Source organism: Colobus angolensis, unplaced genomic scaffold (genome assembly GCF_000951035.1).
Source record: "Colobus angolensis palliatus isolate OR3802 unplaced genomic scaffold, Cang.pa_1.0 Scaffold50, whole genome shotgun sequence".
In the NCBI taxonomy this organism is placed as follows: Eukaryota; Metazoa; Chordata; class Mammalia; order Primates; family Cercopithecidae; genus Colobus; species Colobus angolensis.
In genome coordinates, this window is record NW_012118488.1 from 60,286 (window position 1) to 132,374 (window position 72,089).

The window sequence follows — 72,089 nt, forward strand, 5'->3', positions numbered from 1 at the left end:
CCTTCAGGTTGTATTTCAGAAGAAGGTGGTGTTATCATAAGAGATGACAGCTCCATGTGTATTATTGTTCCTGAAGACCTTCCGGTGGGACAAGATGTGGAGGTGGAAGACAGTGATACTGATGATCCTGACCTTGTGTAGGCCTAGGCTAAAGTGTGTGCTTTTGTCTTCATTTTTAACAAAAAGGTTTAAAAATTTAAAAAGTAAAAATAGAAAAAAGCTTATAAAATATGAATATAAAGAAAAAATATTTTTGTACAGCTGTACAATGTGCTTATGTTTCAAGCTAAGTGTTACTACAAAGAGTCAAAAAGCTAAAAAAAATTAAGAAGTTTATAAAGCAAAAAAGTTACAGTAAGCTAAGGGTAATTTATTGTTAAAGAAAGAAAAGCATTTTTGAGAATTTAGTGTAGCCTAACTGTACAATGTTTATAAAGTCTATAGTAGTGTACAGTAATGTCCCAGGCCTTCACATTCATTCACTAGTCAATCACTGGCTCACCCAAAGCAACTTCCAGTTCTGCAAGCTACATTAATGGTAAATACTCTATGCAGGTGCATGATTTTTAACAATCTTTTATATCATATTTTTTACTGTACCTTTTCTACATTTAGGTACACAAATACTTAGCACTGTGTTACATTTGCCTACAGTATTCAGCACAGTCACATGCTGTACAGGTTTGTGGCCTGGGAGCAATAGGCTATACCAAATAGCCTATGTGTGTAGTAGGCTATACCACCTAGGTTTGTGTAAGTGTACTCTATTATATTTGCACAACAATGAAATTGCCTAACAATGCATTTCTCAGAAAGTATCCTCATTGTTAAGCAATGCATTACAGTACATGGTGAAATGCTTACTACAGGTAAGCAATTTAATATATTCATTATATCATATAGTTACCTTGTTTTGTGGTAAGAGCACCTAAAATCTACTCTTAAAAAATTTGCAGTATGCAATACAATATTGTTAACTGTAGTCCTCATACTCTACTTTAGATCTCTAGATTTATTCGTCCTACAAAACTGCAACTTTGTACTGTTTGACATGCATCTCTGCATCCCCTCCCCACCCTGCCTCTGTTAACTACTGTTTTATTCTCTTTTTCTATGTATTTAACTTTTTTTTCTTTTTAGAGTCTACATATAAGAGAGATCAATAGCATGCAGCATTTTTCTTTCTGTGTCTGGTTTATTTCACTCAGCATAACGTCCCCCAAGTTCATCTGTGTTGTTGCAATGGCAGAATCTCTTTTTTGAGGCTAAATAACATTTTTTTAAATTTTATCTTAGTTTCAGGGGTACATGTGCAGGTTGTTATATAAGCAATTGCATGTCGTGGGAGTCTGGGGTACAGATTATTTCATCACCCAGGTAATAAGCATAGTACACAATAGGCAGTTTTTTCATCCTCACCCTCCTTCCACCTTCCACCCTCAAGTAGGCCCCAGTGTTTGTTGTTCCCTTCTTTGTGTCCATGTGTACTCAATGTTTAACTCCCACAAAGAACATACAGTATTTGGTTTTCTGTTTCATGGTACATATATACCACAATTACTTTATCCATTCATCCATTGATAAACGCTTTTGTTGTTTCCACATCTTGGTCATTGAGAATAATACTGCAGTGAACATGGGAGCACAAATATCTATAGGAGGTGATGATTTCATTTCCTTGTGCTCAGAAGAGAGATTGCTGGGTCATATGGTAGTCCATTTTTAATTTTTGAGAAAGCTCATACTGTATTCCATAATGGTTGTACCAATATGCATTCCCACCGATAGTATAGAAGGGTTCCATTTTCTGTACACTCTTGCCAACACTCATCTCTAGTGGGTTTTTGTTCTGTTGCTTTTGTTTTATTTTATTTTTTTTATAATAGCCTTCCTAACTTGTATGAGGCGATATCTCACTGTGGTTTTAATTTGCATTTCCCTGATGGTTAGTGATGTTGAGCACATCTTTGTATAGCTATTGGACATTTTTATGTCTGCTTTGGAGAAATGCGATACAAATGGTGATTTTTCTTGAGTAGTGATTATTCTTGGAAATGTGATTGAACACTGTATTAAAAATTGTTGAGATCAAAAAATATTTTTTTAAAGATTGTCTATTCTTGGTTTGCCTAATTCCTTTTAGTCTTCCTTCTTATAAAATTAAGAGTTTTGTATCAGGATTTGCTTAGATTATTAAAGAATGTAGGAGATATGAAATCCGAATTTATTGGACTTCATACTCACTCTCTTGTTTATTCCTTAATCATTAATTGAGCATCAGCTCTTTGGAAGTCTTCATGTTAGTACTGGGAATGTTTTCCCCAAAACAAATCAATTTCTTGTCCATTTAATTTTAGAGTCTAGGAGCAGCTGTCATAAAAAAAAAAAATGATGAGGTGCTCTCTAAGACTTACAGAACAAGTACAAAGGAGGAATGAGGAACAGAGGAGGTTTGAGATGAGAGCAATCAATTGTAAACGCCCTGAAGCAAGGCAGTTTGGAGTGTTAGGAAACCTCAAGTCCCCCAGTGGGAGGTAATTTTAAGGGAAACTACGTAGTGGGCTAGATGAGGCTGTGGGAGGGGCCAGGCCCTCAGATGGTGCCTCTCAGAGGTGTGAGACAAAGCCTGGAATGGGAAGTAGTTCTTAACAGCTATTTTGTGCTCATGGATAAACCAGAGAGACTCTGAACCTGGGGCAGGGATGGAATGTGTCCTGTGCTCTTGTCCCAGTGCAGGAGAACACAGTCACAGTGCACAAACCTAGGTGCTTTATGCAGTTGGTGCATTTCAGTGTTGAGAGACTAAGCCTGGAATGGGAAACTGTCCCTAACATTTACTCTCCTGTTGTGGGAAAACCAGAGAGAACCCCTACCTAGGATAGATGTGAAAAGTGTTCTATGTCCCTCTCCCAGCACAGTCTAATACAGTGCACAGCCTAGGTGTTCTATGTACATCATCTCTAGTGAGTTTCTGAGAAATAAGAAAGATGACAGTTTCAGGGGAGGTAAGATGCCCAGAAGCCACTGTGCTGGCACTCTTTGTCCTGGGTTGGAGAATCAAGAGCCCGCTCTATTAAAAGGACATTCAACAGCGGTGTGGTCAGGCATGGTGGCTCATGCCTGTAATCCCAGCACTTTGGGAGGCAAGGCAGGTGGATCTCTTGAGATCAGTTTGAGACCAGCCTGGTCAACATGGTGAAACCCCGTCTCTACTAAAAATACAAAAATTAGCTGGGCGTGGTGGTGGACACCTGTAATCCCAGCTACTAGGGAGGCTGAAGCAGGAGAATCACTTGAGCCCGGAGGCGGAGGTTGCAGTGAGCTGAGATAGTGCCTCTGCATTCCAGCCTGGGTGACAGACTGAGACTCCATCTCAAAAAATAAATAAATAATAAAATTCAAAACAGGGGTGGTTAACATAGAAGGGTGTCTAGGAGTTAGAAAAAAATATTGGTCATTGACAAAAATTTTGAGACTTGAGTTGTATCCAATTGGGGAAGGCTCTTCCACAAACACTTTATAAATTGTATAATTGTCCTTGCTAAGCAGCATTTTGTTTGATTATAATCTCTTTGTTTGGAGTTTGGTAATATGCTCAAGTTCACAGGGTGAATAAGTGACAGGGCTGGGACTAGACTCCTGTTCTGAATTCTTCTAGAGCCCACACTTTTCATTCTATTCCTCTCTGCCTGGAGCAGACTTTGTGTTCCTTAATTCACTTTTCTTCTCAATACTTCCAAATATATCTCATGGGTTAAAAAGAAGGATTCTGTGCCCAATGAATTGGATTGGAATACATAGCCAAAGCAATAAAGAATATCAAAATAAATGAAAGCTATGAATAAAGAGGAGAAAGAGATATTATTCAGTGACAATATGATCATCTACATATGCACAGTCAGATAACCTCAAAATCAGGGACCACACAATCATCCTGAACAGCTCCTTCCCCTTAAGAAGTAAATCAATTAAAACAGAAGTCACATAAGAGGCTAATGCTGGCTATTGAAAAGAGTAAATCAGCATCATTTTTCTCTGACAAACCACCACCTACCCTGGGCTCCCTGCTTTGTGTTATAGTTTCTTTACCTCACATTAGCCCTGGGGCACAGACTTGCAAGGTTTGCAGTAGGAACATCGTCCAAGAGTTTGCAGGGATATGGCATTTCCCAGGAAGCCTTCATTCAGAGAGGCAAGAGAAAATAAGGAGGACACCCATAAATAAATACTGGAAAGACAAGCACACCAAAAGATAACGGGGCCTTCCTCGATCTACCCAAACCTGTTATCAGGCCTAGAATGCCCCAGGCAGTACAATCAGACTGAGCATCCTCTCTTTTACCCTTCGGAGTTCTCAGCGAAGTGAGAGTTTTGACCTAAGGTGACCTCAGTTAACCAGAGGGAGGATCCAGGGTCTGGCAGATATCAGGGAGGACCTTGAATGAAGAACAGGAGGAGCCAGAACAGTGATGTCCCATAGAAACCTGACTCCGCTGTCTGCTCTCTCAGGACCCAAATATCCCTGGCCTAATGTGGCTCATCCAAACTTCAGCCTAGATCTCAGAGGACCTTGATCTGAGCAGGATTCATGGAACGGAAGGTGGAGTCCCAGGACTGGCCAGCAGCGAAGTGAGGTTCTTGAGTGAGTAAAAAAGGGAAAACTAAACCCACAAATGAGGGGACTTAACGGAGCCCAATTCATGTTTTTAACCCTGGAAAACCCCAGGCAGAGCTATAAAACTGGCTTGCCTCTCATTTCAGCCCGGAGGGTCTCAGGGAGGGGAAGGCTTTGTCTAACTGGGCAGCCTCAGTTCTTCAGAGGTGTCTTGGCCCTAACTAGAGTCAAGATGAAGACAAAGCCCGTGCGGTTTCTCACGCCTGTAATACCAGCACATTGGGAGGCCGAGGCGAGTGAACTGTTTGAGCCTAGGAGTTGGAAACCAGCCAGGGTAGCATGGCAAAAACCTGTCTCTGCAAAAAAAAAGAAAAAAAAAAAATAGCCAGGCAGCAGTGGAGCACCCCTGTAGTCCCAGTCACCTGGGAGGTTGAGGTGGGAGGATTGCTTAAGCCCTAGGAGTCGAGGCCGCAGTGAGCCGAGGTCACGCCACTGCGCTTTAGACTGGGCGACAGAGATAGACACTGTATCAAATTACCGGGGCGTGGTGGCGTGCGCCTGTAGTCCCAGCTATTCCGGAGGTGGAGGCAGGAAAATCGCTTGAACCCGGAAGGCGAAGGTTGCTGTGAGCGGAGGTGGCGCCACTGCGCTCCCGCCTGAGTGACAGAGCGAGACTCCGTCTCAAAATAAATACATATATAAATAAATAAATAGAAACTTTTTTTTTTTAAGGCAGGGCTCTGGCTCACGCTTGTAATCCCAACATTTTGGGAGGACGAAGACAACCGCATCGCTTGAGCACAGGAGCTCGAGGACTGGGAGGTGGAGCTTGTGGTAAGCCAAGATGGCGGGGCTGCACTCCATCCTGGAAGACAGAGTGAGGCCCTGTCTCAAAAGAAAAAAAAAAAAAAAATGAGGCCCACTGGTGCTAACCAGGGAACCTCTCTCCAAAAGAGGGGCCCACGAAAATCCCTAACCCTGTTTTCGGGTCTTTGAAGCCCCAGGACATGGCCCGATAACATGCCTAGACTTCCCCGCTAGGGACTATGGGAGGGGAGGATTTTGGAGGTTGGCGGACTTCACTCAGTAGAGGTGTTACTCTGCTCCGCTTAGTATCAAGATAAGAACCCTGAATAAGGACCTAGGGACCACTGACTCCAGAACAGCGGGGTCCCAGCGTCTCACCCCCTGCCGTCAGCCCTCGGAGACCCCGAGCGGGACGTGGCTCGTCCTCACTTCTGCTTTGAAAGTGAGGCTGTTGGCCTGACAGATGCAATAGTTTCAGTCAGGTCCGAAGCCTAGCGTGAATTCTTAGTACTGATCTGGAGTAAAGGTAAGAACCCCGAGCAGGGACTGAAGGGACCACTCCCTGCCCATTACAAAGGGGGACCCACAAAGTCTCACCCTTGTGGTTGACCCTGGGAGGTCCTGGTTGAGTTCTGTCTGGAAAGGCTCCTAGAGGGAGGGCCTTTCACTAAGGGAGCAGCCCCAGTTATTCGGTTGGAGAGGACCTGGACCCTAACTGGAGCCAAGGTGAAGTCTCCGAGTGCTAAAGGATGGGATCTCTTCCCAGGAGGGGCGTCAACAGAGAGCAGCAGCAGCCCTACTGGTTAGCATTCCCCTGGTTAGCACCAGCGGTCCTTGTCTTTTTTATTTATTTTTATTCTTTTTCAGACAGGGTCTCACTGCTGCTAGCCAGTTTAGAAGGCTCCAGATAGGGGTAGTCGTAAGCGGGGGCCCTGACTTCCCCATCCAGGGAGGGAAGTATTCAGGGAGATGAGGGTTTTGTTTGGAGGTTAGCGAACTCAGGTCAGTAGAGGGAGAAATTTCAGGCTGTGATAAGATACCAAGGTGAAGACCCTGAATGAGAATCTAGGGACTGGTGACTCCAAAACAGTGAAGTCCCATAGAGTTCCACCCCTGTTGTCAGTCATCAGACCCCAGGAAGCTGTGAACAGATAAAGCTCGTCCTCACCTCCTTGGAAGTGCTTTGAAGGGGAGGATCTGGAGTTGAGGGGCACGGTATCCCTTCGGCAGAGGGTGAATTCCTTGGACTGTTCTGGAGTCAAGGTCAAGACCCTGAATGTGGACGAAAGAGACCACCGTCCCCCAACCTATAACAAAGAGGGCCACACTAAGTCCTGCCCCTGAAGTCTTTCCTGGGAATACCTTGAAAGCTGTCTGACAGATATCTGCCTGGAAAGTCTCAGGGAGGGAAGGGCCTTGGTCTAAGAAAGTAGGGCCAGTGCAGCAGGTGGAAGAGAGACTTGGATCCTAACTGGAGTCAAGGTGAGGGCCCTGAGTGCTAATGAAGGAATCTCTCTGCAATAGAGGTGTCAACACAAACAATGTCCCTGCACTCATTTTGCAAGTTCCAGGCAAAGGTATTCATAGGAGAAGGGTCCCTGACTTCCCTGCCTAGGTCCTTGTTCTGAGGCTGGAGGACTTAGGTTAATGGAGGGAAGTGTCCCACATCCTACTAGGAGTCAAGATCAGAGACGTGAGCGAAAGCTAAAGGGAACACTGTCTCTAAAAAGTAGAGTCCCACAAATTATGCTTCTTCTCTCAGCTCCGGGAAGCCTTGGAATAACATCAGCCCCCCTTACTGCCTAGGGAGTGCCAGAAAGGTTGAACTAATTACATGCCCCAGTTCTGCAGACGGAAGAGGGAGGAGACCCAGAGCCTTACAGGGGTCACAGTGAGGACCCTGAGTGAGGACTAGTGATACCACTCTTCCCACATCAAGAAGAGACAACAAAGAGTCCCCCACTCCCCACCTGCAGCCCTGAGGAGGCTGGGCATGGAGGTCGGGTATATGTGAACTCATCTTCTTTTAATGGCATTAGGTTGCTGAGGGCCTTTATCTAAAGTGAGGGGCATCAGATCAGCAGAGGCAGCTGTCCTAGGTCCTATCTAGAGACAAGCTGAGGACTATGAATGAGGTGTCAGAACCCCAATAAGCCCAGGAAAGGGTAGGTCTCCACAGTGCTCTTAGCACCTAGTTCCTCCTGTCAGGGGTGGTGAGGCTGAGACATTCCTTCACCTCCTCTTAGGTGGTCCCAAGGAGATGAGGACATTTGTTGGAGGTGTCAAATTTAGTGCAGCACAGGGGAGGGGACCCAGCCCTGACAGTTTTTATGATGGTCCTGAATGTGAACTGAGAGAAACCTCCTACCCCAGAGTAAAAGGAAATCCACAAGGACTAGACATGTCATGGCTGCTCTCGGTCCCAGTATACACAGAACAGGGCTGGCAGGCTGTGGCCTAAGGCACACTTTAATCACTTTCACAGGGTTCTCAGAGGACAAACTGTTCAGAACAGAAGCCCTCTAGGTTTCTAGAGCAGTGCTCTCACAGAAAAACTGCAGAGGCGGTCTTCTTTTAAATCCAAAGTGGTACCTCTCTGCTGAAGGCTCTCATACCCTCTCTTTCTCTCTCTCCTCCAGGTGCCTGTGTCACCTGCTCTTCTGCTGACACTCCTGCCTGCTGTTCCTGATCACAGCCATCATGCCTCGGGGTCAGAAGAATACGCTCCGTGCACGTGAGAAATGCCAGCAGACCTGGGGTCAGAACCAGGGTCACCAGGGTGCTCAGACCACTGCAACTCAGAAGAAAAAAGTATCTTTTTCATCTCCTCTTATTTTGGGGGCTACTACCCAGAAAAAGTCTGCTGGTAGGTCAGGTAGTGTTCTCAAGAAGCCTCAGAGAGCACTATCCACCACTACATCTGTAGATGTTTACCACAAAAAGTCATACAAGGGAGCCAACAGTAAAATTGAGAAAAAGCAAAGCTTCTCTCAGGGTCTATCCTCCACTGTGCGGTCTCGCACAGACCCTCTAGCCATTAAGACAAAGATGTTGGTGCAATTCCTAATGGAAAAGTACAAAATGAAAAAGCCCATTATGAAAGCAGATATGCTAAAAATTGTCCAAAAAAGGCATGAGAATCACTTCCCTGAGATTCTTAAAAAAGCTTCTTTCAACATGGAGGTGGTATTTGGTGTTGATTTAAAGAAAGTTGATTCTACCAAGGACTCCTATGTCCTTGTCAGCAAAATGGATCTCCCCAACAATGGGATGGTGACTCGTGGGAGGGGGTTTCCCAAGACAGGTCTCCTGCTGAATCTCCTGGGCGTGATCTTCATGAAGGGCAACTGTGTCACTGAGGAGAAGATCTGGGAATTCCTGAATAAGATGAGAATATATGATGGGAAGAAACACTTCATATTTGGGGAGCCCAGAAAGCTCATCACCCAAGATTTGGTGAAGCTGAAATACCTGGAGTACCGACAAGTGCCCAACAGTAATCCTGCACGCTATGAATTCCTGTGGGGTCCAAGAGCCCATGCTGAAACCAGCAAGATGAAGGTACTGGAGTTTTGGGCCAAGGTCAATCAAACTGTCCCCAGTGCGTTCCACTTCTGGTATGAAGAGGCTTTGAGAGATGAGGAAGAAAGAGCCCAAGCTGCAGCTACGTTCAATGATGGCAGTAGTGCTATGGGCAGAAAATGTTCCAAGGTCAAGGCTAGCAGCTCTTCCCACGCCTAGTGAAGTTGAAGCAAATTTTTCATTTTGTAGTTAAAGAGGGCAGTCACTGTTCCAAGGAGTGAAGGACTGGGTGTTACTGGAGGGAACACACTGTATAATACCTTTTTGTTTCTGTTCTAAATGAATAATTTGAAGATTTATCTGTATTTTGGGGCATACTTTTCACATTTTCCTTTTATTTCTCATTGTAATCTAAATTTAGGATTGCTATTGGTCATATTTGTTGTTTAAGAGTAAAAATTTTGCTGTTTCGTAAAACAGATTGAGAAAAGTTCTGTCTTATTTAGTGATCTGGTGCAAGATAACTTGGAATTGGAATAAGCATTTCCTTGAAAATGTTTTTTTAAAAAAAGCCAGCAGTAAAATGTGTGGGATTAAGAAATAGAGAAAGAGTGTAAGATGGTCAATATTTGGTTTCCTAAATGCTTTTACTCTGTGTTTTAAGAAAATGAAAGATAAATAACCATATATGTCTGGCTTATTTAAGAATGTAGAATTAAATCATAATAAATTAGACCTCATGCTGACACACTCATTCTCCAAGTGTTAATTGAGCGTCTGCTCTTGGAAGGATCCATGCTAGTACTGGGAGGGCTAAGAAAAAGAAAACCTGGCAACTGACCTTAAAATTATAAGGTCGAGAAGCAGCTATCATCTAAGGAAAATGGTGATATTCGCTCTAAGACCAAAAGGATACATGATAAGAAGGGAGGGAGGTAGTTCCACATGAGAACAGTCAAGTATGAATTATCTAATCAAGGTGGTGTTGGGCCTAAGAAAATGCAGGTCCCTCAATGGGAATTCATCTAAGTGAGGCTCCATGGTGGGCTGGATGAGGCTGTGGGAATGGTGAGCAGGGGCCAGGCTCTCAGAAGTTGCCTCTCAGAGGTGCGAGACAAAGCTTGTAATAGGAAACAGTTCTTAAAACAGTTACTTTGGGATCATGGATAAACCAGGGAGAACCTAGGGTAGGAATGTGTCCCAGTACAAATAAACACAGCACACACTAGGTGTTTTGTACACATCATCTCCAGCCAGTTTCTGAGAAATAAGGGTAATACCCTCAAGGGAGGTGGGAGGACCAGAAGCCACTGTGCTGGTACTCTTTGCCCTGTTCCATTAAAAGCACATTCAATTAGGTTACCTCGTGTGTAATTTGGCAAACTCTAGGCAAGGTCTAGATTCTGAGAGGTGGTTAAATGAATCAAAATAAAAGTGGTTTAGATGGAAGGATAGCTGACAGAGGAGGAAGTTTTTGGTTCTTGAAACTCATTTTAGAATCTGTGTTGCATCTACTGAGGAAGTCTACCTCATACTAATATTGAATGATCTATCAAGTAATGAGGAAATATTATTTAGTTTTCCTTTCTAGGTAGCACTTTGTCTGATAGGGCTTTCTTTGTCCTAGAATACGGTATAATCTCTGACATCTCCTGCACTGAAAAATAAGTCCCAGTGTAGCAGATTGCAATGTCAGGGTACAAATTAATCATAATAAGAACTGGCACTATTTTATGTCTCAATACATCTCAAGCACTTTACATACATTGTATACATTTTACCGGTCCTACGAAACAGAGCTTATCAAATCCACTTCACAGATAAAAAGCCTGAAGCCCACAGTCTATTAATGTGTCCAATTTCACATGGCTGGTAAGTGACAGGACTGGGACAAGACCCCTAGTCTGAATTAGTGTAAAGCACACTCTGTTCCATGCCTCCCAACCTGAGACTGACTGTGTCCCCTTATTCACTTTTCTTCTCACTACTCCCAAATGTATATCAAGTGATAAAAAGATTCTGTGCCCAATTTGCTGGACTGAAATACATAACCAGAGCAAGGAAATTACCAAAATGGTCGAGGGGTGTGAATTAAGGAGAGAAAGATAATATTTGGTGACAATATGATTACATATGCAAAGTCAGATAAACTCAAAAGATCATGGGCTCACATTCTGTCATTCTGGACTGTTCCCCTTTTTATAGGAAGTTAAATCTTTTCCAAGAGAAATACATAAGAGGGTTGTAAAGAGAAGAAATAGATGAACATGTTTTTTTTTTTTTTTTTTTTCCTCTGACGGTATGACTTTTAACCCTGGGCTTCTGCCTTGTGTTACAGCTTCTCTATCTTACATCACTCCTGGGACAGGGATGCATTGTCTGCAAGATTTATTGTAGGGAAACTGGTCAAGAGTTTTTAGGGATGTGGCATTTCCCAGGAAGTCATTAATTAAGGGACAAGAGCCAAGATAAAGACCTTCATATAGGAGGACAGAGCAGAGCATGCCAGACAGAGTTCTTAGCCTGAGCATCTCCTCACTTATTCTTCAAGGTTCTCAGGGACTTACGAGTTCCTGCATCTCAGGTCAGTAGAGGGAGGAGTCCCATTCTCTGACACATACCAAGCTGAGGACCCTGAATGAAGAATGAGAGAAGCACTCACCCGAATAGTCTTGACAGGATGTGGCTGAACCTGATTTCTACTCCGGAGTTCTCAAGAAGGTAAAGACCATGATCTGAGGCTGGCTGACTCAGGTCCATAGAGGAAGGATTCCTAATGTGTGCCAGGAGTAAAGTGAGTACCCTGAAGAGTGCAGAAACCACCAAACCCCTATCAGTGGGGACCCCACAGAATCCTCCCTATTGTCATCTCTGAGAGATTCAGGCATGAATGTCAGACAGAGGCATCCTCATATCCTCAGTAGTAACAGAGAAGTGAAGGTCTGGTTCTGAGGTGGGCAATCCCAGCTCAGCAAAGGGAAGAATATTAAGCCTTCCTGTGAGTCACATTTAGGATCCTGAGTTAGGATCTGAGTAGGACAATCCATCATAAGACCTCAACCTGTCTACCACAGCTGCCACTCTTGGGAGATCACGGTCAGTTGTGGCCAGATAAGGCCACCCTCTTCCTCCTATCAGATCTCAGGGAGGTGCAGGCCTTTTAAACGGAGAGGTCTTCAGGTCAAAAAAGAGGGGAGCCCCAGGATCTGCTAGGAGCCAAATCAAGGAAACCGAGTGAGAACTGAGGGGACTGCTCACCTCTGAATAGAGAGGACAACAGAGTCCACCCCCCTGCACAAATCTTAAATTGCCAGGGCAGCATGTAAGGTTGAGGATTCACCACCACTTTTAAAATTTTTTTTAAATAATTGACCTTCTTTTTTAGAATAGTTTTACGTTCACAGCAAAACTGAGCAGAAAGCACAGAGTTCCATGGGAATCCTGTCCTCCCACAGACACAGCCTCCCTCATATCAATCTCCCAAGCCAGGGTGATACATTTGTTACAATTGAGAATACGTGGACACGTCATTATCACCCGATGTCCGATGTCTGTAGTTTAGGATTCATTCCTGATGTTGCACATTCTGTGGGTTTTAATATTTAAAAATGTAAAATGGCATATGTTTACCACCATAGAATCATCCAGAATTGTTTTACTGCCTTAAAAGTTCTCTGCGCCTGATCTATTTATCTCTCACTCTCCCCAACCCTTGGAAACCACTGAACTTTATACTGTTTCCATACTTTTGCCTTTTCCAGAATGTCATGTAGATGGAATTATACAATGTATAGACTTTTCAAATTGGCTTCTTTCACTCTGTGATACGTATCTAAGTTTCATCCATGTCTCTTTGTGGCATGATAGTTCATTCCCTTTTAGTGCTGAATAATACTTTATTCTGTTAATTTACTCACTCTCCTTCTGAAGGACATATTGGTTGCTTCCCAATTTGGGCAATTATGAATAAAGCTACTGTAAACATTTGTGTGCAGGTTTTTTTTTTTTTTTTTTTTTGTGGGCATACTGTTTTCAACTCATTTGGCTAAATAACCAGGAGTGCACTTGCTAGATCATATGATAAGAGTATGCATAGCTTTGTAAGAAACTTACAAACTGTCTTCCAAAGTGGCTGTACCATTTTGCATGTCCACCAACAATGACAGTATGCTCCTGTTGCTCCACATCCTCATCCGTATTTGGGGTTATCAGTGTTTTTGATTTTGACCATTCTTATAGGTATGTAGTGGTATCACATTATTGTTTTAATTTGCAAGTCTCTAATGACCTGTGATGTTGACCATCATTTCATGTATGTATTGCGTTCCATATATATTATTTGTTGAGGTGCCTGTTTAGATCTTTTGCCCATTTTTCATAGGGTTGGTCAGTTCTTATTGTTCAGTTTTAAGAAATTTTTGTATGTTTTGGTTAACAGTCCCTTATAAGATGTGTCTTTTGAAAATAATTTTTTCCCAACCTGGGAGTTATCTTATTCTCTTTGTGGTATCCTTAGCAGAGCAGAAGTTTTAATTTAGCAAAGTCCAGATTATCAATTTTTTTTTCTTAGATGCCCATCACATTTTATGTCAGAACTAGAAAAGGTGAAATTCTTGGTTTGAAGTCGCAGTTATCAGTCAGCAGAAGAGACAGCCCACAACCCTGCATGGAGTCCAGGTGAGGATCTTGAGTGCAAATTTGGGACCTAAAGAGAGAGCACTAAATGCTTCTAGGCAGGGGTGGTGGGTTGAGGGGCTCCTGGACTTCGCTCATTTGGGTCCCAGAAAACTAAAGAGTCAATTTCACAACACCAGTAGAGGGAGGCTCAGGCCCTGCCAAGAGCTGACATGATAATTTTAAAGGTAATCAGAGTGGATCCTCTCCAAGCTAGAACACAGAGAGCCTAGCTGCGAGGCTTGTTGTCACCCAGTCAGCCCCAGGCAGGGTTGGCAAGCTGCAGCCTAAGGCACATTGTAACTTCCTCAGCTGAGTTCTCAGGGGACAGAATGACTAAGAACAATAGCCCAGTGAATACTTAGAGCAGTGTTCTCAAGGAATCCTGCAGAGGCGGCTTCTGAAAAGCCAAGGTAGTATCTGCCTGCTGAAGGTGTTCTCAGGATTTCATTCGCTCTTCTCCAGGAACCACATCAACTGCCCTTCTGCCTACACTCCTGCCTGCTGTGCCTAACCACAGCCATCATGCCTCGGGGTCAGAAGAGTAAGCTTCGTGCCCGTGAGAAACGCCAGCGGACCCGTGCTCAGACCCAGGATCTCAAGGTTGGTCAGGCTACTGCAGCAGAGAAAGAAGAGTCTCCTTCCTCTTCCTCATCTGTTTTGGGGGATACTCCCTCCAGCTCCCTTGCTTTGGGCATTCCCCAGAAGCCTCAGAGAGAGCCACCCACCACCCCTGCTGCTGCAGCTATGTCAGGCACTGGACCTGATGAAGGTGAGGAGAGCCAAGATGAGGAAAATGCAAGTTCCTCCCAGGCCTCAGCATCCACTGAGAGATCACTCAAAGATCCTCTAACCAGGAAGACGAAGATGTTGGTGCAGTTCCTGCTGTACAAGTATAAAATGAAAGAGCCCACTACAAAGGCGGAAATGCTGAAGATCATCAGCAAAAAGTACAAGGAGCACTTCCCTGAGATCTTCAGGAAAGTCTCTCAGCGCACAGAGCTGGTCTTTGGCCTTGCCTTGAAGGAGGTCAACCCCACCACTCACTCCTACATCCTCGTCAGCATGCTGGGCCCCAGCAATGATGAAAACGAGAGCAGTGCCTGGAGCCTTCCGAGAAATGGGCTTCTGATGCCTCTACTGAGTGTGATCTTCTTAAACGGCAACTGTGCCGGTGAAGAGGAAATCTGGGAATTCCTGAATATGTTGGGGATCTATGATGGAAAGAGGCACCTGATCTTTGGGGAACCCCGGAAGCTCATCACCCAAGATCTGGTGCAGGAAAAGTATCTGGAATACCAACAGGTGCCCAACAGTGATCCCCCACGCTATCAATTCCTGTGGGGTCCAAGAGCTTATGCAGAAACCAGCAAGATGAAAGTCCTGGAGTTTTTGGCCAAGGTGAATGACACCACCCCCAATAACTTCCCACTCCTTTATGAAGACGCTTTGAGAGATGAAGAAGAGAGAACCGGAGCCCGGCCCAGAGTTGCAGCCAGGCGTGGCACTACGGCCGTGACTAGTGCGTATTCCAGGGCCACATCCAGCAGCTCTTCCCACCCCATGTGAGATCTAAGGCAAATTGTTCATTTTGTGGTTGAAAGACCTGTTGCTTTCTCTGTTCCTGTGATGCATGAATAACTTGTTGATTTATCTCTTTGTTGTATTTTCTAGTGATGTTTCTTAAAATAGAAAGTTTATTTAGATTCAGAATATAAGTTTAGAAATGGCATGCATCACACACTTATTGCTGTTTATCAGGTTGGTTTAGTAATAAGAATTTTGTTTTTGAAATACAGATAGAAAATCCTGAAATCATTTTTGTGATACAGAGCAAAATAACATGGCATGGGAGTAAGGTTATCCTTAGAAATTTAAAATAACCCCACAGTAAAATAGGTGGAATCTGAAGATAGAAAGAGAAGAAAAGTAAAAGTTGCTTTATTCGTGGTTTGCCTTACTCCGTTCAGTCTTTTTTTGTTCATAAATTTAAAAGTTACATACCTGGTTTGCTTAGATTATTCAAGAATGTGGAGGCCTGGGCCAAGGTCAATGACAGTGTCCCCATTGTCTTCCCTCCATTAAGAGAAGACTTGGAGAGATGAGGGAGAGAGAGCCAGAGATAGTGTTGCAACTGGGCCTGGCATGTTTCAGTGTGGCGTCCAGCAGTGTCTCCCACTACTTGTGAAGTCTGAGGTATATTCTTTACTTTTGATTAAGAAAACACTTAACTTTCTAATTAATGGAGGGCCAAAGGGGAGTTGGTGGGAATACTATATATAACATATTTGTATGTAAAATGATTTATCTTTTCTTTTTCCTGCTTTTCAGTGTTCTTTTTTTAAATTGTAGATTTATTTAGTTTCAGAATCTAAGTTTGTGAATGGCATGAATCACTCATTTATTAAAATATAACAGGTTGAAGAGCGAGAATTTTTGCATTATGTAAAACAATTTAAAAATCTTTTAAGTCTTTTCCTGTGATCTAGAACAAGATAATATGGAATTGGAATATGAAATTTGTGAAAAGGAAATTACCTTGCAATAAAGTTGGTGGGACCATGAAGTAGAGAAAAAAAAAAAGTAAAATGTGGTCAATTCTTGCTTTGTTTTGTTCTTTTTAGTCTTTCTTTGTAAAACTGAAGTATATGTACCCGGATTGGCTTAGCTTTTTCAGGAATGTGGGGGAAATTAAATAGCAATACATTTGACTTCCTGGTCACTTACACTTTAATCGTCCAAATATTAATTGAGCAGCTGTTCTTTGGAGGGCTCCTGGCTAGTACCGGATAAACTAAAAAAACAAAAACCAAACAAAGGACAAAAAACCCCCAAACCCTGCCCACAGAATTTTAGAATCCAACAGCAGCTATCATATAATGAAGGTGATGAGATACTCCCTAAGACCTAAAGACAGGTGAAAAGAGGGAATAAGAAAGAAGGTGGGGGTGTTTCCAGCAGTGGAATCTAGTGTAAATATCCTAAGCAAGGTAATCGAGACTTTGGGAAACCGACCATACTGCAATAGGAGGTAATTTTATGTCCCGGCATAGTGCCTAGATGGGGTGCACTGAGCAGGGGTCACACACTCAGATGGTGGATCTCAGACTTGAGAGACGGAGACTGGAATAAAAAACTGCCTTTAACAGTTACTTTGAAATTGCGGAAAAACCAGAGGGAATCTTTGCCTAGAAGCAGGGATTGAAAGTGGCTGGTGCTCTTGTCCCAGTGCAAGTGAAGTGAATCCAGTACACAAACTAGGTGTTTTATGCACGTAGTCCCCAGAGTGTTTCTGAGAAATAAAGGTGATACTCCTTTAAGACTGGAAACTCATAAGCCACTGGGCTAACACTCTGCTACCAGCTGGGCAACCAGAACCCATTCCATTAAAAGGAATTTTTTTCCTTTCATGTGTTTTTGCAAATTCTAAGGGAGATCTAGATTTCCGATGGTGGTAAAATGAATGAAAATAAGTGGTTTGGATGAAAGGCCAGAGTTGGTCTTTGAACCAAACCCTAGAAGGTTTGAGTTGCTTTCAGATGAGAAAGACAACTCCACACTCAAAATATGATTTAATACAGAAAAGTTACTTAGAGTTTCTTTGTAAGTTGCATTTTGGACTGATTTGTTGTTCAATGTCTTAGAAAGTTGTATATTCTTTGTTATCTCTTGGACTTGAAAAAAATCAGCAGGGTGGATGATTTCTTCTGTACTTGAAATAATCATAGTAATAACAAGCCTTGTTTAAAGTCTCAATGCACACCAGGGCTTTGCACACTTCCACCACATTCCACCAGTCTTACAAGACAAGGCCTATCAAGCCCATTTCACAGATGCAGAGCCTGAGGCTCATCGAGTTTGGTAATGTGCCCAAGTTCACACAGCTAGTAGGTGATAGGGCTGGAACTAGACTGCTAGTCTGAATTCCTCTGGAGTCCGCACTGTTCCACTCCTCCCAAACTGAAGCTTACTGTGAATTGCTTAATTCATTTTCTTCTACAACCCCAAAGTGTGTCTCAGGTAAGAAAGAAGAGGTCTCTGTACCCCAAACACTGGATTGGAATACATAACCAGAGCAAGAAGAATACCACAATAATTGACAGACGTGAGTTACAGAGAAAAAGAAACAATACTCGGTGACAATATGGTCACTGACGGAAGCAAAATTAGATAGCTTCGAAAGATCAAAAGATTACAAAAATCATCTGGCTGCACCTTTTCTGTAGAAAGTAAATCTTTTAGAACTACCCTTTGGTTGGTGAAGTGAAGAAATAGATCAGCATGTTTTTTTCCCTGAGAGCACAACGTCTGTCCGAGGCTCTCCACCTTCCGTTTCAGTTTCCTAGTGTCACATCACTTCTGGGACAGGGACCTCTTCTCTGCAAGGTTTGCAAAGAGGAAACTGGTCAAATTTTTGCAGGGATGTGACATTTCCCTGGAAGAGTTTGATCAAGAGACAGAAGCCAACATGAGAACACTCATGAATTAATAGTGGGGAGAAAACCACTCCAAAATGTAAGGGTACATCCAGCCCCTCAGGAGAGTGACCTCAGTTCAGTAGACAGAGGAGTCCCAGGTTCTGATACATGTAAAGGCAAGGAGCATAAAAGAAGACTGATGGAAGGACCCAGCCAAAACTGTGGGGTTCTATGGAGTCCTTTCCTTACTATCTGTTATTGCAGGTTGCAAAAGGACTGTGATCATGAGGATCATCCAGAATTCCAACTCGAAATTCTCAGAAAACAGGACCTTGATGTGAGAGGAGCAGGTTCAGGTAAACAAAGGGTAAGTTACAGGTTTGCTCACTTGTCAAGGTGAGGACCTGAATGTGAACTAAGGATAGCACCCACACGGCCTCACAAAGTCCCCTCTGCTGTCAGCCCTAGGAAGCCTTGGCGGAGATGGCAGGCTGATTTCTGCCTGGAAAGTCTCAGGGACATGACTGGTTCCGTCTAACTGGGGGAGCCTCAGTTTTACAGAAGGAAGAGGCCGAGACCCTAACAAGAATCAATGTAGGACTCTTAAGTGTTAAGAGGGGACTCCACCAGCAGACGAGTCCCCAGAATTCATCCCGTTTTTAGGCATCAGACATAGCTATCTGCCTAAGATGCCTCTCATTTCCGCCTGGAAGGTCTCAGGGAGGATGGGGAGCATGGGGCCGGAAGGGAGTCACTTCAGTTCTGCCCGGAGAGGAAACCAGAGTCAGGTGAGGAGTCTGAGAGCTGATGAGAAGACCTCTCCCCAAAAAGGGACTTTCACAGAGCTCTGCTGCTGCTGTCAGGCCTGTGAGGCCCAGGCAGGGATGGCCTGTGTGGCTCGCTAAGATTTCCACCTTGGGGGCTGAGGGAGGTGGGGGTATTGTTTGGAAGCTGGCGGATTTGGGTCAGAAGGCGGAGTCATCCCAGGCTGCTAGATGAGCAGGGGTGAGGACCCCTAGTGGGGACGTAGGGAGCAGCAACGCTAGAACAGTTACTGCCGGAAGTGGCTCATCCTGACTTCTGCTTTGAAGGCGAGGACGCGAGCGAGCCAGCGAGCGTAAGGGTGCGGTGTCTGCCTGGCGGATTTGGGTCAAGAGGTGGAAGTTGTCCCAGGCTGCTAGATAATAAGGTGAGGAACCCTAGTGGGGACGAAGGGACCAGCGACGCTAGAACAGTGTCTTAGCATCCTGCCTCTGTCCTCAGTCCTCAGAGACTCTTGCCGTCAGCCCTCAGAGGCCCTGGGCTGCCGGATGTGGCTCATCCTCACTTCTGCTTTGAAGGCGAGGACCGGAGCGAGCGTAAGGGGTGCCGCGTCCGGTCAGCCGAGGGTGAATTCTCAGGACTGATCGGGAGGCAAGGTGAGGACCCTGAGTGTAAATTAAAGAGACCACCCCCACCCGTAACAAAGAGGGCCCCACTAAGTCCCGCTTCTCCATTTGGTCCTGGGAGGCCTCAGGTAACCGGATGGGTAGCACCCTGACTGTCTCTTCAGTGACTCAGGGAGATGAGGTCTTTGGCCTAAGTCTTACAGACTCAGGTCAATAGAGGGAGGAGTCCTAAACCCTACTAGGTGTTTGGACGAACGGAGGCAAGATGGCGCAGTTCCGGGTTCTTCACCGTCAGCTTTCCCGCGCCCGGGAAAGACACAGGTCGACTGCGCAGGCGCAACCCGACCTCCGACGGAGAGAAACCGGAACCCGCCTAGCCACGCCTACCGCCCGGCCCCGACCCGCCTATGTCCCGCCCACTGCCCTCCCACTCCCAGGCCCAGGACATAAAAGCTGCTCCCGGCAGGCGGGCGGTGCGTACTTCCTTGGCCCCCGCTCGTGTGCGGACCTAGGAACCTCGCCCGAGAGCTCCACTGGGTGGCTCCCCCAGCCTCCCCTGCTGGAGACCAACGGACCTCACCCCTCCCCCACAAAGCTGGCTGACCAAAAAAAATAAACCTGCAGTTTTGCTCCTAGCCCTGCCTACTGGCTGGTCCTTTAATACTCGCCCTGGTGAGCCTGGAAAGCAAATCAGCTTCCTAGAAAGCAAATCAGTTTCTTGGAAAGCAAATCACTAGGAATCAGGGAGAAAGTCCTGTGTGACGACTGAGTGAGTCACAGACTCCGGAACAGTGGGGTCCAAAAGTCCCGCTGCTGGGCTGTGCACGGTGACTCACGCCTGTAATCCCAGCACTTTGGGAGGCCGAGGCGGGTGGATCACGAGGTCAGGGGATCAAGACCATCCTGGCTAACACGGTGAAACCCCATCTCTAATAAAAATACAAAAAAATTATCAGGGCATGGTGGCGGGTGCCTGTAGTCCCAGCTACTTGGGAGGCTGAGGCAGGAGAATGACGTGAACCCAGTAGGCGGAGCTTGCAGTGAGCCAAGATTGCGCCACTGCACTCCAGCCTGGGGGACAGAGCGAGACTCCGTCTCAAAAAAAAAAAAAAAAAAACAGTCCCGCTCCTGCTGTCGGCATGTACAGGCCCCAGTCTGGCCCACTATGACTGTGAACTTAGGTCCAAGGAGTATGAGAACTTTTGTCTACGGGGCATGGTCTCAGGACCAATCGATGGGTGGAGTCCCAGAAAGAGTGCCGAGTGTAGGTGGAGACACTGAGTGAGGAAATGGCGGCTACTCAATACACAAGTGAGACAGCTGCGCCTGATGCTGTCCCTGGGAGTCCCAGGCCAGAGCTGGCAGGCTCAAGTACTCCCTGGCTTCTGCCTTCATGGTCTTAGGGAGAGGAGGGCCTTGGTTTAAGACCTTGCTGCCCTAGTTCAGGAGAGATAGGAGTCATATGCCAAGACAGGTGTCAAGGTACAGTTTCTGTATGAGGAATGAGGTAACCGTGTAGTCCAGAACAGGCAGGAACACACAGTCTTACCTTGGCGTTCATTCCTGAGAAGCCAGGGTTAGAACTCTCAAGTTGAGATGCCCCTCATTTCCTTCAGGGGCTGTTTCAGGTACATAATGGCTTTGGTTTAACATGAAAGTCCTTATTTAGTACAGGGAGGAGGCCCAGTTCCTAAAAGATGGTGATACTGAGGGAGTGTGAGGGGACCCCTTCCAAGAAAGAGGTAACACACATAGGGCCCTATCCCCACTGAGACCTGGGAGATCCAGGTATGGTGACATGATGAGTCTCACTCACTTCTTCCTAGAGCATCTCAGGGAAGTGAGGAACTTCATCAAAGGGGGCAGCCTTATGTTAGCAGCTAGAGAATTCCCAGGTAGTTCCAGGAGTCAAGAAGAAGACCCTGAGAACTGCGGGGACCACTCATCCCATAACAGTGAAAGAAACACGGAATTCCTTCCTGATTTTCATCCTTGGGAGATGATGGACAGTTGTAGCCAGATGGGAAAAGTTTCACTTCTTCCTCAGGGAGTTGGGGGTGGGGGGCTTTGTATGACTGGATAGGCGTTAGATTAAGACAGAGAAGACACTGAAGGAGAAATGAGATGAGCATCGACCTAGAGAGTGGGGCTTCACCAAGTTCCACCCCCTCTCAGCTCTGGGAAACCCCAGGCAGAAGTAACCAGATATGTCATCCCCTCAAGACTAGCCCTGGGTACTCAGAGAGGTGAAGGCTTTTGTTTGAGGTTGGAAGAATCAAGTGGGCTTAGAGAGGAGTTCAGACTTTGCTTAAGCAGAGTGAAGACTAAAGAGAACAACGACCCCAGAACAGTGGAGCCCCGTAGAGCACGGGGTGACTGGATGTGATTCAGGCTTTCTTTCATCTTGGGACTATGAGGCAATGAGAATCTTAATCTGATGTAAGGGGCCTCAGGTCAGTGGAGAGAGGATTTCCAGGTTGTGCCAGGACTCATAGGACTTGAGGGAACTCCCACTTCATCAGTGGGGATCCCTCAGAGTCCCTCTGTATGTCATCCCTAGGAAGCCCTGAGCATAAATGTCAGAAGTGCCCCTAAATTCCTCTTCAGGAATAACGGAAATGAAGGTCTTAGTCAGATGGGTTAGCAGGAGGGGTAGGAGGCATTTTAGGCCCTCCCGGGAGTCAAACTGGAGACCTTGAGTGAGGACCATGAGTGGGACTATACATCGCAAGGCTTCAACCTGCCAGCCACAGCTTTGAGCCTCTGGAGAATATGGGCAATGTGACCAGATACAGCCACCCTCATTTCCTCCATTGAGTCTCAGGCAGACGTAGGCCTTACTATGAGTAAAGGTCCTCAGGTGTAGAGAGAACAGAGCCCTAGGCCCTTCTGGGAGTCAAAGTATGGATGTGGACTGAAGGTACCATTCCCCCAAGCCCCCAACCACATCCCAAATAGAGGAAAAACAACGATGCTAGTCCTGTCTCTGCACTTAGCTCTCAAAGGCCTTCGCCAAGGGTTGCCAGGCTAAGACTTCTTTATTTCTTTGCATTAGGTCTAAGGGAGATGACAGCTTTGGTCTGAAGATGCAGCACCAGTTAGCAGAAGAGAGGTTCCCAGACCTTAGATATAGATGAGATGAGGACTCTGAATGAAGATTGAGGTCCAACTAGCCCAGGACAGAGAGTTCCACAGAACTGTCAGCACTGCCACTCCCCCCAGCCCCCGGCAAGGATGGTGGGCTGAAGCAGTGCCTCATTTTTCTTTGGTGGATTCCAGGGAGCTTTGAAGTGTCAGCCTCAGAGCAGCACAGGAAGGAGGTCCCAGGCCCTTCCAAGAGTAGATATGAAGATCCTGTATATGAATTGAGAGGGCCCTTGAACGCAGAGGTAGTCTACACTGCCAACCTGTGCTGTCACCCAGTCAGTCCCAGACAGGATTGGCAACAAGAGCCTAGTGGGTTCTTAGAGCAGTGCCCTCAAAAAAACCAGCAGAAGTGGCTCTCTAAAAGCCAAGGTGGTACCTCCCTACTGCAAGTGCTCACAGAATCTCATTCTCTCTCCTTCAGGCCCCACATCTCCTGCTCTTCTGCCCACACTCCTGCCTGTTTGGCCTGACCACAGCCATCATGCCTCGGGGTCATAAGAGTAAGCTCCGTGCTCGTGAGAAACGCCGCAAGGCACAAGAGGAGACCCAGGGTCTCAAGGTTGCTGAGGCCACTGCAGCAGAGAAAGAGGAGTGCCCCTCCTCCTCTCCTGTTTTGGGGGATACTCCCGCAAGCTCCCCTGCTGCTGGCATCCCCCAGAAGCCTCAGGGAGCTTCACCCACCACCACTGCTGCTGCGGCTGTGTCATGCACCGAATCTGATGAAGGTGCCAAAAGCCAAGGTGAGGAAAATGCAAGTTCCTCCCAGGGCACGACATCCACTGAGAAGTCAGCCAGAGATCCCATAGTCTGGGAAGCAGGAATGCTGATGCACTTCATGCTACAGAAGTATAAAATGAAAGAGCCCATTATGAAGGCAGATATGCTGAAGTTTGTTGATGAAAAGTACAAGGATCACTTCCCTGAGATCCTCAGTGGAGCCTCTCACCGCTTGGAGCTGGTCTTTGGCCTTGATTTGAAGGAAGACACCCCTAGTGGCCACAGCTACAAGCTCGTCAGCAAGCTAAACCTCACCAGTGATGGAAACCTGAGCAATGATTGGGACTTTCCCAGGAATGGGCTTCTGATGCCTCTCCTGGGTGTGATCTTCTTAAATGGCAACTCTGCCACCGAGGAAGAGATCTGGAAATTCATGAATATGTTGGGAGCCTATGATGGAGAGGAGCACTTAATCTATGGGGAACCCCGGAAGTTCATCACCCAAGATCTGGTGCGGGAAAGATATCTGAAGTACAAGCAGGTGCCCAACAGTGATCCCCCACGCTATCAATTCCTATGGGGTCCAAGAGCCTACACTGAAACCAGCAAGATGAAAGTCCTCGAGTTTTTGGCCAAGGTGAAAGGTAGCACTCCCCGTGACTTCCCATCCCATTATGAAGAGGCTTTGAGAGATGAGGAAGAGAGAGCCCGAGTCCGAGCCAGGGTTAGAGCCAGGCGTCGCGGTACTGCCACAACTTTTGGAGCGCGTTCTAGAGCCGCATTCAGCAACTCCTCCCAACCCATGTGAGAATTAAGGCAGATTGTTCACTTTGTTTTTGTGGCAAGATGCCAACCGTTTAAAGTAGTGAGAAGTCAAGATAGGGCTAGAGAGATCATAACATATATCTTCTTTGTGTTCCTGTTAAACAGTATCTTTCAAGTGTTTTTCTTTTAATAGAATGTTTATTTAGAGTTGGGATCTATGCCTATGGATCACACATTTATTGGTGCCGCCAGCTTTAAGCATAAGAGTTTTGATATTCTGTAATACATTTTTGAAATCCTTGAATCTTTTTTGGGTTCAAGAAGAAGAAAGTATAGCTTTAGAATAGAGATTTTCTCAGAAATGTGTGAAAGAACCTCACACAACATAATTGGAGTCTTAAAATAGAAGAAGAGTAAGCAAAGCATGTCAAGTTTTTGTTTTCTGCATTCATTCACTTTTGTTTTTGTAAAATCCAAAGATACATACCTGGTTGTCTTTAACCTTTTCAAGAATGCAGATAAAATAAATTGTAATAAATTGCATTGTTTGTTCAGTGGCTCATTCATTCTCACCATAAATTGAGCATCTGCTCTTTGTAAGGCTCTGTGATAGTAGTGATTGTACTAAGTTAAAGAAGACCCTTCCCCTGCACACAGATTTTTAGTCTAAGGAGTTATTATTTAAGGAAGGTGGTGAGATACACTCTAACACGTACAGATTTTTTTTTTACATAAAAAATTACTCCTTAGAAAAGAAAGAAGTGAGGATGGTGGGAGAAGGTTCAGACAAGAGCAGTCAAGTGTTAATTTCCTTAGCCAAGGCACTTCGTGGTGTGGGACAATGCAAGTCCCTCACTGGGAGGTCATTTTAAGTTAGCTCCACGGTGAACTGGTTGAGGTGATAATCAGAAGAAGGTGCCATACCCTCAGATCATGAGCCTTAGAATTGAGAGATTAAGCTTGGAAAGGGAAACTGCCCTTAACAGTTACTTTGGGATTGTGGGTGAAGCAGAGAGAACCTGTGTCTGGGGTGGGAGTTGAAGAATGCAGTGCTCTCGTCCCAGGGCAGTCAAACACAGCGCACAAACTAGTTGTTTTATGCACATTGTTTCCAGAGAGTGTTTGAGAAATAAGGGTTACACTTCCTTGAGGTGAGATGCCAAGAAACCACTGAGCTAACACTCTTTTCCCTGAGCTTGTGCAGCCAGAGCCTACTCCATTAATTAGGTCTTCTTGTGTATAATTTGGCAAAACTCCAAGGTAGGGCTAGATCTCACTGGTGATGAAATAAGTGAAAATAAGAATGTTTTTGTAGGAAGGGAATCTCAGAGGGAGGGGAGTTGTTGGTCCTTGACATAAACTCTATAAGCTTTGAGTTGAATTCTGCTGGAAGTCCCTGCTCCCGTATTAAATAACATATTCTCCCATGGGGAGAATTTACTTAACGTTACTTGCTGAGCAGCATTTTGACTTATTTGGTTGTTTTTTAGAGTACTGCATGTTCTCTGACAATTCCTGGACAAAACAAAAATTTTCCAGAGATGAGAGTAGTTTTCTTGGTGTGAATATGATCATAGTAATAACTGCCATTCATTAAAGAGCCAATATTTGCCAGTCATTTTGCCAGATGCCTTACATACATTTCATGTGTTCCACAGTCCTACAAGATGGGGCTTATTAAATTAGGAGATGAAAAACTTGCAACATTCTCAAGTTCACACGGCTGGTAAGTGACAGGGCTGGGACAAAACTCCAGTCTGAATGTTTCTAGGGCCCACACTGTCCTGCTTCTGGCAATCTGAGGCCAAACTGTCCCTTAATTCTCACTGTTCCACAGTATCTCTCAAATGATAACAAGTGCCCTGTGGCCAAAGTACTAAAAGCAGGCCTTTCAGTGAAAGGAAAGTCAAAATGAGAAACAGAGTTTTGAACTGTGGGGTTCATTGCCCTGGGGTTCTCCCGCCTCTAGCCCACAGGTTCCTCTAGAGCTGACTCTGCTCTGGGCCCAGCACATAAGTCTAGTCCAGTGCTTTCCCACATTACAGTGCCCTTCCCCGGGGTCTTCCTCAGTGTGCCCCCCTGTCCAAACTGGAACTGACCTGCTGGTCAGCTTCACTGTGTCTTTCCCTGGAGCCTGCACTTGCTCCCAGAGGAACAGCCCAGACTCACTTGCGCTTTCCCTGACACAGAGGGTTCCAACTGCTTGGAGGTCCCACCCCTCACCACAGATGCCCTTTGACAGCAACAGCCCCTTTCGTGTAATTGTTCACTTCAAACAGTGAAGCCTAGACACCTCCTCATGTCTCTGGGTGCTGCCACCACACTGTCAAAGTGTTTTCAAATCTACTGGTGAGAAGAGTCTGATTTAGCACAGAATCTACTGTTTCTTGATTTATAACCCTAAGGCTAGAAAAGAGGCTTTTTTAAACCACCCTGATATTTGCAGTAGGATTTTAATAGAGTATTTTATTTGAGACAGGCCACTGAACACATACACCAATGAGTGAATTTACCTAGGTGGTCAACATCCAAAGCCTCCCTCTTAAGTGGTAGATAAGGAAAGACAGAGGAAATCACTGTGTAAGCAAACATCTACTGTGGCTAAATCCCTAAAAATCTTTCTTCAAGTCCTTCTCAGAGGTGGAAAATGGTTCCTTGGCAGACATGCCAACTTTGAATAAAAAGAAAAAATAATTTACTATCCTTCAATTTACTCTTATCTTTATCTGCCCCAGAGGAAAATATTGATTTTTCAGTGTGCTTCATTGTACCTGTTCAGGTGTTTGGGAATGTTAAGTAGGTGGTGGGTAGCTATGATTTGACCAGGCACCAAAGGTAGGAGAAAATTCTCAGCCTACTAAAATTACGCAGGTTATTATAAAGAGTCGTGTAGAAACGTGCTATTGATTGATAAAGGACAAATCCTCCTTGTAGAAGTTTCCAGGATCATTTTGAAAATTAGACATGACCTTGTGTTTGAAAACATCTGTCACATAGTAGACACTACAAAAATGTTGCAAATTTCCAGGCAAATTTGGCCTTCTTACAAACTCCTCTAGGAAATGAAGAGGGTTATTGTCCGAACCAATTATAACAGTTGCTCTTCATTGAACATCTACTGTGTACCGGTTTATGGGAGAGATGGCAAGTGTTTATCCACATGATGTCCTGCCCTCTTTCCTGGGCTCATGGAGAGACTACATTCCCAGTCTACTCATAGTTAAAAAGGGTCATGTGATTAACCCTTGCCACTGAAATATGAGTAAAAGCATGTTTGTCACCTCTAGGCGAAGGCACTGAGATCCAGTCGGCCACCTCCATGCTTTCTCTTCCATTCAGCAGCAAACATGGAGAACCCACGTGGAGGTGTGGAGCCACATGATGGAAACAACCTGGTTCTCTAGGTCACTGCCAACCCACTTCAGGTTTTATGTGCACAAAAAAAAAGAAACATTTGTTGTATTAACCCATTCATATTTCAGGGTTTTTGTTGTTGTTGTTGTTGCATCAGATAGCAGTTACTTTATTTGAGTAATATACACAACTACTATTTCTATTGTCAGGCTTATTAAAAATATTTTAATCACAAAGCTAGTGGTAGTATGCATATTCTTGTTGGAAAAAATTTTAATACCAATAAATCACAGTCTCACAACTTTCCTCTAAAATTCAGCCTCCTTTTCAAAAGTAGCCACAATTAATTTGATGTGTGTCATTTTAAAGCCCACTCAAAGCTTTTTAATACATAGATATATTGAGTTTTTAACATATATAGGTAACAATGTATATATTGTTGTGCCACTTGCTCTTTTTATTTAGTGAAGTGAATGCACAATCTCTTTTTTTTGAGATGGAATCTCACTCTGTTGCCCAGGCTGGACTGCAGTGGTGCAATCTCCGCTCACTGCAACCTCCGCCTCCCGGGTTCAAGCGATTCTTCCGCCTCAGCCTCCCGGGTAGCTGGGATTACAGGCACACACTACCATGCCCGGCTAATTTTTGTATTGGCCAGGCTGGTTTTGAACTCCTGACCTTGTGATCCTCCCACCTCTGCCTCCCAAAGTGCTGGGATTACAGGCATGAGCCACCACACCTGGCCAAATGCAGAATCTTTTTATGACAGCAGGCATAGATCCTCCTCACTTTTTAAGCTAATTTCTGGAATTCTAAAGTGTGCCTGTGCCATTCTCCTTCTGATAGACACATAAGTTGCTTCCCATTTGTTGTTATGATGAATAGAACCAAAATTAATACCTTTGAAGATGAATTTTGGAGTAAATATGCATGGTTCCTTATAGGAAAGATGTAGTGAAGCAGAAGTAGGGTTAAAGTAGAGAAGGTGTGATGATTGCAAAATTTTATAAATATTGCTAAAATTTCATCAAAAATGCTCTATTGACTCACATTACCACAAACTAAAGTATGTAGATACCCTGCACCCTTATTTGCATATTATTTTATCAATCTTAAATTTTGGTTAAACTTTGGGGTAAAAATATTATCTCACTGTAATCTTAATTTGTTTCCTTGTTTTCTAATTTGGTTGAGCAGAAAATTCACTTTATTCCTTTCCCCTATAAAGGAAGATTTCTGCAGTGATGTCTTGAGTACCAGAATCCCTTTGGTCATGCCTTGAAATTCTGAAATGTTGATAACACATTTCCCTTTACTTTGAGAGGAAAAGATTTGGTCCGAATGACCAGGTGCCAGGAAGTGTTTCCAGACAAGGCACCTTCAGTTTGTGGGGAGCATCTGGAGGATTCAGGGGGAGAACAACTTTCACAGTCCGTTAGAGAGACCACATGCTAAACTAAGACCACATGCTAAACTAAGCCCAAGGCAGCTGGCAGTCAGGGGTTTGGATCTAGAGTACAGCATAAGGTAGAGAAGGAACCAGAAGGAGAGAGGGCAGAGAGTCTGATGGAGGGCCTGAACAACTTCCATGAACTGATTTGGGAAATCTCTGAATAATCGTTACCAGCCTGAAATTGTAGGGTGATCTGAGTGGGCAGATCTATTGAATGAAAGGATCAGAGGCAGCCTGGTTTCCTGGGTCACCTGATGGCAGAAAGCCTCTGCCAACCCACATCAAGTTTTATTTGCATGGACACCTGACGATCCCTTAGAATTCTCCCCTACTTACTATCTAGCTCCCCTTTGTCACTCAGCAATTCTAGTGATGGATTTTGAGAGAGTTGTATGTCTTGACTACCCTGAGGGTCCAATACACCCTTGCCAGTGTGCCAGAGCTCACTGGTATCTTCATGCCTATTTGAGGCAGGTATTTCTTCCCCTTTGGAGAGTGGATCCTCTCCACCGAGGCTAGGGCTATGTGAATAGGTAGGGTTAGCTGAAGATGACAGACATTCACTAGTGATGTGACAGCAGTTGAGGTAGGCTCGGCGTATCAGTGTAGCAGTGAAAGAGGGTATGCAACTGCAAGGAGGGGGAGATTGGAGAGGAGATTGACTGATGCTAAGTACTGCAAGTTATACTACAGATAAAAGGCTGGGTGTGGACATGTCTCCTAAAACAATCCAGATGATGCCCTCAACTCTGACTGCTTCCCATAGTCTCAGAGTTCTTGGCACACCAGAGGGTAGGTGCCTGCTGGCTGTATTTGCTGGCCTATGTTGCCACCAGATACTGTAGAGTAGAGCATTTGCTCAAGGTGTAGACATTTGCAGAGTGAATGGTGAGCTGATGGAGATGGCACACTACCTTTCTTAATGATGGTGGCTGATAGAGATGTGTGGAATCCAATGCAGAAAACATCACATACCATCGTGTTGCTGGGATATCCACCTCCAAGGTGAGAATGTGAAAGCTTGGGAGGGAGACATTCATAATCACACTCTCAGTAATAGATTCCATGGAGGCAGAACACCCTACCACGGGGTAGGCTCCACATTTTGGTACTGTGATTTATTCAGTTTTGGCGCTTTGATTCATTCATTTATTCATTAAACATTTATTGAACATATACTGAGAGAAACCCTACCTAAACAAAAGAAAAGGAAATGGCAAGGCACTTGATTTAGGCTGTGGGTGTGAGGATGGTGAAGAGGAGTCACATTTGAGTTTTGGAAAGTTAGGGACTATGTGAAAGGGCGAGGGACAGTCTATAATGACTGAATCCTGAAGGTTGGATAACTAGGTAAAAGTTTCCCATAGCTGAGATTGAGGATAAAGGAGGAGGAAGAGTTGGTGGTGATTTGCGTTCGGAGTAGAAGTGAGTAAGGGTGTGGCAGATGAAGTCAGTGTGGGCCCTATGGAAGGTAATGTTCTGATGGTTATCCAAGTGATGTTCAATGGAAAGTAGAAAATGTGAATTTGGTTATCAGGACAGAAGCAAGGTCAGATTTGGCTGTCAGAAGAGGTCATGTGAGGCCATAGGTTGAGGTAAAATCAAGTGTTTTGCACATAGTTGCCTAAATTCTATAAAATCTCTTCTGCCGCAAATACATTCTGCTTCTGCACAGGCACCTGTCTGTGTGGATTTCATTCTGCCCAATACACTGTATCCCAATTTTGCTGCTTAGCTCTCCAGCACTGCAGAAATGGGGCCACCTACCTCTGCATGCCCAGCCTACATTGCCATCCCTTCTCTTGTTTTCAAACCCGTCACTGCCCACCCCACTCCCACCTGGACACACACAAGCACATTCTGTCCTCCTATCCACTCATGTCTTTTCTACTTTCAGCACGGGACTGGCTGCCCTCTCTTCAACCCACCATCCTCATTAGTAACTTGCACAGGCCTTGCCTTCTTGCTGACCCCATTCCCTGTCTCCACTCCCTTTCTAGCACTGTTTCAAATTCTCCTATGGGAAAGAGACCTCTGCTACTCCTTTTAGGACAGTGGGATTTCTTGTCACCCACGTCTCTTTCTTTTGAAAGTCTTCTCAGTTCACGTCCATGCGTGCAATCCCTCAGCAAGTGCAGGGAGCTTGGCTGCCTTTGCTTTCATCTGTCGTTTCTGCTCCCCAACATGGCATACAATGGCCTTGATTGATGCTCACATGGCTCAGTCTCAACCAAATCTATTACAGATGTGCAGCTGAATTCCCTATAGTATCACAAGTAAGAGGGGTTCTTATACGAGTTCCTGCTTCAAGGAACAGAGAAGGATAATTTGTGTCTGGAGTTCACAGTATTATCTGTAGTCACACTGCATTCACACTTTCAATGATGTGGGTTTCTTTTTTGTTTGTTTGTTTGGTTGTTTTTTTTTTTTTAATGCCTGGTATGTGTATGGGCTCATCTTGTCACCAGGGCTTCAGGTACTAAGAGGAAAAAGCTGGCCTTACCCATTGGTACTCAATACTCAGACACAAGAAACAAGAGTATAATTCTGCTTCTCACTTCCCACCCCTTGGGCTATCGTCATTATTATAATTATTCTTCAACATATGTTAACACCATCATATGGTGCCATTATTTTTACTTTAAAACAGTATCTTTTAAAGACATTGTATATATGGCATATATATAGCATCTTGTTACCATTTCCAGTGCTCTTTATTCCTTTGTATAGATCCAGATTTCTGTCTGATGCCATTTTCCTTTTTCCTGGAAGACTTGCTTTAATGTTTCTTGTAGTGGACATCTGTTGGTGATACATCCTTTCAGGTTTTGTATTTTTGAAAAATCCTTTACTTCACCTTTGTTTCTGAAAGATAGATTCACTTGATAGAGAATTCTAGGCTAACAGGTACTTTTTGTTTCTTTCAGTACTTTACTAACCACCAGAAGACAGGCATTAACACTACTGTCTTCTATCTTAGATTGTTTTCGAAGGGAAATCTGCTGCTATCTTTATCATTGTTCCTCTGGAGGTAAAGTGTCTTTTATTAATATCCTCTGTTTACTTTTAAGAGTTTCTCTTTGTTAGTGGCTTTAGGCAATTTGATTACAATGTGCCTTACTGTTGTTTTCTTCATGTTTCTTGTGTTAGGGGATTCTTTTAGCATCTTGGATCTGTGGGTTTATAGTTCTCATGCAATTTGAGTTGGAATATAGAGCTAGTTTCTTTTGTTTCCCTTCTCCCGGAGATTGCTGTGGTTCCTTACTGGATGTCCAATGTCTTAAAAGCACTCCCCTCCACATTTTTTGTTGTTGTTGTTAGCATATATTCCCTGTTCTTCTTGTAGTTGTTGTTGTTTCCAATAGGAGGGTAAAACTGGTCCCTGTTGCTCCATCTTGGTAGGAAGCAGAAGTTCTTCTAGATTAACTTTTTTTCTTCAGCATATCTCAATGTCTTTAACAAGATAAAGTACATTGTTAAACTTTACAAGTGAAGTATGTGTGCTGGGCATGAGGAAGGTGCGATATTCAGAATGATATTCTGACGATTTATCAACTTAATTTAATAATTATTGTCTTGAATATGTCCTTTTTAAAAAATTCATATTGCCATCTCAGCAGTTCAGGCCCTTGTTGTATAAACTACTATAGTGTTTTTCCTCCAAGTTTTTATATTTTCAGTATGTCTCCCTCTAATCCATCACAACAGATGGCAAGCAGAAGGAAGGCTAACGTCACTAAATTGGAGACTGGCTATGACACACACATTGAATTAACAACTTGAGGCTCCCAGGGCGTGGATACCGAAGGAACTTGCCAGAACAGAGCTCAGTGGCTTACCATGTTTACTTACTTCCGGTCCAAATGGCCACTCCTGTCGGCCCATTCCTCAATCTATAAAATGTTTGTCAAGTTCAAAAGGTGGAAGATAACAACTAGGTTTTGTACTCTTTTGATTTTGCTGTTTTTCTTTCCCTGTTTTACCTTGCTGAACTGTTGATCAAGCCCTTGGGATAAAACTAAAACAAAAATGTAAAAAGTACAATTTCACTCCAGTTTCCTGCCAAAATTATCTTGTCCGTTAATGTCCCACATAACAACATACTGGGTCAAATAAGTTTTTATTCTATAGAGTTAGAAAATTATTTCTTTTTAAAGTTGAATATTTGCATGTCCTTTCTAACTAAGGCTTCTCTCTTAAAAGATTACCAAGCTGTTCAAATGTGCAAGAAGGAATGGAATTTGGATAATCTGTATTGAGAATTTCTGATGTTCTTTTTGAACAATTTTTAAAAATTGATAAGCAAATGACACATCTTATGATGTAGTATAAAAGAAAATATATGTTAAGCAGTTTTTTACTGAAATTAATTTCCACATGAACATTGTTTGTTCGGAAAATCTATACTGAGCACTCACTATATGCCTTCTCCATGTCTCTGTAAAATATATATTTTATAAAAGTGTACAGTTTTAATTGATGCATAGCCTTTTTTCCTACTGAGATTCTTTCATATTTTGAGAATATGGTCTGGGTATATGGTATACAATACTGTGGCCAAAAATTACATGTGGTTATTAAGCACTTGAAATGTGGCTCCTCTGAACTGAAATGTGCTATAGTATAAAACACACTTCAGATTTCAAAGACTTCATACAAAATTAAATAATAGAAAAGATCTAAAGCATATTTTAAAAACCTCATAATATCTTAAGTCTACATAAAATACATGATTAAAAATATTTTCACCTGTTTCTCCTTTTTAATGTGCCTTTTAGAAAGTATAAGATTAAAAATATAGCATACATTAAATTTCTTTTGGGTAGTGCTGGTCTGGATATTGATTATTCAGCAAATTTTTGGCCAGTTTTTTCTCAAAGAATGAGAGGGAAGACAGTAATTCTTGTCAATGTTATTCATAATTATTAGGACATTTCTACCACTAATAAGCAGTAAGTCAATAGATAAGTGAATTCTTTCTAGGTCTGCCTCATTAGCACAGAAGAATGAGGAGGCTGGGTGATTTGGATAATTGCTAAGTCTCCCTCTGACTCTAGTTCTGTATAATCTAAGTAGTTAAATAACATCATAAATTGTAAGGTCCAAGACATGGGCAACTTACTATGTGTGAATGAGTTAATTAAGAAAGCAAAGAATAAAAATGTTAATTGTCAATGAATATTTTTAAATGTTAATTTCACTTATTTGTTAGTAAAATAAATACTGTTTATTGTACATAAAATAGAGAAGATTTTTAAAATAATAGCATCTAACACTAGTGAAAGGATAGAGTGAGACTTTTACTATATATAAAGAGCTTTAAAAAGATCTTGAACATTTTTCCAAGCAATTTCGCTTCTAGATGTTTAGCTTAAGTTAACAATCAGATATACACACAGAACTTAGTATATGATGATGTTCATTCCAGCCAAGCATGAACCAAAGCCAAGGCCAAGGGAAAATCATGGCAAGCAGGTAACTGCTGGTGACAGGCAGGTCTGTGGAAATATGTAAATCACTCCTTTGGTGACAGAAATAACGAGGGGACACATTGAGAAGGCCATGATTTCTGCGTTGGCAGGAAATGTAACTGTTGCTGGAATTTGTATTTAAATGTAGATGCGGCTCCATTTTCTAGTGATAGAGTGGTGATATCAGGGAAATTTTAGATTGCATGTATAAAGAAATACATTTGCATCAACATATTTATCTATAGATAGATAGATAGATAGATTGATAGATAGTTTTATTTACTGAATGGAATACACTGTGATGGAGTCAATTATTGGTCCCAGTTCTTTACCCCTCCCTATATCTTTATTCTTGTCATGGCCTCGTCATGAGCAGATTGTACTTTCCCAATTATTATCTTTGGGCTCAGCTGTGTGACTTGCTTTGGCCAATTGTTGTGACTTAAGCAGGGTGCTAAAATGTGCTTCTACATTGAGGCATGCTTTCTTACACGTTTGCCATCACAATTAGAAAAAGTTCCAGTCAGTTCTCTAGTCCCAGCCAACCTACAGTGTGCAGCGGAGCCACCTCAGCCAACTCACAGACCATGAGAACAAATGGCTGTGTTAAGATGCTGAGTTTTGTGGCTGTTCTTTAGGCAGCAGCAATTAAGAAATAAGTGCATTGATGGGTGCTGACGAGTTGATGGGTGCAGCACACCAACATGGCACAAGTATACATATGTAACAAACCTGCACGTAATGCACATGTACCCTAGAACTTAAAGTATAAAAAAAAAAAAAAAAAGAAATAAGTGCATTAAAGGATACTAGTTACTAGTGGTCACAAAAAAAGTACTGATTTTTTTATGTTCTTCTTGTTTTCCACAGGGAGCATGTATTATTCTTAAATATATTTTGAAGGTTAAGAAAAATACATATTAAAAGGTATGGAAAATTTGAATTGTACATATTTGAAAAATCATTAAAATGAGAAAAAATAAGCAATAATTTTCAAAGAATTGTTAAATAACATTATTATTTCACTTATAAAATGCACAAAAATTAAGATTATCCTTAGACTATTCTCTCCCAAAATGGCAGAATAACACAAAGCAAACTTAGAAGATAAATCCTTAATAGTTCATGGTTTTCTATATAGTTCATAGAGAGTGTTTATCTCACATTGTCTAGAAAGGCAAGTGCAGTACTTAAAAGAATGGGATTCTGGAATCAAATACCTAGTGTTTGAATCCAGGCTCTACCATTTACTAGCTGTGTGATCTTGTATAAGTTACTTAACCTCTCCGTGCCTCTTTTCTCATCTGTAAATTTGGGGTAATAATAGTACCTAACTAAATTACTTTGAGAATTAAATGTAAAACATTCGGAACAGTGTCCACAAATTCATAAGCATTTTACATACATGTTAACTGTTATTTTATTATCAAAAACATTTTTGATGAGTTTTTATTTTGCATGTTGGGAATTAATTGACCTTTACTACGGAGAGAAAATAGACTCCATAGAGAACCTTAGTACTTAAAAGAAAAGCTGAGATATAGAAATAATAAAGTTCTAACACTATATAAAACATGATAGGAGGGGTTTTATTAGTATTAATTAAGTCAATAAAAAGCATTAATATTTTTAAAGTTCAGCTATGGCTATCACGTGAATTTATTAGCCTTAATTTCTCACTTCCTATTTATGTAGGGATAAATGAAGTGCTTTAATGGAGAGACATTTCCATTTTTGTCATGAGTATATAGCTAAGCAATGAAGAGCTGAGAAACTCAGCTTGGACCACATCTTGAACTAAGTAAGACTTCAGGATAGTCTGGTGTCCAAGGATATCTCTTACCGTATTTTTTAAATAAATCTGAGCACGTTCTGATGATCTCTTTTGAGGGTAATATGGAAGAAGAATTAGAATATGTTGGAAGTGCTGCATATCCAAAGCATTGTCTTCATGTATACTTTATAGATTTTAAGTGATTTTTAACTTAATTTTTCCAAGCTGGAATATTTTCTGTCATAATTATTAGCTTCATAAGGTATTTCACTTTTATTTATACAAATGTTTAGAATTTATAATTAGATGTGTGCATTTAGGCTAGTTGGACTGCCTTTATTTTTTATAGATGTGGCTTTTGGAATTTAGCATTACATTTTTTCCAATAGAATACATATATATCTGAAACATTTTCCTACTTGACTCTATTGTCGTGCTGTATGTAAAATGACATTTAGTTTGTTTTTCATTGGCTAGAAACACTAATATAAATCTTAATTATGTACTGGGATAAAATATATTTTCTAGTTCAGCCACATTGTGGTTTAGGTTGTGGGGGCTAGCCTAGGAAACTAACCATCCTTTATCATTTCTTTCCAATTGGGAGAGAGCACCTGGAATTCTAAACAACCAACTTCATAGCTAAATGTATAGAAGAAAAGTTCTTTATAAATTGGGCTTTGCTTGTACTAAGAGGAAAATATTAAGACCAATCTCAGACCGGGTGCAGTGGCTCACATCTGTAATCCCAGCACTTTGGGAGGCTGAGGGGGGCAGATCACAAGGTCAGGATTTCGAGACCAGCCTTACCAACAAAGTGAAATCCCGTCTTTACTAAAAATACAAAAATTAGCCGGGCATGGTGGTTGAAGCAGGAGAATCACTTAAACCTGGGATGCAAAGGTTATGGTGAGCCGAAATCGCACCACTGCACTCCAGCCTGGGCTACAGAAAGACGCTCCATCTAAAAAAAAAAAAAAAAAAAAAAAAAAAGATCAGTCTTTCCATGCAAAACATAAATGGAGAAATAAGGCAAGGCAATTCAACCATCATTTATATGTTCAAGATTTCAAGTCAAACTACAAGGATAATGTACCAAAATGCATATGTATGTTGTAATGTTCATTTCCAGTTCAAGTTAGCTCTACATTTTATTGATCTGATAAGCACACTTGCTACCTAAAGCCAAACACAATGTAGATTATCTGTCAGATTGTTATAATTGAAAGCCTCTAAAATGTTTGGACTTGTTGGCACAAGAATTCCACATCCAGGAATCTATAGAAAGGTCTCTTTTCTGGAACTGTGCTACATATAACACTGTTTTGACTATTCCCTTTTTTTGCTACACATGCTGTTGCTTTAGCTTCTGTATTAGTCAAGAATAGGCTGGGTTATGCTACAGTGAGAAATTAATCCTGAAATGTTAGTATTAATCCTAAAATGTCAGCATCTCACTATAACAAAGGTTTATTTATTTATAACATTACATGTTTAATGGGTATGGAGAAGAAGAGGGCGTTAAGTGTTTATTCCACATTGTCACTCAGAAATTTGAGTTGACAGATGCTCCATCTGTGAATTCCCTGCTCACTGAGGTAGGAACGAGAAGCCAGAAAGTCTCCAAGGGGCTTTTCTCTGATTAAGCCAAACCAATAATTTTATTTCCCATTTCATTGGCTGGAACTAGTTATGTGTCACTGGTGAACTGTAAGAAGTCTGAGAAACAGTTCTCCTTGTGCCTAAGAAGAAGGGATATGAAGCTACATTTGGTGAGTATAGCACTGTCTCTGCCACAGTTTTCAAGACACTACCCTGTTCTGGCTCTTCTATTTCTCGGACTGCTTTTTTTCTTCATCTCCTCAATAGAATTCTCCTTCTTCATCTCACCCGTTAAACATTGCTGTTCCTCAAGTTACCATATCCAGGCCGCTAATACTTTCCCTGCACAGCTATCCCTAGGTAACTTCATCTACTCCTGCAGTTGCAACTAACTGTATGCTTCTAACTTCGACATCTATTATCCCAAGACTTAATTTACCCACAAAGCTTTAAACACAGATCAAACTATGACTGGTTCATGGATATCTCGAGCTCAGTATAAAGAAATATAAACTCATCTTGTCTTCCAAGATTACCTTCTCCTGTTTCCTTATTCCTTATTCCTTAGTGGCAGCATCATATATCCAAGTCTGGATTCCTCCTTATCATTCCCACCTGTTAGTATTATGCATCAGCTTGACTAGGTTATGGTCCCCAGGTGTTTGGTCAAACATCAGTCAAGATATTGCTGTAAAGATTTTCTTTTTAAGATGTGACTAACTTTTAAATTACTAGATTTTGAGTAAAGCAGATCACCCTCCATAGTTTGGGTGTGCTTCCTCCAATCAGTTGAAGGTGCTAAAGAGCAACAACTAGGGTTTCCCAAAGAAAGAAATTCAGTTTCAAGACTGCAACGTAGAAATCCTGCCTGAGTTTCCAGTCTGCTTGCCCTTCCCTGCAGATTTCAGACTTGATACTGTCACCCTATCACATACCTGAGTTTCCAGCCTTCCAGCTTACCTTATGTATTTCAGACTTGCCAACCCTATATATATAACTATATATATAATACACATTATATATATAACTATATATTATATACATAATATATAACTATATATAATATATTATATATTTGCTCTATGTGTGTGTGTGCTTGTTCTTTTGCTCTTATTCAGAGCTCTGCCACTTCCATTCAGACTTGCCAACCACATATATATATATATATATATGTATATATGTATATATAACATATTTGCGCTGTGTGTGTGTGTGTGTGTGTGTGCTCTTTTGCTCTTATTCAGAGCTCTGCCACTTCCATCCTGGGTAATTGAGCTGAAGACTCTGATATTGACAAGGTTCAGTATCTTGAAGATATTCATTTTGTTTTCTGCCGTTTATAGTTTCTGTATCTCCTCCCTTATTGTTAAACTAACTTTATGTTTCTCACAGTTTTAGCAATTCCTTTCAAAATGTTGGCAGCTTCTAAATGGCCAAGGGATGAATCCAGACAACCAGATTTTAAAGAAGCATATCAAAGTAAAATCAGTTTCCTGTGGATGACCTGAATGACTGTATTGTTAGCAGAGTGCATTTCTTTTGATATAGGGACTCTGGCTGCTCAAAGGCCTTGCTTAATTATCTCCTTTACTGTGATGTTCCAGCTAGAATCTTGAGATAAATGGGGTGTTACTCCATTTACTCTTAAGGACTCCACCAAATTGTTTCAAGTTTATTTTTAATCAGATGGCCAAGGTACATTCAATCAGTGTCCATATTGATCTATCAACTACCTTATTTCTACCACTTTTCAATACATTTCAATCTATTCATCTTTTCTACTTCTCTACTCAAACATTCACCACCATCAGTAGGGATCTCCTGGGTGATCAATCCAATAGAAACTTTTAAAATTATGATGTTTATTTTTAACAAAAGTTATGTTTGTCTACTATAGCACATTTGAAATTTTTTAAGTTTAATACATAAATGAACTAATTACCCATAATCCTACCACCCAAAGATAGCAGTTAACCATTGTTAGCACTTCAAACCATTGTTAATAATTTGATGCATTTTCTTTCAGAAATACGTATATTTCTGACAATAATGTATATTACAGAATGGTAATAAAGTGCTATAAGACAGAATTATCTTTTTCCTTTTAAAAATAATACTTCATAAATATATAAATATATTAGCATATATTAAATATTCACCTAATATCAATGATTGATCTGTACAAAGAGTGGTGCGTTTTATGTGTAATTTCATGAGAGCAACCATTTCTCCACTTTAATCAACATTTCACACACATGAGAGTCTGTTTCATTTATATGTCTGTTTAGCACCAATATAATACTGTTTAAATGATTATATATTTAGAATATATTTCAGGCCGGGTGCGGTGGCTCACGCCTGTAATCCCACCACTTTGGGAGGCCAAGGCAGGTGGATCACTTGAGGTCAGGAGTTCAAGACCAGCCTGGTCAACATGGTGAAATCCAGTCTCTACTAAAAATACAAAAATTAGCCAGGTGTGGTGGCAGGTGATTGTAATCCCAGCTACTCGGGAGGCTGAGACAGGAGAATCACTTGAATGCTGGAGGCAGAGGTTACAGTGAGCCAAGATCTTGCCACTGTACTCCAGCTTGGGCAACAGAGTGAGACTCTGTCTAAAAAAAAAAAAATATATATATATATATATATATGTATATATATAAAATGTGGTAGGTAATATTTCTTCCCAGTGATTTTATTTTTTAATATTTTATAAGCTGTTTGCTATATTTATTCTTTCAGACAACTTTTAGAATTACTTTGTGAAATTCTAAATAAAAATGGTATTGAGATTTTGAGTGGGTTTAAGTTAATCCTACATTTTTTAATGACCCACATGCTAATTTATTATTTTTACCAAAAGCACTTTTTGATTCTTATCCTACTTTAAAACACTTCACATAATTGGTTATCCTTCTATGCTTGGCATTTTCTTCCAAGATGCTTCTGGAACTCCATTCACCCTCAGTTTTCCTCTCATATTTCTACCTTTTTCTTGTCATTTTCCTGTGGTCTTCAACTTTGGGGTCCAATCCTGAAACATTTAATGTTCTCAAAGGTTACATCTTTGGATCTCCTCTTTTTTCATCATATAAACCCTCCTTGAAGACTTTGTTCTCTCCCATGGCTTCAGCCTCTACCTAGGTATTGATATCTCTCAACTCAAAATTTCCAACATTTCTATGCACCATGTTCTAGAAGATACATCCTATCAGTAAAAAGTCTTTAATATAGAGATGTTGGCTCCTTAAAGACCTGGCTTAATCACCTTCTCTACCGTGAGGTTTCAGACAGAATCTTATAAAATACATCCACTTATACGTCTGTCAGGTATTCCAAATGAAACCTGCCCCAAATCTAAACTCATAATTTTCTCCTCACCATCGTGCTTTTCCTCTTTTTTTCCCCCTAGGATAATACCACCACCATATTCCATTACCAATTCCAGAAATCTAGGAATCAACATTAATCCCTATACCTCCCTCAGATAATCAGTCTTTCTCTGACATCTAGCATATCTACCTATGTCTTAGTCATTTATCACCACAATAATGCTACCTAATAAACCACCCAAAAACTCAGTGCTATCCAACAATAAACATTTATTCTCATAGTCATGGTTCTGTCAGATTTTTAGACAACTCTGCTTTAGGCTGTGAGTCTGAAGGTTAGATGTAGGTCTATTATATATGTGTTCATTCTGAGGCCAAGACTGAAAGGACAGTAACTGCCTGAGAAGTAGTTCTCATAGCAGATCACAGGAGTCCAAGAAAGTCAAGCCAAATGATCCAAGTACATGCCAACGCTCTGCTCACCTCATATCCACTAACACTCTATTGACCAAAGCAGGTCACATGATTAAGCCTAACATCAAAGTGACAGGAAAGTACATGTTGGCCATCATGAAACCTTAGCGTGGGTGTATATATGTATAGTTATTTGAAGGAAGTAAAAAATTGAGACTAATGATTCAACCTATCACAACCTAATAACATCACTCTAATTAATTCCATTCTCCCCTACCACTGTCAATGACTTGGTTTATTCCTCTTAATTTCTCCCCACATTAATGAATAACCTCAACTATTCTCAGTGATTTTATTCTTGCCCCCATTCAACGCATTCTTCACACACATACATTAGAGTCATATTTATACAACACAAATTGTGTTAGATTACCCTTATATTCAAAATCTTTAACTGTGAATCCTCCCAAAAAATATATATGTTTCTTAGGGTGTCATATAAGGCCACACTTGTCCTGACTGTAGTTGTTTTTCACAATTCTTAACCCACACTTCATCTGATCATAATGAAATCTTTGCCATTCTCTGGACAGATTTGAAAAAGAACTTTGCACTTGGAAGATCATACCACTAGTTTCTAAAACTGCCTGACATATAGTTGATACTAAAAATAAATGTTTGGTAAAATAATAATTGTAAAAGTCATTAATTCAAGAAATATCATTTCCTAGTTTATGAGACTTTGCTGGGCTTATTAAATTATGTAAAAAAATTATTTGAACAGTTTAGTCTTTGAGCTGGTTCTAAAACTTGATAAAACATCATTTTTCTTATATGGCCTTTGCTATGTATCATATATTTTCTCATGTATCTTGTTTCTAAAATCTTTCATAATCTATACTCAGGTTATTATTCAGAAAATCTCATTTCAGATGATCTGTTAAATTAGGACAAATTCAAAGAGAAATAAAAAATGGATGTTTTTCTCATTACAAAATAATGAATGTTTCTACCTTTGGAAAGAAAATGTTTGATAATCCCTCTAGAAAAGCTTTACTGTGATCGAATTATACCTTAGAAAATTTATAAAGATGGAAACGAACCAGCACAATGTATATGTGTGGCTTGACATGATAGAGTGGAAAGAATATGAGTTTTGGAGGTTGTCTAGGATCTATTTGCCAGCCTTGCCATTTTCATTTATTTAATACATACAGAAGTATCCACTGTATGCAAATCAATATAATAGTGGACACTAAGGTGAACAAAACACACATACTCTTACAGTTCAATGGGAAAGTTGGGATGGTAGAAATTATTGTTTACCGATATCTATTTCTCTACTTTTGAGCAAATAGGAAAATTTCACTTTCTTTCCCCCTGTAAAGATAGATTTTTGCCATGTCACTTGCTTTGTCCAAATGAAATACAGATAAGTGTCCCTTTCATGAGAAGGCATTTGGTCGCCTGTGCTCAACTCTCCAGCCCTCACTTTCTCCTATTAGCAATCATGGCAAAACATGTTGAGATAGCAATGCCATAAGCTATTGGAACTTTCATCAGCATATGTCACCAAGTAACTAACATGAACAGGAAGGACCCTCTTGCTGACCTGCTTTGAACATGTAATGTGAGAAAAAAAATGTATTTTAAGGCTCTAATATTTGGAAGATGTTTACTACAGCAGCATAACCTAGACTAACCTAATGGGTACAATGGGGATAAAATAAGTAATGACAAGGAGATATTTATAACAAAAGTGGTAGGGAGTAGGGTGGGCAAAGGGTGCCACTGAAGTTAAAGACAGAATGAATGACTATTGTGTGGTGGGTTAAAGAGACTTTTTTGAGGAAACTGTGATGAATTATGTCATAGTTAGCCAAGTGAAGAATGTTAAATAGAGAAGCATTGCCTGACCTCTAAGCCTCAGGATAGAATGACTCAACATATTAAATATGCCCCATGGAGCACTGGCCCTATAGTAAAGGCTTAATAAGTATTACTTCCTTTTTCTCATAATCTCTGAATTGATTTCTGCCAAAATATTTATTTCCCATTCACTTGACGTGACCTAGACTTCTGTCTCAATTTCTTCTGGTAGTCACCTTAACCTTAGATGAGAAGATAATACTGTATCTTTTAATTGCCTGCAAGAGTCTAACCAACAGCTGAAAGAGTCTTCACCAACAGCTGAAAACCGGCATTAAAGAGTCTTAAACTTCACCTTTTAAAGAATTTTATGTAGAACTGTCAAAGAATGGTTTCCTTAAATCCCTACAGGCTCTTTCAACCCAATATGTCAAAACAGAACTTATGGGCTCTCCCCCAAACCGGGACCTCCTTAAGTCCTCATTTTAGTGTATGGCCCTACTAAGTACCCTGATGCTAGTGCCAGAAACCTGGGCATCATTTCTCTTCTTCATTGTCCTCCCAAACTATAATCAAGAATCAAAGCCTGTTGATTCTATTGTTACTGTAATTTAAGTAGTCTCATGTGTCTTAATTACTACTATTCCTCACCACTACCCTTCTCTTTGATTTGTTCGTTTGCCTTCTAACCACGGATTTCCCTACATATGCTTCTATGTACCCTTTCAATTCTTTCTTCTTCAAATTTTAAGTCTGAACCCCTTTTCTACCAATGTGGGAATGTATTATTCCATAAATGTGGAGAAGCAGACTGCGTTATACAAATCCTAATCTCTGATAGTTCAAGGGGTGGCAATTGTAAAGGAATAGATAGCAAATATCCTAGGTTTTGTGGGCCATATAGTCTCTGTTGCAATTATTTAACTCTGCCTTTGTGGCACAAAGGTAGCTATGGGTTATATGGAAATGAATGAGTGAGGATGTTTTCCAACCAACTTTATTTACAATTACAGACAAAAGTTGGAATTTGGCTTATGGATGATAGTTTGCCAACCCCTGCTTTAGATAAACTGTGTGTGTTTCTATCAGCCAAGTCCCTTCCACTCTTAAGTCCTCCACACTTACAGCTTCTTGTTTCTAAAATGTTCTTTCCCTTTTACTTTCCTGATTCTGCTTCAGTCTTTTAGCCTCGACTAAAATGTCACTGCCTTAGAAAACCTTCTTATATTTCTCTTACCTCTTGACTAGGTTAGTTCCCCTTCTATATGTTCTCAGAAAACAAAGCTATGAGAGTATTTTACTTGTATTTTAATGATGATCTGTTAAATTATTAGTTTAAAATCTCCCTCTATATGGCCAGGGATTGTTTGCCATGTTCACTGATGACTCCAACAGCACCAAACACAGTACCTAATCCAGAGTAGGTGCTCAGTAAGTATTTGTTGAATCAATGAATTATAAAATAATTAGACCTAAAACTTTGTATTTGGAGCCAAAAGGCAATGATAATACTTCAATGTGATTTTATTGGCCACAGTGTAAAATACTATAGCTAATCAGTCCAGCTGAAAGGGTGTTCAGAGTAGTCTTTGTTTATCCATGAATGTGGAGAAACAGCTTAAGTTATAGAAATTTTACTGTCAGCTTAACAGCATTAGTCAAGAGATTTTAATAAGCAATTCACAATAATGATATGAGAAATGAAAGCCAAAGTACTTGGAATAAGAAGTCAGCCATTAAAATGAAAACTTTGACTGAAACAACCCCCACTATTTCAAAAACAGGGATTTAAAGGCAAGACTGTTTATCCCTCTTCAGTCCTATTTTTTTTCTCAAGTCCTCAACTTGGGTTCCCTATATTTCAGTGCCCAGGTACCCTGCCTACTATAGTTATAGGGTCTAGTACCACTTGTGCTTCTCCTAAGGACGATTAAGAATGTGAACATGAGAGGTGGGTCAGCCGTGGTTCAATCGAAGAAACAATCACCAGTAATGAGGTAGGGTAAAGAATTTATTATAAAGATTTGACCTTATGCAATTGCTATACTTAATTCAACTGTTTATTCTGTGTTTGGTGCTGAGCCTGAAGTTATAGACCAGGGGGTCATGAAGGAAAGATGGATGTCAAGTAGTGGAGTGCAGAACACTGGAACCTTTGAGGAATAAGCTGGATCCTGCATCTGTCTTAGAAGAACCCACACTTATCTCTCCCTGTGTCCAAGCCTCCTACTTCACTGCTGGGTGACTTGCAGGAGGAGTGGATGCTCTTGCCACCAATATTCATTTGCTTCTGATTCAGGGTCTGGAGAAGCTAAAAAGAAAAAAAAAAGTTACAATGAGAACAGAAGAAGCTGTGGGCCCAGCTGCTGCCCATATCAACGAATAAACCAGTGCATCCACACAAACGTGAGTGGGCTACATCAGGTATCAACTGACATAGACTGATATGGCTTGGCTGTGTCCCCACCCAAATCTCATATTGAATTGTAGCTCCCATAATTCCCACATGTCATGGGAGGAACCCAGTGAGAGGTAATTGAATCATGGTCTTTCCCATGCTGTTCTAGTGATAGTGAATAAGTCTCATGAGATCTGATGGTTTTATAAAGGGGAGTTCCCCTACACAAGCTGTCTTGCCTTCCACTATGTAAGACGTGACTTTGCTCCACATTCACCGTCAGCCATGACTGTGAGGCCTCCCCAGCCATGTGGAACTGTGAGTCAATTAAACCTCCTTCCTTTATAAATTACCTACTGTCAGAGGGAATGTAAATTAGTCTTTTGTCTTTATTATAAAAGTCATTCTAACTGGAGCGAGGCAATATCTCACTGTGGTTTTGGTTAAAATAATATTCAGTTATAAAAAGGAATGGCATCCTGTCATTTGCCACAACATGGATGAACCTGGAGGACATTATGCCTATAATAAGCCAAGCTCCAAAAAAAATAAATACTGCAAGATCTTACTCATCTGTAGAATCTTAAAAAAATTGTAAAAGAAATTAATACATCTTTATAAGCAGTGTGAGAACAGACTAATACATAGACCTTCGAGAGTAAACATGGATACTGCTTCACTTCAGGCTTGTATGTCTCACGCATGCCACACTTGCAGCCACAGCTAACTGAAAATATACAGGGAAAGGAATTCTGGAAAATGTAACTCAGTTTAACCAAGTCGACCATGCATTACACAGCCACTACAGTAGGTTTCAGGCAAATCCAATAAAGGGTATGAGACTGCATTCTTCTTAAACTTACCTCTACTGCAGAATTTTGTGGTGGAGACTATAATTTGCAGAGAAAAGATCAGCATGAGTCTAGCATAAAATTGCCACATTAAAGAGATGCTTAGGTAAAATTTCAATAAGCCAATCACAAAAGATGTGTTTTATGGCAAATGGCAGTTTTAGGGTTTAAACCTTTCAATGCAGTGAACACTGACAGTGGTTCTTCTGAACGAAACAAATTCTGATAGCTCAAAAGGTTACAAATACAGATATCTCTTCAGTTATACTAGTTTCATTTTCTTTTGATATATCCCCAGTAGTGGGATTGCTGGATCATATGGTAGTTCTATGTTTATATCTTTGAGGAACCTCCATACTGGTTTCCATAATAGCTGTACTAATTTACCTTCCTTCCAACAGTGTGTGAGGGTTCCCTTTTTTCCACATCCTCAACAACACTTGTTATCTTTTCTCTTTGTTTAAAAAGTCATTGTAACTGGAGTGAGGCAATATCTACTGTGGTTTTGGAAAGGGAAAACACACACTGGGGTCTGTTGGAGGTGGGGGGTTATGGGGAGGGAGAGCATCAGGACAAATAGCTAATGCATGTCGGACTTACTACCTAGGTGACAGGTTGATAGGTGCAGCAAACTACCACAGCACACGTTCAGCTATGTAACAAACCTGCATGTTCTGCACGTGTATCCCCGAATCTAAAATAAAATAAAAATTTTTACAAAGAAAATAGATTTATTAGTTAACTTACAAAGAGATTAAAGAGCTTGAAACAAGCAAAAAAAAAAAAAAAAAACTCACTGTGGCTTTGATTAAAATGTTATTCAACTAGAAACAAGAATGACATCCTGCCATTTGCCACAATGTGGATGAACCTGGAGGACATTATGCCTGTAATAAACCAAGCGCAGAGAGACAAAGACTACAAGATCTCACTCATATGTGGAACCTAAAAACATTAATCTCATAGGAGTAGAGAGTAGAATAGTGGTTACAGAGTCTGGGGAGAGAAGTGGTATAGAAACTAGGGAGAAGTTGGTCAATAGATACAAAGTTACAGTTAGGTAGGAGGAATAAGTTCTGGTGCTCTATTGCACAGTAGGGTGACTATAGTTAACAATAAAGTATTGTACATTTCACAACAGCTAGAAGAGAAGAGTTTGAATGTTCTCACCACAAAGAAATAATAAATATTAGAGGTGATGGATATGCAAATTACCCTTACTTGGTGAACATGCAATGTATACATGTGTCGAAACAATACATCGTACCCTATAAATATGTATAATTATGTGTCAATTAGAAATAAAATAAAACGTTAAAAAATACCATTACACTCATATGCCCTTCTTTGCTGTTTCCCAAAGTTTATGTGCCACTTGTAAAGTAATCATGACTCCGAATTTGGATTCTGGTGGCATTTCACAGAATAGTGGAAATATAATGGATCAGCATATCAGAGACCTGCGTTATAATACTACCTTTGTGATTCAATTTTGGGCTTCATCTTCATGCACTCTAAATAGTGGTTTGGATGGTCCTTAAGATCTTTTCCAATTATTCTATTATGATTTTGTGCCTTAGCACTTAGTGTTCTTGGAGATACCATAGGAATCTTTCAGGATTCCACAATCCTACTTAGAGAATCTTGAAATCCGGAAGTAGATCGAATATTGGGAATGTTTGGTTAGAAAAAGACAGCAACATTTCTCAATCTTACACAGCCAGATGGCAGTGTTGCTTCTTGAAAGATAATCATCAGAGGTTTGACCCTTAGCATTTATTTTATTATTTTACTGAATCCTATCTAGCTGCACCTATTTATCCCCAGTCATGTCAATGGAGCAGCAACAAGGCCTGATTCCTTACTTTTTTCAAGTTTCTTTACTCTTTTTTTTTTTTTTTTCTTGAACACATCTCTGATTCTCTGGAGGAATATTTGTCTAAAAGAAAGACTGTGTGAGGAAGAATTAAAACATAGTTCCTGGCTGTCCTTCCTGTGAAAAGATTCGTTATCAGGGAAGCAATGGTAGTGTCTTTGCAACAGATTCCATGGAAACGGATTTAAAACCTATAGCAAAATAATACAAAAAGCAGTTTAGTCCAATCTCTCTTACTGCAGGGTAATTAGTAAAATCCAGATTAATCAGAAACTTGCTAGGCAGTGGGGTGATTTGACTAACAGTCTGGGAAGGTACAAAATAACTGGGTAATGAAGTGAAACCAACTGTAATGTGCAAGATTGCTCCTGGGATTGTACTGAAATCCATTATTTAGACAGATGTTGTATCTTGTAGGCAAGAGATCTTTAAAGCTGGAAATATTGTATCTTTTCCAACTGATTCTGCTTTATGACCCCATGAACCAAAGATTGAAGGGCAGCATTAGAGAGGGGAAGGTTTTAGGAAAGTCTTTCCAGATCCAGCCTGGTACTTGTCATCAAAGATGGAGAATATATTACTCTAGGCCTTTGTCACACATCATCTTATCTGATTTTCATGAAAAATAAACCCTGTTTGAAGCAAGAAGACCAGTTGTCACTTTCACTTTTTCATAAATGATTAGCTTGAAGCTCCAAGATGTGAAATATTGGATTTAAATGCAGATACTAACAGCATATAAGGACAGTTTTTTTTTCAATAGTGATGCCTATTGGAGTTTCCAGGTATCTATACCCAGGCTGCAGCTGCAAAATCCTCCCTTCAACTTTGTTCAGGCAGAGTGGAAAACTCCATGCACACATTATTGGGCAAATCATCAACTTCACGGCTGACATGAGAACATTTTTGTCCAGGTAAAGTTCTCAGAGATAAGTAAGTGCAAACAACATCCGCTGCTTACTAAAAATAAGATGTTTTACTCTAACAGGAAGAGTTAGCCTTAGGCACGAGGGAAGTAGATGTCTGCCTATATGGCAAGATTTAGGAAGCATCTAAATTACTTCTTCCTCTTCCTTGATACAAACTCAAATAAATCGCTATCCATTCTATTGCCATTCTTCCAGGTGAGAATGTGTACACAGGACCAGAGGTAGAAGATGTCATTCTTACAGCACAGCATAGACATGCTAGATCAAGTAGATGGAATGGAACATTTGGCAAAAACAGAGAAGACAAAGAAACAGAAAACAAATCTCCAGGCTTTGAGACTTGAAACATAAGCAGAGTCTAATTCAACTTCTCAATAAGGGATCAGCAAACAGAAAAGCATCAATAACAACAACAATAATAAAATTGATTCTTTAGAACGTGCAAAGCACTATGCTAGGTAGCATGAAGGAAAAAAATAAGAAAAACATTGTCCTTCCCTCAAGGAATTTGCAGCTTATCTTGAGCTTACCTTACAATTATTTAATAATTATTTAATCATAATTTAAAAAATTATAATACCTTGGACCCTACTGAAATGATACATATATTTTCTTATTCTCTAACTGACCATATATACAATCAGCACATGAAGATGGGGTGGAATAGGTAAGAGCAATGCATTCCCTGAGAATTTACATGTAGGCATACCTTACTCTATTGTGTTTCACTTGCGAGAGAATACATGTACATATAAAACCACACCTAACTATCAAAGACAGTTCACTACAGAGGTGAAATGGCTGATCTCAGAGCAGAGATATGCTTGAGCCCAGTAATACAAGAAGATACTTTTTACCCTTTTTCCCTAATGTTTGTTTTGTGATTTGGGAATTTTTTTCTGAGGTTAGAATGCAATAATTTGGAAGAGGGTAGTAAGAGTTGAAAGATTTTTTTAACTTAAAATCAAAATCAAAATACTCTCATTTTTCCAGTGTCCTAAACTATGAACTACATAACACAACCAGCAAGAATTGATTGAATGTCAGTCATGGGTGAGATGTCTTATATTTGTGTAGCATTTAAGAAATCACAAAAGCACACATATGTTTCTGTTTTCTCATAATTTCTCACATATTCTTATAATTTCCCTGTAAGGTAGGTGGGGCAGAGATTACTCTGGCAATTTATGGTTGAGACCCCACACTGTGAAAGACAAAGGCAGTTTGACCGCCCTGATGCTTAATAGATGGTTCTGCCATCAAAGGCCCTTGCCCCTGTGGAAATAGAGACGTACACAAGTCCCACACATTTAGAGAAACAATAACAAAAAAAATTGGGATGCAGTAAAATTAAAAAGCATTGGCCTATGAACTAGAAGATTTTGGCTTGTGCCCCAATGGCACTGTTCACAATGAGTGAACCTGGAGAAGTTACTTGACTTCTTGGGATCCTCTGTTTTCATTTGTAAAACAAGGCAACAGCTTTCTTCAAGAGGTTACAAAGAGGTTCAAATTAAATGTTGTATGTGGATAGGCTTTAGAGCAGTAAAGTTCTACATAAATGTGTGGCATGAAAAGGCAAAAGAGGACAAGATGTGATTACCCACACCTGTAATCCCAGAACTTTGGGAGGCTGAGGTGGGAGTACCACATGAGCCCAGTAGTTCAAGACCAACCTGGGCAACATAGTGAGACCCTATCTCTGCAAAAAATGAAAAAATTAGCTGGGTGTGCTGACACATGCCTGTAGTCCCAGGTACTCATGAGGCTGAAGCGGGAGAATCACTTAAACCCAGAAGTTTGAGGCTGCAGTGAGTCGTGATCATGCCACTGCACTCTGGCCTTGGCAACGGAGTGAGATCCAGTCTCCAAAAATGAGAAAAAACACCAAATAATTCAAAAGGGGAAAAAAGAATTTAAAAGCAGGGAAAGTACTAAATGAAATTGTAATAATAATACATAATAACAAAAAGTATATGCATTGATTGTTTGCTATTTCCAAGAGCTGTCATAATATATATAATCATATATGTGATTATATATATAAACATATAATTTTTGGTTAATTTCCACAAGAACTTTTGAAGTAGGTACTGTAGGTATTATTATCCCATTTTACAGATGAGGAAAAATAAGGTTTAGATATGTTTAATCAGTTGTCCAAGTTTACATAGCTAATAAATAGCACAGCCACAAATGAATATTATAAGTTTTTTTTCATTGTTTTGTGTGATTTCGAGGAGAAAAACATGGAAGATGGTAAAATACAATACTGTGCTTTTTCTACTGCAGTTCCTATTTGATCATTTAATGTGGGATAAGGTTTAATATGTTGATTATCATGAAGACATTATTAACCAAAAAATAATATACAAAATGTAATCAAATTATGGCCCTATAAAACAGTTATGTTTTGAATAATATTTCTAATAAGAACTATGAGAAAAAGTTGAGAAGATATTTATTACAGAGAGATATTTACAAATAAAAAACACATACAGTTAGTTTGTTGAATACATTGAGTTCAGTGGGTTGAAATTATGAAATGAGTTCATTTTTTCCACATCAGGGGATCTCAGAGCCTTTCTCATATAAGCAGATCACAACCATTCCTAAAAGGCCCAGTTCATGTAAGATGAAGCTTCTCCTTCAAATACCTACTGTTTTGACAGCTGTCCCAGTTAACAATTATTTAATAATGATTGAATCATAATTAAGTACAAACACCTTGGACCTTACCAAAACTATACATACATTTTCTTATTATCTAACGGATTCAAGGTGGGGTGAGGTAGGTAAGAGTAATGCATTTCCCTAGAATGTAGACACAGGCATATCTTGCTTTATTGTGCTTCACTTTATTGCACATCGCTGATACTGTGTTTTTTACAAATTGAAGTTTTGTGTTAATCCTGTGTTGAGCAAGGCTATCAGCACCATTTTTCCAACAGCATGTGCTGACTTCAGGTCTCTGTGTCACATTATGGTAATTTTCTCAATATTTCAAACTTTATTACTATTACCATATTGGTTATGGTTACCTACAATCAGTGATCTTTGATGTTACTATTAAAAATGTTTTGGAGTGCCACAAGCTGCACCTATATAAGGCAGCAAACTTAATCAATCAGTGTTGTATGTGCTGTGGTTGTTTCCCTTGCCTCCATCTCTCTCCCTCTTCTCCGGGTTCCTTATTCCCTGAGACACAACAATATTGAAATTGGGTGGACTGATAACCCTACAGTGGCCTCTAAGTGTTCAAGTGAAAAGAAGAGTTGTAGGACTTTCAACTTTAAATCAAAAGCTAGAAATGATTAAGGTTAGTGAGGAAGGCATGCGAAAGCTGAGATAAGCTGGAAGCTAGGCCTCTTGTGCCAAACAGTTTGCCAAGTTTTGCATGCAAAGGAGTTCTTAAAGGAAATCAAAAGTGTTACTCCAGGTAATACACAAATGATAAGAACCTGAAACATGCTTACTGCTGATATGGACAAAGTTTGAGAGGTCTGAATAGATCAAACCAGCCACAACATTCCCTTAGGTCGAAACCTAATCCAGAACAATGCTCTAACTCTTCAGTTCTATGAAGACTGAGAGAGGTTAGGAAGTTGCAAAAGGAAAGTTTGAAGCTAGCAGAGGTTGATTCACGAGGTTCAAGGCAAGAAGTAATCTCTGTAACATAAAAGTGCAAGGTGAAGCAGCAAGTGCTGTTATAGAAGCTGCAGCAAGTTATCCAGAGGATCTAGATATGATCTAAGATGATGAAGGTGGTTACACTAAACAACAGATTTTCACTGTAGATGAAACAGCCTTCTTTTGGAGGAAGATACCATCTAGGATTTTCATAGCTACAGAGGAAACCCAATGCTGGGCTTCAAAGAATCAAAGAACAAGCTGACTCTCTTGTTGAAGCCTAATGCAGCTGGTGTCTTTAAGCTGAAGCCAATGTTCATTTATGATTCTGAAAATTCTAGGGCCTTTAAGAATTATGCTAATTATATTCTACCTGTGCTCTATAAATGGAAGAATAAAGCCTGGATGACAGCACATCTGATTACAGCATAGTTTACTAAATATTTTAAGCCCACCATTAAGACCTACTGCTGAGAAATAAAGATTCCTTTCAAAATAATACTCCTCATTAGCAATGCACCTGGTTACCTGTGAGCTGTGACGGAGATGTATAAGGAGATTCATGTTGTTTTCATGCCTGCTAATACAACATCGCTTCTGTAGTTCAGAGATCAAGGAGTAATTTTGACTTTCAAGTCTTATTATTTGAAGAATATATTTTGTAAGGCTATAGCTGCTATCATTTCTCTGATGGATCTGGGAAGAGTAAATTGGAAATCTTCTGGAAATGATTCACCATTTTATATGCCATTAAGAACATTCATAACTCATGAAGAAAGGTCAAGATATCAACATTAACAGGAGTTGGGAAGAAGTTGATTCCAACTCTCATGGATGAATTTGAGGGGTTCAGGACTTCAATGGAGTAAGTCGCTGCAAATGTGGTGGAAATAGCAAGAGAACTAGAATTAGATGCCTGAAGATATGACTGAATTGCTGCAATCTCATGATCAAATTTAAGCAGATGAGGAGTTGCTTCTTACGGATGAGCAAGAAAGTGATTTCTTGAGTTGAAAACTACTCCTGGTGAAGATGCTGTGAACATTGTTGAAATAACAATGAAGGGTTTAGAATATTTCATAAATGTAGTTGATAAAGCAGCAGCAGGGTTTGAGGGGATTGACTCCAATTTTGAAAGAAGTTTTACTGGGGGTAAAACGCTATGAAACAGCACTGTATGCTTCAGTGAAATATTTGATGAAATGAAGTGTCAGTCAGTTCTGTAAACTTCATTGTTGCCTTATTGTAAGAAATTTTAAGAAATCTCCACAGCCGCCCCAACCTTCAGTAATCACTACCCTGATCAGTCAGCAGACATCCACATGAAGGCAAGACCCTCCACCAGCAAAAAGGTGAAGACTCACTGAAGGTCCAGATCATCATTAGCATTTTTAGCAATAAAGCATTTTTTAAGCAAGGTGTGCATGTTGTTTTTGAGACATAATGCACACTTAACAAACTACAGTACAGTGTAAGTATAATTTTAAAATCCAGTAGGAAATCAAAAAATCTGTGTGACTCGCCTTACTGCAATATTGACTTTATTTCAGTGGTCTGGAACTAAACTTGCAATATCTCTTAGGTATGCCTGTGTATGAAAGCCTAGATGTTCTGCCTCAACGTGCATCAGTTCAGCATGTTTTAAAACTTCTTCATAAAACAGGAACACATTTTATTCTGACTGAGTATTCAAAGCACTAGGAACCATTTCCTTACAGAGATCTGATCCTAGGGACTCATTGAGACCAGTGCCATTGTTCAATTGTACAATCGTTTATTTTCTTTGTGGAGTTTTGCTTCTCGTGTCTCACAGGCAGCAGCTCTCATTGTAGAGCAGGTATTGCAGAGATTGAATGAAGTTAACCCTTTTCTGTCATTACACCATTCTAAGTATTTATTCTTTGTGCTTAATTCCTGTCTTCAAAATTGTACACCTCAGTGCTCCCAGTTTTCACTCACATACTTACCATATGCTTGTCTGTAATTATTATGGCTCATTGACTATTGGTATTTACTGGATGCTTTCCTCCTATTTTGCTTAATTCCTATTTTTAAATCTTCAGTGCTGTTTGCCTATCTCTGTTTCCACTGTGTTTATTTTTAGCTCATAGCTTATTGGTTTCTCTTTTCATATGTCATTCAAATTCTTTTCTATAGGCCTCACAGAGTTCTTACACAAAGTTTTATCATTGATATCCTTCAGAAAATGTGTCAATATTTGATTAAACGTCCAAAAACCTAGATCAATTGTTTGTTTAAGTTAATGAAGTTAATGTCCAGAATTGCATTCAATTCACATGAATAGTCACTACATATCAGTTCTGGGTTAATGAAAACATTTATACATTAATGGTCGATATTTCACATGATCACTAATGAGCATTAGCTGAAGCGTGCCACGAAAACTAGCCCTAGCAACCCCTTGAGTAAAGACTCCAGAATTTAATGTTGCTATGCCATGATGATTTATTTGTATGAGTCATGTTTTCAACAACATTTTTCTCCTCTGTCATTTCAAATTGTTGGTCAGCCTTTGTCACTGTGACTCATGGATTTTTACAAAACACAGAGAGATAGAATGGCTAAGGTCATTGGCTCTCCCTGCCCTTTGTAAAATCTCAATCTATTAAATGATCATTTTGCCTGTTCCACAGTTCACATGGGGATAGAGGGAGATAGCTTTTGAAGCAGAGAAGGGAAGAAAAGAAAAAGAAAGAGATTAAAATTGGAACTGAGGTTGGAAAAGGACCACAGGTTGAGGGTCCTGGTGAGAGTAAGGACCTATACATAGTTCAGAGGCCGTCCTCCAGGGAGATGACAACCTTCAGAGGGATGGCTTGTGATGAACTCAGGGAATCTGGACAGGGGCTCCCAGACTCACCAAGTGAGTCACAAACATGTCTTAGAAACAGTAAAACTGCCTGACCTGAAGAGACGCTAACCAAGCCTTAATAAAAGCTGAAATTGCATTTCCCACCAGCCTGGTGAGATGAAGCTTGGGTTTAAATTCTGGCTTAATTTTATTCAAGTGAGACAAAAAGTGAATATTTCTTGAAGAGTAAGATTCCTACCTACTACACATGGAAGTTAATCCAAAACTTCTAAGAATTCTCATGCTGTATGTGTCTACATCCAGGACTGATTACAATCTCTCTAATACAAGTGGCTTCCAAGACACCTGTGCTTATCTGCACCAAGCTAGCAGGAAGAGGAAAAACATGGAGGATATCAAGTATACGGTCGGTATGTATCAGCTTGAAAATAGAACATATCACTTCTGCTCATATCTCATTGTCTAGAACTCCATTGTATGTCCAATAGAGCACTCAACTACAAGGTAAGAAGTTATACTCAGTGATATATCCTATTTATGTGTCCTGGAAGAAGAAGACCATAATTTGTAAAGAGATAGAGAGATAGACAGTCTCTTTGGAATTTGTCCTTCTGTCACTATATATTCATTTTTCTTCCCTCATGTGGAACACATTCACTTCCCTCCGCAAGCAACTGAAAGTCTATTTCACTCACTTCATCCAGCTGAACATCCAGGACCTCTGAGTGATTTGCACTGTTCTCCATATGATCCAGATATACATTGGTTATGTAATGATAAATCAGGGACAAAATAAATGTCATAAATACTTTCATTTAGAATAGAGAAGAATGGAAAACTCCTAGCAGCCACCAATCTGTAGCAATTATGAAATCCCGCTGAGGTACAAGACATTTCTTGATTAGACCCTGAATCTCTATCTGGGAAAAATTCCCCTGTCCAGGTCTACTGATTGAATTTCCCTATCACTTTTCTTGCAAAAACATACATCCATCACGCTAGTCTCTATAAAAAGTATGAGAAATTGCAGATATTTAGAGAGCAATTGGAATGCAGACGTTTTTATATTTTTATGACTTTTTCCAACTTTCACAGTTCTCTTGTTCATGTCTAATTTAGCAGCAATTTATATTTGTGCAACTCACCTTGGGCATTTAAAAATATTTAATTTTAATGTAAAGAACACTTTATATTCATACTCATTTTATGTGTGTAATATTTACTTAAAGTATAAAATTACAATAACAAAAATAGGCTTAAATAAAATTGTTATTTAGCACAGTAGATTTTTGGTAAACATATAACTCAACTAGTCTGAGCTAAGAAAAGTAGGGCATTCTAGACAGGCATTGTTCAATCTATGCTGGGAGACAGCTCAAGTGTTTAACAGAGAGAATGCAGGGTTTCATGTAATCAGGAGGGAGTTGATAAGTAGACCTTAACTAAGAGAATTTCTCCTTTACTTTATGGCCTTGGGGATTTTGCTGAGCCTACCTGAAGCCATTGGTTCTCATTATTTTATTTGTCTGTATTTTGAAGTGCCTCAGTGTATTGAAGAGCTAGGGCTGGATGACCTACAGCAGAATTGAAAAAAACAGATAGTTCTTGCAGGGCCTGAGACTGTGAAGGAAACAACCAGGATCCCGAAGCATGGTGGATCCTGGAGACAACCAGGATTGGCGCATGATTTTGCAGCAATTTTCCAGGGATTTGGAAAGCACTCAGGGGAGGCTGCATTTGAGCGACATGACGTCCAGGCTTGCCAAAGATTCCTGTATTTTAAGCATGCCAGTGAAGCAGCAGAGAGTGGCATCAGGACCCTGAGCAACCCAAAGGTCACCATTAAACCCAGGATTTTTGGCCAACATTGGAGGAGGGGATGTCTGAAGAATGATTAGGATTGAATATTTCACTGAACTTGTAGGTTTAGCACTTGGGGTACAGTTTGATTTGATTTAAAGAAATAAACAACTGAATATTTCTTGAACAACTAAATTTTAGGTTGAGATTCATACCTGTTACATAGGTAAGATTATCCTCTAGGCACAAAGATTTGGAATGGCATGTTAAAGAGATATTTTTCCCGGGACAGCAAAACATGGTGGGTATCATATTAACAATTCTCAAAATGTTCACGCTGGAGGAAATATGATTGGCAACAAAAATTTTAGGTAAAGGAAGAACAAAAGCTAATGCAAGCACCATCAATGCAGCATTGTGTAGGAAAACAAAAACCCAGTCATGTTAACATGATCTTCCCAACAGTGAGGAGATGAATTTCTGGTGACATTAAACATTTCAAACATTTTTACTCTTATCGCCCAATTCCATATTCAGCAATTGGCATTCTGATACTTTGGTATATAGCATACCATGTCCACTGGGTGAAAATTGGTGTGTCAAGCTGGCTACAGTATGTGATCTGCTTGACAGTCTTATTTCTCATTATAAATTAGCTTTCCAGTTTTACGTGATAGCTCTGTGAGTTTTACATATGTCCTGGATACAACCAGTTCTTTGGCATCATGGTGATTTAAAACAATGCAAATTCTTTGACTTTCCTCTCTTCAAAAGGTGGGGCATGTGTCCCTTCCAGTTGAAACTGGGCAAGGTTTTGTCATTGCTTTGACAAAGACAATGCAGTGGAAGTGATTCTGGTGGCTAATACAAGGCTTCTGCCTATTTCTCCTGGAATGATCACTTTTGGATCCCTGTCTGACTGACAGCTCTGTCTGACTGACAGTTAGGAGCATCTTGCCTCAATACGTGTGGCTCAATACGTGTGGCTATAGCAAAGCCTTCTTTTTTTGTCAAACATAAGTAAGTTATATAATCTTATGCACATCTAATAAAGAATAATATATTCCAATATTGGGGGACAAACTAGCATTGGGCTCATTATAGTCACAACAGGAAACACCATGATGATCTCCAATGGGGGTGTCTTCCCTCAGGAATTTTTAAGGGAACTATTTATTATAGTTGATTTTCATTTTATGAGCTTTTGTTGTGATGCCACCATATTTTTAACATGGTTAATTTATGTTTTGGGGTTTGTTTCTTTTTTTTGACCCTTGCCTTTCTTGAAGAAACTTCAGTCATAAAGCCTTTGGGCCACGTATTGGAAAGCACGTTGGCATTCAAATACCTTCATGATAAAATACAAAATAAGTAAATCTGTTCCAGGATTGTTACTTTATATTTTTTCTCATCTGCAAACATTCTCAAAGAAATTATCTTTTCACAGTGCTGCAAATTCTCCAGTAGTATCAACTTTATGTGGGAATAAGTTGTTCTGGCTTTCCATTCAGAGTGTATATGGTTGACTATATTCCTGATTACCCTATTGTTTGTTACTGCAAGCAATCTTATCTAAAAGAGAAAGGGGAGAGTTCATGTTCTCATCATTCAGTTTGTTGATGCCTGAGGTTTAGAACCATTCCATGGGCACTGCTTGTCAGCTCTCTTTGAAATGTCCAAAACACTTTCAATTGCTGTGTTTGTTTTCTGTGAAGTGAACAAATATATACAGATTCCCTTATATATTTAATGTTGATGTATTTGGTGCCTAATCTTGTTACATTATCAAGCAAACCATGGACCAGGTAACAAAGATCTAATGTACTTGAGATATCAATATTCATTCTATGGCTTATTTTTCTGAGTTATATAATCACATAATGAAGGTTCTTTAGTTTTAAGCAACAGAAATAATCTCATTTTGCTGAGGTTAAACAAAATTTATGTGGAAAACTGTCAGGAGCTAATACAGGCTAGGGTTTTGAAATGGGCCAGACTCAAAACTGTCTTCCAGGCTGGAAAACAGGATTCAGCAGTTGCAGCAGTCAGAACATCCCTCCTTTTCGTCTTCCACCCCAAGAGGGAATAAAATTTCTATGATTGTTAGTCTTTATTCCTCTGCCTGAGATTTACACTGGTTCAAACTGGGTCAGGTGCCCACCCACTGGCTGAAGGAGGCAGAACCTTTGCTCACAGCTCACCAGACTGCATTCAATGAGGAAGAGGTAATTCCTCCAAAAATTGTTGAGTGCTTTTAAGAAGAGGAAATTGATGCTGGCTGGCTAAACCATACACACTTTTGCTCCAACCATAATTCTTTTTTTTCACAGAAGACGTTTTCCTAAATTGCCATTTGCTTAATTCCCCCAACCCTCCTCCTCAACATCATAATAGGCTAAGAGTTTCCTTCTGTTCCTCATTAGTTCAACTCTTGCTTGATGTAAATCTCCATCCTTGGAGAAAAGAAAGTGAAGTAAACATAGACCTGGGATTGACTTTCTGTGATTGAAGATCTTGACGAAATGCAGACAGCTGGAGTGGGGTGCTTCATTTCTCTTCAAGCCTACAATTCCAGCCTGCTCTCCATATCCAGATCTGTCAGTTTTTCGAGTTTCTGCTAAAAAGGCCTGATGGGTGGAAGAGGGGATGGGCTAGACCAGACAGATGTGGCTAGAGATCATGTTGTCAAAACTCAAAATTGAGACATCTGGTCTTAAAAGCACCTCATTAAATCTTATGACAAGATCTTCAAGGGCATTGTGCTGTTTGTTCTGGGAAGTAAAAATTGATGCTGAAATGAGTCAGAGCAGGGACCTCTGGCATTCAGAAGTGCACAAGTCCCAGGTTAAAAAACAAAGGGAGTCAACCAGCAAGACCCTTTGGTAAATCTGCTCCTGCTTTGTCAGAATTCTGGCAATTTTCTCTGGTAAATGTATGAGGGGTTGTAGAGTGATCAGTTCCCTGCTAAGACCAGTTGAACTTGAAGGGAAGGCATAGGAATTGGCCACAGAGGTGACTGGTTGGTACTCTCGTGTACGTGGAACCATGCAGTATTTGTCTTTCTGTGATTATTTTATTTCATTAGCCTGACATCCTTAAGGTTCATCCACGTTGTCCCATATTTCAGCATGTCCTTCTTTTTAAAGGTTGAATAATATTCCATTGTATGTATGCACATTTTATTTGTCCATTCATCTGTTGATGAACATTTAGGTTGTTTCTGTATCTTGGCTAGTGTGAATAGAGCTACAATGAACACAGAAGTGCTAATATCTCCTCACTCCAAAGCCTCTGAGACCATATTAGAAGGCAGTTCTGAAGAGGACAGGTGTGACCCAAGCCTGGGAACCCTTAGGAAGGAGGCACTGGAAAGGATCTGGAGGCTAACTTGAAAGTAAAATGCCAATGGCTGACATCCCTGTGGCCACTGGGGCATAGAGTGGGGATATAAAGGAGAGGTAGGTTTCTATGGAGTCCCGGGATCAGGACATGTTGTACTCTTGGGCTAGTTTTAAAAGGCATCTTCTCTCCACAGAATAACCCCACACCAAGAGTTTTCTATTCTACATCTTATTTCTTTTAGACTTAATTTATTTTACCTTGAATATTAAAACACAAAACTTCAAAAAAAAAAAAAAAAAAAGGCAGACCTAGCAGGTGGAGATCCTCTCTTAGGTATCTGGGCTTTGACTGGGAGCTGAGAGGAATTACCACAGGGCCTTCCAGAGTGGACGAAAACTGCCCCATATTGCCCAAGGTGTCTTCTTGGACTGGAAGGAGGACATCTGAGGAAGCCTTAGCCCCAGAGAAATTGCAGGCTTGAGCAGGTGAGGCTGCTGTCCCTGTTGAAAGGAAGCAAAGATTTCCCACCTCTGAAAACAGAAGCTGACTGTTTTCAGCTTCTGCCCATCCGTGGCACTCTGAGGAAACTTGTAAAGCAATTTCATTGGGGTGCCTGGCAGCTGCCACTATTCTGAAAAAGAGCAGATGGCAGATTGTGTTGAAGAGTAAGAGGGAATGATTCCTTGCTTTACACCCCATCCAAACACTCCACATTCTAAGGAGGAAAAGATTCCTGGGACAGGCGCTCCGAACTTGAATCTCTGATGTTTTTTAACTTTTCTTTCATGATTTTCCAGTGAAAAAGTTATCTTTGGTCTCATTGTCAGAATAATTCAAATGATAAATTGTATTTATCTTTGAAGACATATAATCTCAGCTACCCTCCCTGTTCTCTTTTTATTAATGACAATAAAGCAATATTATATTAACATCTTTCTGATACATCAGTGAACAAACAAACACAAATTATAGAGGAAAGTATTTTTCTACTCATAGTACTCTGCAATGTTATAAAACTTTAAAAAACAAAACTTAGAAAGTATTGTGGAGGAGAAGAAAACATTATCTTGGTTTGACAGGTGAAATAGTTTCCTAGAGAAAAGATTATTTGAAATGGCCTAGAAAAGTATGCAAAATTTTTAACTATTAAGTGGAATTTCGGGAAGACAATGCCTCCATTATGAGAAAAGATTCAAAAGAGAGTTCTTGTTAAGAAAATAATGTTTCTTTTCTTTTAAAACATTAAAATGAAGACAACTGCAACAAATGTCATGTGGTTGCAAATGTTTATTGATGTGTGTTTTGACTTGTTTTTTTAATAAATGGGTTTATAGATCCCAAAGATGAGGCAGAATTTTTTTTGATGACTTGATGAGTTCTACATTTCCAGGATTGGAGAAGAGATATCCTAAAATCCCTTAAAAAAAAACCACTGGAAGTGCTCCAATTTATATTTCAAATTGTTAAATGAAAATATCTTCACAATAAAGTGAGGGGGCAAGTGCAGGGTGCCAGCAAGAAAGAGACAAATTTACTTCACCTTTTGCACATCTATGTTTTGAGGGAGATATATATTAACCAATGAAAGGCCTCTCCTAGGATTTTGCCCTTTCAGATTGGAGCAAATAGTCTAGCCTTGGGTATATTGATGCATGCTAAGGAGGTGTTTGTTAAATAAATAAGTGTCCTCTATGGAAAGGGACTGATGATAGTGAAAAGGCTATCAACACACCATGGTCAAAAGTATTCAATCTAAATGGCCTGGCACTAAGATTTGTGTCTTTCACAGATTTGCCAGTAAACTGTTAACAAGATGCATCTGCTGATAAAACAAAACTGGTATAAAACGATTATCCAAATATTTTCAAACAAATAGTCATTTCAACAGGTTTTTCATATTTATTCAACCTCCTGCTTCACCTTTTCCCTGGCTATAGTAAGAAGCTGGTAAAAACTGGAGGTTCACTACTGGGGGAAAAACAAAGAATAAGAAATTTAGAAGGAGAAGCAATTATTTCTAGCCAAACCAAAGTCAAAATGCAGTAGCTGAGGATTCTTATTTAGGTGTAAAGCATCACTATGTGGAGCACTTCAGAGTGAACCATCTCTACACCCATCAGATCTTAAGCTTCTTGATGGCCCATTATTTTGTACATCGTAGGGACAATGTACAAAGGATTTCAATTCAATCCTTATTTAGATTGAATTCAATGTTACTTGTGTTAATTACTTGCTGACCTAGAAGTTCTAGCCTGAACTTGCACAATCCCTACCAAAATATATTAGGATACATTTTGAGGAGGTTAATATCTGGTATAAATGATCAACAATCTGGGATTCAGTTTTATCACTTGTTACAATTTGTTTATATTTTTGGTCCTATTAAGTTTTCTAACTAAAAGCCTTCCTGTGAACTATCAGCAGATGAGTTTACCAGGCTGCCTTACTTGCATCTTTAATTTCCATCAAATCAAAAAAGAAAAAAAAACAAGTTTATAGGGGTCCTTCCATTGTAACTTTACCTTTCTCTGACATCAACATCTTGATGGAATTAAAGACTAACGTTTTTCATAATTTAACTTGCCATCAGGATGCAATGAAACCAGAGCAGAAAAACAAATACACAGTGGCTTCAGAACAGGAAGCTTTGTACATAACTCAAAGGAACTCAAGCAAAGAGAATGTAATTGCATGCTGAAATCAAAATGATTATTGATCTACAAATCCTTACCTATATACAAAAAGAAAAAATATTTTGAGGACAAAGAAAACCCAATCTACCCAATTGTAACTTAATGGCCTTTTGTTGTCATGTGAATTAATTGATGAATAAGGAAAAGGCTCCATGGTTTTCTATGCACCTGTGTGTGTGTATTCTTAGTGACTGATTTTAATTCAAATCATTATTCAATATAGTTTCAGATATCATAGGCTGAAAATTACTAGCCCTGTTTTCAACTTCTTCCTAGTAAGACATTTAGCCATTGCTTTTACCATTCATTAAAGTTTACTGATATTAAATAAGATTCTTAAAAAGTAAAAATTTATGTACATAGAAGTGCAACCTGGCATATCATAGATCCTGCTTCAATTTCTATTTCCTAGAACACTTCTGATATGGTTTGGCTCTGTGTCCCTACCCAAATCTCATCTTGAATTGTACTCCCATAATTCCCATGTATTGTGGGAGGGTCCTGGTGGGAGGTAATTGAATTGTGGGGGCTGTTTCCCCCATACTGTTCTCATGTAGTGAATAAGTCTCATGAGAAATGATGGTTTTATCAGGGGTTTCTGCTTTTGCATCTTCTTCACTCTCTCTTTGCCTGCTGCCATCTATGTAAGACGTGACTTGCTCCTCCTTGCCATCTGCCATGATTGTGAAGCTTCCCCAGCCACATGGAACTGTAAGTCCAATTAAACCTGTTTATTTTGTAAATTGTCCAGTCTTGGGTATGTCTTTATCAGCATCATGAAAAAGGAATAATACAGTAAATTGGTACCAGTAGAGTGGGGTGCTGCTGAGAAGATACCTGAAAATGTGGAAGCAACTTTGGAACCGGGTAATAGGCAGAGGTTGGAACAATTTGGAGGGCTCAGAAGAAGACAGGAAAATGTGGGAAAGTTTGGAACTTCCTAGAGACTTGTTGAATGGCTTTGCCCGAAGTGCTGGTAGTGATATGGACAATAAGGTCCAGGCTGAGGTGGTCTCAGATGGAGATGAGGAACTTGTTGGGAACTGGAGCAAAGGTGACTCTTGTTATGTTTTAGCAAAGAGACTGGTGGCATTTTGCCCCACCCTAGAGATTTGTGGAACTTTGAACTTGAGAGAGATAATTTAGGATATCTGGTGGAATAAATTTCTAAGCAGCAAAGAATTCAAGAGGTGGCTTGGGTGCTGTTAAAAGTATTCAGTTTTAAAAGGGAAATGGAGCATAAAAGTTTGAAAAATTTGCAGCCTAACAATGCAATAGAAAAGAAAATCCCATTTTCTGAGGAGAAATTCAAGCCAGCTGCAGAAATTTGTGTAAGTAACTAGGAGCCAAATTGTAATCCCCAAGACAATGGGGAAAATGTCTCCAGGGCATGTCAAAGGTCTTCACAGCAGTCCCTCCCATCACAGGCCCGGAGGCCTAGGAGGAAAAAGTTGTTTTGTGGGCCAGGCCCAGGGTCCCCGAGCTGTGTGCAGCCTATAGATTTGTTACCCTGTGCCCCAGTTTCTCCAGCCATGGCTGAAAGGGGGCCAATGTAGAACTTGGGCCATGGCTTCAGATGGTGTAAGACCCAGGTCTCGGCAGCTTCCGTGTGGTGTTGAGCCTGTGGGTGCAAAGAAGTCAATAATTGAGATTTTGGAACCTCCACCTAGATTTCAGAAGATGTATGGAAGTGCCTGGATTCCCAGACAGAAGTTTGCTACAGGGGCAGGGCTCTCATGGAGAATCTCCGCTAGGGCAATGAAGAAGGGAAATATGGGGTCGGAGCCCCCACACAGAGTCCCTACTGGAGTACCACCTACTGGAGCTGTAAGAAGAAGGCCCCCATCCTCCAGACCCCAGAATGCTACATCCACCAACAGCTTGCACCTTGCACATGGAAAAACCTCAGACACTCAATGCCAGCCTGTGAAAGCAGCTGGAATAGAGGCTATACCCTGCAAATCACAGGGGCGGAGCTGCCCAAGACCATGGGAACCCACCTCTTGCATCAGCGTGACATGGATGTGAAACCTGGAGTAAAAGGAGATTACTTTAGAGATTTAAAATTTGACTGCCCAGTTGAAATTTGGACTTGCACGGGCCCTGTAGCCCCTTTGTTTTGGCCAATTTCTTCCATTTGGAGTGGTTGTATTTACCCTATGTCTGTACCCCCATTGTATCTAGGAAATAACCCATTTGCTTTTGATTTTACAGGCTCATAAGCAGAAGGGATTTTCCTTGTCTCAGATGAGACTTTGGACTGTGGATTTTTGAGTTAATGCTGAAATGAGTTAAGACTTTGGGGGACTGTTGGGAAGGCATGATTGATTTTGAAATGTGAAGACATGAGATTTGGCAGGGGCCACGGGTGGAATGATATGGTTTGACTCTGTATCCCCACCCAAATTTCATCTTGAATTTTACTCCCATAATTTCCATATGTTGTGGGAGTGACCTGGTGGGAGATAATTGAATCATGGGGATGATTCTCCCATATTGTTCTCATAGTAGTGAACAGGTCTCACGAGATCTGATGGTTTTATCAAGGGTTTCCGCTTTTGTGTCTTCCTCACTCTCTCTCTACTTGCTGCCATCTATGTAGGATGTGACTTGCTCTTCCTTGCATCCACCATGTTTGTGAGGCGTCCCCAGTCATGTGGAAATGTAAGTCCAATTAAACTTCTTTATTTTGTAAATTGCCCCCCAACTCGGGTTTATCTTTATCAACAGTGTGAAAATGGGCTAATACAACTTCATTAGCATTGTTCATAAGAAATTTTGGTGTATCTTATCTAGAATAAACTTGTCTATAATTGCTCACTGTATCAGCCAGGATTTAGTTAGAACACAGAAGTAACACTAGTAATTTGAATAGAGAAGATGAAGATAAAGAATTAATGACCAATAAACATACTTAAGTACTAAAAGGTGTAAAAGAAAACTCTAAGGGGTTCAGAGATAGCAGGTTTTAAAACAAACAGCCACAATATCTAGGCTGAAGAGAGCTGACAATGTAAGAACAATAACTTAGCAGAGGATCCTCTCAAGATTGAGGTTCAGATCTCTTTAAAGAGAGCAGAAACAGGCAGCTTCCAGGAGCAAAGACACTTGCCAGAGGGCACAGATCATAGCTGGTGGGACCGCAAGTAGTGAGAATATGATGTGAGAGTATGGCTGACTGGAGCTGATTCATGAGGGCCAGTAGGCTTAGGTGCTGCTTTATAAGAAAAGAGAACAAAAACCTGAAGGGAAAGTGCCTTTCTGCTGCTATTGCCTTGCAGTTTCCCTCAAGCTCTTACTTTAGTTGAAGCATTATGCCAACTGGCAAAGCAGAAATGTTTACAGAGTGTGCCTCTGATATCACAAAGAAAGGCAAATAATAAAAGAAAGATATAGGGCTGAGAGTCAAGAAAAAAGTAATTGACACACTCATATATATGATTAACCTATCTTAGGTGCTCAAGTTTTTTTTTTTTTTTTCTTTAATGTAATGGCCAATATATGCTTTCTTTCATCTTCTAAATCAAGGCTAATAAACTTGCATGATCCTAAAAGCCCAGAAGATTACCCAAATGAGTAAAACAGGACAGCTATAAGACAATAAGGAGTGGGATGAATCATGGTGAAGCAGAGAGAACAAGCCTGACTTCCTAAAAGTGATCCAATTCATAAATATGTGTCTGTAGTCTGTATGGGGAGCCAGTTCAAAACTGGTGCATGGAAACCCAATAGTACTGTGCTCATAATTATAAAACTAGATAATGAAGCTGTCTACAAGCCAGAGGATTTTATTTCATTGTGTGGCTTTTGGGGGATTTTTGTTTTGTTTTGTTTTTGGTGTGGCCAGTGAAAACTATCATTCTCAAGTTAGCTATGGAACCACAGATTAAATTACTCATCCAGTAGATTGGAAAGGATTTATCATTTATCCACTGTTTAAATGTCTCCTATGAGTCTTCTGGATAAATAATTCATAGTATTCACCAGATATATGTGCAGGTAGGTTTTTAGCTAATTGAAAGTAATCATTTTTAATTTTGTGTCGGAAACAAAAGAAGTAAAGGAAGCAAGGTTTCTTGTATTTTAATATTCTACATGTTATGCCTAATTTGAATTAGGATACATTTCCACATTGGCAATTCCCTTGTTTATGATTTAAACAGCAATGACAATAGTAGTATCAGACTCTATTACAATTACTTTGTGGAGGTAAAAAAAGAAATAACCACTTAAAGCATTGTAATTACATCAATGTTATTAAATCCTCTACCTGTGTTTTTAAAGGTCAAAATTCGAACATTAATTACCTTCCTGCACTGAAGCATGAAATGGCTTCAAAGTCCTTAGCTAAACAAGGATTGTGACTAAATTAGTGAGGGTGAAAACTAGACCTGAGAGCAACTACGACAAGATTTGGCTGTAAACGACAGAAGTTATGTTATATAGAACCATATGTTTAGTATTCTCAAAAAGGACTTTATTTCATGTGACTTTATTTTTCTTTTGAATGAAGGTAATTTGTTCAATGTATAACTAAATGTATTTTACATTTCCTATCTTATAAGATTGTTCATGTGTGTACAAAACTGAAACTCTCTTAGTAAAACCTTTGGTTCCAATTTCTGGTTTGGAAAGTATCTTTGTTGTAACTATATAATAGCAATATCACATTTGTCCACAGTTGAAAAACAAAAGTCGTCTGAGGTATCTAGGTTTTAAAATGAAGTACATTAGATGTATTCTATAAAGTGTCACAAATGTACTTACTCCTATTTGACTTTTGTAGTTCAGTTAGAACACAGAGTGGTATGGTAGGAACTCAGAGGCTCTTATCACACAAGACTGCTTTCAAACTCTAGCCATGCCTTATGCTACTGATGGTAAATACACCCACTTGCTGAGCCCGGGTTTTCTCATCTGGGAAGACAATATTTAACTTGTAGAGCTAAAGTGAAGATTAAAAGATACACTTCATGAAAACCACTCAAAACGGTGCTTGGTACAATAAACATTAGCTTTTTAATTTGAAATACACCATGATTTTTTACTTGAATACACCATGGGATTTTAGATCTATGTATTAGGAGTAAAACAATGTAATAATGTAGACTATTTTAGGCAAATCAGACACTTTTATTTTTTATTTTATTTGAGACAGAGTTTCACTCTGTCACTCAGGCTGGAGTGCAGTGGCGTGATCTCAGCTCACTGCAACCTCCGCCTCCCAGGTTCAAGCGACTCTCCTGCCTCAGACTCCAGAGTAGCTGGGACTATGGGTGATGGGGTTTCACCATGTTGGCCAGGCTGGTCTCGAACTCCTGACCTCAAGTGATCCGTCTGCCTCAGCCTCCCAAAGTGTTGGGATTAAGGAGTGAGCCACCATGCCTGGCCACTTATTTTATATTACAACAAATTTGTTTCCTTTTCCATTTATTTCATCCCCCACCCTCTGCTAGTTGCTACCTTCCATTTTGTACTACTTACTTTTATATTTTGTTTTCTGTAGACCACCCTGCATCTTTTTCCAATCACTTCAAGTATTCTTAAAATATCTGTGGGAACTTTTGTTCTTTGTATTAGTCTGTTTTCATATTGCTGTAAAGAGATACTTGAGACTGGGTAATTTATAAAGGAAAGAGGTTTAATTGACTCACGGTTCTGCATGCTGGAGGGGCCTCAGAATACTTACTCTCATGGCAGAAGGGGAAGAAAGCACGTCCGTCTTCACAAAGCAGCAGAAGACAGAACTGCAGAGAAAGGGGGAAGAGCCCCTTCTAAAATCATCGAATCTCATGAGAACTTACTCACAAGAACAGCATGGGCGGACCACCCCCTTGATTCAATCACCTCCCATGAGGTCCCTCCCCCAACACGTGAGGATTGCAATTCTGGTTATAATTCAACATGAGATTTGGGTGAGGACACAGAGCCAGACCATATAAGTCCTTCCACTCCAAAGCTGAGCATATGTTTTCATGAGGAGGCTTTCTGACCTACAAAATCAGGTTCACGGTTGGACATCACCGTTTATTCATACCAAAGTCCATGACTATGACTATAAGGGAAAAATCAAGTCTAATTCAGCACTACTAATCAGTAGGAAGTCTATATAACTAAATAGATAAACATATGGTCAACTCTCAGATATTATTACTTTAAAAGACTAACTGGTAGTGTCTTTCCGTCATACACGCAACTTATTGACTGATTGTGATAATGCCTAAGTGTACAATTTTAAAGAATGTTTAAATGACTTCAGAGCACTATCTCACTCACCTTCATTGTAGTGGCTATATTTCACATACATCATCTAAGTGCAAGATGAAAATGAGTTAACATGAAAAGAAATCATAATGCTATGGGAGGCACCATCAACAAATGACAGAAAAGGGCAGCAAAAGCGAGGCAACTGCAATCATCCAGACAGAATTTCTTTTTCTTTCTTTTTTTTTGAAACGGAATCTCTGTCTGTCGCCCAGACTGAAGTGCAGTGGCGTGATCTCGGCTCACTGCAACCTCCACCTCCCGGATTCAAGTGATTCTCCTGCCTCAGCCTCCCTAGTAGCTGGGATTACAGGTGTCTGCCACCATGCCTGGCTAGTTTTTGTATTTTCAGTAGAGACGGGGTTTCACCATGTTGGTCAAGTTGGTCTCGAAATCCTGACCTCAGGTGATCCACCCTCCTCAGCCTCCCAAAGTGCTGGGATTACATGCATGAGCCACTGCATCCAGCCCAGACAGAATTTCTAAGTAAGGCTTTAAGTTCTCATGGCTTCTCTCCGAAGATCTTCTTCTACCTATTATCAGGCCCTCTTACTTGCAACCCCACCGCCGTCATTCCACCAACCTCATGCATCCGGATCAAAATTCCCTGACAAGGATAATCCAAAAGTTCTCTCCCCTCTCAGTAGAGACAAACTCCCATTTCCTCAGTTCATCTCTTCTTGGTGACCAGTATTATTTGAAAGGAAAGAAGGAAGAATATCTAATTTAGTAATTCTGACTAATGTGTGAACATTTCTGTTGGTACTAACAGTTTAAAAGAAGAATATTGTAAATCAAATTAACCTTTACAGATAGTATCAACACCTTTAAGAATTATACTACTGGGATCCCAGAACTGCCTGTCCTGTGCTGAATATAGACTTTCATCGATCACCTGATGAGAAAACATTTGGAGCTTTCTCATGATGGTGCTGCCTGCCAGCCAACAGTTGCATTTTCAAAGTTTTGCCATCCTAATTTGCCCATAGCACTGTTGGTAAAATATTTATAGTTTGTTGTACTTTTCCCTCATTATTTCATAAGAGAAAAATATACAGAAAAATGAAAGAGAAGAAGGTGAGGGTCAAATTGAATACAATTAAGGCAAAGATTGACACCATCATGTATGCCAAAAAAATACCCACATTGGACTTACATAGCAATAACAGGTTCAACCATTTAGGAAAAGGATATTAATGAATGTACATTAGTAACTGCATGTTAAAAATAAGAGCCTGTTGCAAGTGTCTTCTAAAGGCACAAAGAAAATAAGATGCCAATAGAGGTTTGAAATCATGATGCAAGAACCATCAAGTTTACATGATTCTTAATCCCTCATCAAGTTAATAAAATGATTCGAAGTTGAAACGGGAAAGGAATGTTTGAGAAAGCCATTTGTGTGCTAAGGGCACACAAGGTGGAGTGATGGAGGTACTTCTCCTTTGAACTGAACTCCACAGAAGGACTTTAAAAAGCTAATATGTGTCCTCCGCAGTTTGGGGGACATAATGAGTTAGTGTCCACTCTCACCTGGAAATCTAAAGGGCAATAAACAGGCTAGGCAGAACACAGAATGGGAGAACAAGAATATGTGGCAGGTTGAGCAGCCTACACTCAATACTTGGCAAAGCAAAAACAAGCACTTTTTTCAAGAAAGGGGGAGAGAGAGAGAGAAAGAGAGAGAGAGAGAGCACGTTCATGCTGTCACAGGTTTATCTTACATCTTATCCAAAAGACTTGCCTAGAAAAGCTAAAAGACCCAGTAGAAAGGAGAGAGAGAGAGAGAGAGAGAGACAGATGTCTGGGGACTGAGGAAGGAGATATAAAACTAGTGGTATAGAAGGAGTTTCTGGAGAGAGATCCCAAGAGATCTAGGGTGAAGGAGTGTAGAGGAAGATCTCCAAATTATCTCTGAAAGCACCCATGAGAAGAGACAACTTTAAACATTTGTCATGGCCAGACCAGAGAAAACTACAAGATCAGCATCAGTGAGGTAAGAACTCTTCTGCTCCCCTTGCCTCTTTCTCCTTGATACCTTCCAACCCTGTGAGTATCTGCAAATGTAAGTAACAAGATATGGAAGTAGGACTAGAAGTGCAAAGTGAGGAGAGATTAGAAGCCCCCTCTGTCCCACTGTAGGCAGTTAAAGTG

At 40.5% G+C, this 72,089-nt stretch overlaps 3 protein-coding genes across 4 annotated transcripts; all 3 read left to right on the forward strand.

Annotated features, from left to right (window-relative positions):
* The first annotated feature begins 8,068 nt into the window (after window positions 1–8,068).
* LOC105524528 (melanoma-associated antigen B3) lies at window positions 8,069–9,690 on the forward strand. Its single transcript, XM_011959810.1, has one exon. The coding sequence runs from the start codon at window positions 8,123–8,125 to the stop codon at window positions 9,161–9,163; it is 1,041 nt and encodes a 346-aa protein (XP_011815200.1). The 5' UTR covers window positions 8,069–8,122; the 3' UTR covers window positions 9,164–9,690.
* A 4,184-nt stretch (window positions 9,691–13,874) lies between these two features.
* On the forward strand, window positions 13,875–16,199 carry LOC105524530 (melanoma-associated antigen B4). The gene has a single exon (XM_011959813.1). It carries the CDS (start codon window positions 14,144–14,146, stop codon window positions 15,185–15,187), a length of 1,044 nt encoding a protein of 347 aa, XP_011815203.1. The 5' UTR covers window positions 13,875–14,143; the 3' UTR covers window positions 15,188–16,199.
* On the forward strand, window positions 15,743–24,587 carry LOC105524529 (melanoma-associated antigen B1). 2 transcript variants are annotated; one of them, XM_011959811.1, is made up of 3 exons: window positions 15,743–15,814; window positions 18,301–18,403; window positions 22,993–24,587. In XM_011959811.1, exon 3 carries the CDS (start codon window positions 23,053–23,055, stop codon window positions 24,094–24,096), a length of 1,044 nt encoding a protein of 347 aa, XP_011815201.1. In that variant the 5' UTR covers window positions 15,743–15,814; window positions 18,301–18,403; window positions 22,993–23,052; the 3' UTR covers window positions 24,097–24,587. The 2 variants fall into 2 exon arrangements, with proteins under 2 accessions (XP_011815201.1, XP_011815202.1); XM_011959812.1 differs by having other exon boundaries at window positions 15,766–15,814; window positions 18,301–18,392.
* The last annotated feature ends 47,502 nt before the right edge of the window (window positions 24,588–72,089 follow it).

Coding starts and splice junctions, on each gene's coding strand:
- LOC105524528 (XM_011959810.1), top strand. CDS start 8,123: ATGCCTCGGGGTCAGAAGAATACGCTCCGTGCACGTGAGAAATGCCAG.
- LOC105524530 (XM_011959813.1), top strand. CDS start 14,144: ATGCCTCGGGGTCAGAAGAGTAAGCTTCGTGCCCGTGAGAAACGCCAG.
- LOC105524529 (XM_011959811.1), top strand. CDS start 23,053: ATGCCTCGGGGTCATAAGAGTAAGCTCCGTGCTCGTGAGAAACGCCGC.